The sequence below is a fragment of the Gossypium hirsutum genome, chromosome A08 (genome assembly GCF_007990345.1).
Source record: "Gossypium hirsutum isolate 1008001.06 chromosome A08, Gossypium_hirsutum_v2.1, whole genome shotgun sequence".
NCBI lineage: Eukaryota > Viridiplantae > Streptophyta > Magnoliopsida > Malvales > Malvaceae > Gossypium > Gossypium hirsutum.
In genome coordinates this window covers 100,536,454-100,608,542 of record NC_053431.1, presented here as the reverse complement: position 1 = coordinate 100,608,542, position 72,089 = coordinate 100,536,454, and the positions used below count along the sequence as shown (strand labels likewise).

The window sequence follows — 72,089 nt, the reverse complement described above, 5'->3', positions numbered from 1 at the left end:
AGAGGATCCTCAACCAATCTTAAGCCTAGCCTTCTAGAGCGAATTGACTTGGCCAAACTATTAGCAACTAGATTCTCTTCACGAGAAATATGTTGAATCCTCCACTGTTTTAAATTAGTGGTTTTTACACGCATACGAATGTGATAGGATTTCTAATATGTATTATGTAATATATATTATAAAAATTAAATCAATAAATAATATATAATACTATAATGCAAACATTAAAAAATGTGTTAAGTTTTTTATATTTAAATTTTCAAAAAAAGAAAAAAAATTTAAAATTATTAAATAGTAAATTAAAATAGCATAACTTTTTTTCAGTATGAGCTAGTCTAAAACGAGTTTGAGTTAGCCATTTAAAAACGTTGACAAGCTTAGACAAAATTTGAGGCCTATATTCGGATTGAGCGAAATTTGGGCAAGTATAAGTTGTATTAATATCGTAAAATGGCTCAGCATTAACTTATTTCAACTTGACTCATGAACATCTCTATTTATAATTGGCATTTATGTCAATTAGTTACATAATAAAACTATTATATGATTGTTATAATATGTCAAAATATATATTAACTAGTTTTTTTCCTCGATGCACAAGTTAATTGTATTTAATATCAAAAATATTTTTAATTATTAATTTAAATTTAAATTTTTAGGAAAAATATTTAATTTTTTAAAGTAATTTTAAAAATATTTTTCAAAAGTATTTTTGATTATTTAAACAATATTTAATTTTTTTTATAAAAGAGACTAGGCTTTTATTCATTGTACCCAAATTATAGAAAGAAGCCCAAAAAGACCATCAGGCCTACACAACAAACTTTAAAAAATAAAACCAAAACCAAACTATAAGACCTAAAGACCGGAACAAATTTAATGTTATTAATTTAACGATTGATTTAGAATTATGTTTTTGGCAAAAATTATAGAAAATAGTTTTAATATAATTTTGGAAAAAATTAAAGATTTTTTATTAAAAGAGATTGTGTAAAATAAAAATATTTTTAAGTTAATTTTATAAAAATATAGAAAATATTTAAAATGTTTGTTAAAATAATTAAAAATAATTAAATTTAAAAAATATATAATTCTTTAATTTGACATTATAAAATAATTAAAGAAGATTATTTGATACAATGTTGGTGCACAAGTCTTATGCACTATTAGTAACTAATAACATGATATATCATAAATAAAACAAAAAATAGTGGTGAACTTATAAATAAATACTAATAACTTTATTTAAACATAATTAAATAATAATTAATTATAAATAAATGTTAAAACCTCGAAACCTAAAATCGAGACTTTGGACCCTAAACTCTTAAACCAATATCTAAATCTAAAAGTTATTATTTATTTTTAATAATTATGATTAATGTTTAATTCTGTTTAAATAAAATTATTATTTATTTACAATTTACAAGTCTTCCATACTTTTTGTTTAGTTTAATGATAATATATCATACTATTATTCATTAATTGTGAATGGGACTTATGTACCGATGATAAATAAAATATTATTCTAATAATTAATTGTAAGTTCTACTTAATTTTTAATATTAAAATTTATAATGTGTCAGGATGTAAAAAATATTAAAAAATGTAAATAATCTTAGTTATAAAAAATATGAAGGGTTTAATTATTAAATTTAAAATTTGTAAATAACCTTGACGTAAAATATTAAAAAAAACCTCAAGAATTGAGACTGAATTTTGAAGGCAAAATTAAAAATAATTAACCGCTTATTTTTCTCAATCTTTTGTTTAACGTTCTTTTAGCTCGTTTGGAACTTATTTTTCTCAAAGGCTATCTTAAAGATGAAAGTAAATTGCTGCGAAAACTATCACTAAAGGAAAAAGAGCAAGTTATTTTTTTACTGAAAATGGTTGTTGGCCATCTGGTACATGGCATCTAAAAAAAATTATTTTTCTGTACTTGTATAACTTGTATTTTAAAAAATATGGATGAGAAAAAATACACATGGTTGTCAGTCATTACATTATCGACACCAATTTTTTTTTAATGCTTGTTCCAATCATTAGCCAATGATTGGGGAATTTTTATATGAGTGCAAGCCATAGGGCGTCCAAAACCCTTGAATGCTGTTCATTTCAAGTCATTTCAATGATTGTTTTTTAATCTGGGTCATTATTGTAAATATTTGATTGTTTTGGGTTAGTTTAATAAAATAGTTTGCATAATATAAAGGTATAATGATTTTTTTGGACCTTCAACTTTATAAAATAAGTTATTTTAGTCATTGATTTAATTTTTTTGTCTGTTTAACCATTGAACTTGCATTTTTTGTCAAATCATCCCAAATGGACGAAAAAGTTAATGTTTTTTCATGTGGATGGCATATAAACATTTAATTAATTTTTAAAATTTTTAAAATATTAATTTTTTATATTTTTATACATTTTAATAATTCTAATGATTTTTAATTTTTAAGAATAATTTTTATATTTTTTTGAATTTTTTAAATTTTTAAAAAATTAATTAATTGTTGAGGTGTCATCCACATGGCAATTCACATGTTTGTACATCAGCAAAGATAAAAACAATGTTAACTTTTCTATCTATTTTGGGGTGATTTGACAAAAATGCAAGTTCAAGGGTTAAAATAGGCAAAAATTTAAATGAAGGGCTAGAATCATTTTTTGTAAAGTTGGAGGGCCAAATAAGTTAATATACCTAATACAAAAGTAGAAAAAAAAGTAGGGTCATTAAAAATTATTTAAAAAAAGAGATAAATCTCAAAATTATACAAGAACAAAAACATTGAAAGTCATTTTGTTTGTTGCTCCTTTAGAGATAATGAAAGACATTTTGTTAGACGATTGTAATAAATCCTTGGTATTATAAAGAAATCAGTGGATGTAATCACATAGTCATTGTTTCTTTTCTAAAAAAATTTCTATCTAAAATTTCTTATAAATAACAAAAAAAACTACTTTAAAAACCTTAAATAGAAAATTAACCTTCAAACCATAACCATTTATTTTTCTCATTTAGATATTTCGATTTTTTTACAGGTTGCAATTTTTGGTCCTACCTTTGTGACATGAGAAAAAAACCCTCAAAAGAGTTAATTATTTTAACTTTATTTTAAATTTTTTACTTTCTTTCTTCTTTCTCTCATTTCAGTAACGTATCCATTTTCTAACCTTACCTTATTATGTTTGAAGCTTCAGTTTTTCATGAACTATTTGCAAGATGTAAGGCGTTTGGAGTTGTTTCCATTTGCAATTTGCTTGAACTGAGGAAAACAACCGTCCCTTGCTCTGAGACAATTATCTTGTTAGTTGCCACTGCTATTGATGGCTTCTTTAGTAGATGAGCAAGAACAAGGCTTATATTCAGATTCAAAGCAAAAATCAAAGACTTCCTAAACAAACATAAAGTGTGTTATGATACTTACCATTACTGACCCAGATCCAATTGAGTTTAGGTCAGATTCTACACAGTTTGCACATTGTGCTTGCATGACATTACGGTTCGCACATCGAGCTCGCACATCAAGCTTCCATGACACTATGGGTTCGCTTTTCTCATGAGATCACACATGGGATTGCATGCTGTAGGTTCGCATGCCACTACACAGGCAAACCTCGTCGGATAGACACGTATTAAATCTAGAGTAGGATACATGTCGGCATGTATGGAACCTACCTAGGATATCACATCAATGAACAGTAACCATATCATATAAATACACAACTTTATCATCTAAAGATGACAAATAAAAACACCAACAATTTGGTGCAGTGAGCATAGACAGACTTTTGACCTTCAAATCTTCAGATTGCTAAAAAACCAAAATGGCTCACCCCAATAAAAATTTCCCTATAAATTTTTTTACAGGACAAGCAAGAGGTTCTGGCACCGACAATCAACCCAGTAAGATGGACCTATTTTTTGGTTGGTTTGCTGATCAACCAGAAAATTTGGGTAACTCGGCTTATGCAGGGGCCACCAATTTTTTCCATCTAAACATTCCTTCTAGTCAAGGATTGTCATTTCTCTTTGATCAGGAGGCATCACTACAATAGTTATTCGCTTTTCAAGAGGAGCTGAGGTTGATGGGGGAGTAGATGGCTTTGCAAAGTACTAGGTTTGAGTAGTAACAAACATTTTAGTAATAATTGTTAAGGCATAATGAAAAGTTGAAGAGGAGGTTGCAGTTTGACAATTTTGATCTTCAAGATAACGCTATGCTAGCCTAGGAGGAGGATGTAAAGGCATATGCAAAATCGTGGCAGAATGAAATGGATGCTCTACGTAGAGATGTGCAGGTTTTGCATTCTGTTGCCCGGGATATGGATCGGTTGTTTTGTTCTGACAATCAACTGGCTCTCAAGGCAGCAATTATGGGCTTACCAGTCGAATTTAAAGTTCCAAAAGAAATTTTCAAAAGAAGAGAGGATCTTAGAGCACATCTCATGTAGTATAATAATTATATGAACGTACTAGGGGCCTTTTGACACTGTGAAGTGCAAGGCCTTCTCAACAACCCTTAAGGGAAGTGCAAAAGATTGATATCTGTCTCTCCCATAGGGTTTCAGCTAGAGTTTTTTGCAATTGGGTCAAATGTTCTTGAGAAGGTTTCAGGCTCATAGGACAATAATGAGCACTTTTATGGGTTTGATATTTGTAAAGCAAAAGGATGGAGAATCCCTATAGGATTATGTTAAGTGTTTTCATGGAGCGACGTTAAATACAAAGAACCTGGAGGATCAATGGACCATTGATACTTTTATCATGGGTGTTCAGAATGAGCATGTGCAAATTCGTTTACTAATAATAGGCTACAAAGTTTGGAGGATTTGTATGAGAAGGCCCACAAGTTTTCTAAAAGTAAAAGAAATTAAGAGAACAACTCGTAATACATTCCAAAGAGACTTGAAACCAAGTGAGAAGCTTCGGTCATTAGGGTTCGTCTTCTCGGGCTTTACATGTACAAGATGGGGGATAATAGAAGGGTCATTCATAAAATGAATTATCGAGAGCATTTCAAATATCTCAACCTGAGCATGCAATAAGGTTTGCCCCTATTGGTAGATTTAAAACTTACACTCTTTTAAATGCTACACGTGCCTATATCCTTAGCCAAGTTAAAAGTTTAGGCATTTTGCCAAGTCCTCCACCCATGCAACGTAATGTATCAAAATCTAACTCGAGGGATAGGTGTGATTTTCACAACGACAGTGGACATAAGAATGAGGATTGATATTCTCTAAAAGATATTATTTAAGAAACGATTAGGAATGGCGGGCTAAAATATTTTATGGCTCAGGATACTATTTAGCTAGGTCAGAGTTTGCAATGCGAAGCCAAGGGTAAGCAAAAGGTTAAAGGAACAGTACATGTGGTAGTTGGTATAGATGAAGACTAGACGACCTCTAACGCAAAGAGAAAGGCTCGCCTTAGAAGTGTAATGTTTGTTAGCTCGCCGAAAAGGTTGCGTCAGCAATAAAAATGGAAGGTGGAATTTAATGATAAGTTGAGGACTTGGTATGTGATGAAGAAGGAAATGACCTAATGGTTATGTCAGCAACTATTGCAGGATTTAAGGTGAGGAGAATATTAGTTGATAGTGGTAGTGCCGTGAAGGTGTTAACTTGGGATGCTTAGTAGAAACTGGGATTGAATGAGCAAGCTTTGAGGAGGGTGAGCCTATTGTATGGTTTTACAAACCATCCCGTAGAGGTAAAGGGATGCATTACTTTACTTGTGATCTTAGGGGATGGCAAGCACACCACGAAGAAATACGTTCAGTTCTTTGTGGTAAACCATCCAATGACCTATAATGCCATTTTTCGACGTCCCATCATGAGAATGACTAAAATGATGATTGTAACTTTCTGTATGAAGATTAAATTTCCAAAAAAAGACAGGGATAAGCTTTATGAAGTTTGATCAGTGAACAACCAAACAATGTTACATGTTGTTAGTCAAGAAAACGCGCAAATAGATTCCCCAAGTATAGTGTTCACAACAGACATGAACAGTCAATAAAGTCTTGGATTTGGAAAGTTTGGATGTTAGAAGTGAGGTGATAAGTGCTAAAAGTAACATGTTCTAAGCTTATTCTTAATGTATTTTTGGGTGATTATTCGATGTTAATTTTGAATTTTATGCTCTTAATTAGGGGTGAGTATTTGATTGAGTCATGTAACACCCCTAACCCGAATCTGTCGTCGAAATAGGGTTATGAAGAATTACCAGAATTTACAGATCAAATAACAAATATTCCATTTCATACAGTATTCATATCAGAAATCAATCATAAAGTCCCTTATATAAACCCTCGAGGTCCAAAACATGCATTAGAAATGAGTTGAGACTAAACCGGGTACTCAGAGAATTTTTCGTAAAACCTCAAATTTGTTCCTAGGTCCAAGGGTTACACACCTGTGTGGTCAGGCCATGTGGTTCACATGGCCAAGGGACATGCCCGTGTCTCAGGCCGTGTAACTATCTGCTTGGGTTACACAGCCAAGTCACACGCTTGTGAGCTAAGTAGTGTATAGGTGTAGGGGTCACACGGCCAAGTCACATGCCTGTGTGCCAGGCCGTGTGATTAATTCTAGGCATTCTGTTTTGACATTTTAAAGATACAGGGGACACACGGCCAGGCCACACGCCCATGTGCTAGGCCGTGTGTCACACACGGCTGAGACACACATTCATGTCTCTATCCGTGTGGACGAAAATAGACTATTTTCCAAGCCATATTTCTCACCCATCTTGTCTTTCCCCTACAACAACACTTAAACATATTCACAAACCATATCACAGCATTCAAAACAAGTCCAAATCATGTCTTAAACATGAAATAATATCACATACAACCAATGTACCCTTTGGTACCTCAGATGACAATTTATTATCATGTTAATTTATCAGTCATACTTATCTAGTTAGCAAATGTATATATGCATGATTACATTCATTCTTCAAAATGATAGATCCACTTATAAACATATCAAACACAAGCCATTCCAATAGCTAGTTTCATTCAAAACATTTGCATGCCATTATTGGTTAAATAACCTATACATGCCATTATAACCATAATTAATTTGCCATATATATACCGAAATGGGCTGATGGATAGTGTGAATGATCTCTGCCAAATGTCCAATCCAACGAGCCTCCGAATTACTATAGAACAGGGGAAAATAAAATAGAGTAAGCATGAAATGCTTAGTAAGTTCGTATAACATGGTAATTAACTTACCACTCATTCAAATTCAATATAAACATACAAGGCACATTCAATCAACTTGATCATGAGCCCTAACACATAACCTCATCATCCTTGTTAGTCATATATTTCATATAAATGTCAAGAAACATGTATGGGCTCGACAATAATTAGATTTCCATGTACATATACTTTCCACATCATGTACTCATATAACATATACAAATCATATACATGTATTTCAAGTACATTTTCATAAAAATTTGTCTCGAGTTCATATTATTTCATGTCGAAACTTTGCCCATTAAATCATTTGAAATGTCAGTGTCACACGGGTAATACACTCAAAGTGTACAAATCTATAATCATGGATGAACATATTCATCAAAAAAATTCCATGTTCATATATTATCATTTCGTATTTCCATATATCATGTATCATCATTTTCATGTATTTCAGGCAGATACGTGTATTAATTCATTTCATGTTCATATTTCTCATGTCAGGATTTGCCCATTGAATTTATTTGAAATATCGATGGATACACAGGTAGCATACTCGAAGTGTACAAATCAGAAATCCGTCAATTCATATTTAAGAGTGCTCTTAAAAGCACATAATTGGGAAATCCTCTCTCAAGCCATAAAACAGGAAGCTTACAAAGAGCCATTAATCAGGAAGCTCGGAAAGAGCCTATTAGGAAGCTTATCCAGGTTATATAACAGGAAGCTCATAAGAGCCTTAATTAGGAAGTTCAAAAAGAAATTTTAATCAAGAAGCTCACAAACAACCTTTAATCAGGAGCTTCGGATAGCCATATATCGAGAAGTTCAAGCGAGACATATCAGGACGCTCACAAAGAGCTATGTTTGTGTCCGTAATATATGCAGGATCACAACTGATCATATAACAGGACGCTCACAAAGAGTTGCGGTAGTCCGCAACACATGCAGGATCACTACCGATCAGGATGCTGACAAGAACCATATAACGGGAAGCTCGAGAGGGCTTATAACATGATGCTCTTTCGAGCTATAGTGTGTTCACAACATATGCAGAATCACAACCAATACGGGAAATATTGTATTCATCGAGTTTCATTTATTCAAACGAGACTTATTACTTATCGGGCATTATTAGACATGTGATTAATTTCATACATAAAATAAGACATTTATACAATTTACATACACAACATTTAATTCAAGTATATAAATATACACAATTTAGTTACATGAACTTACCTCGACAAATGTTCTTGTACTTAAAATCTACTAATCTGACACTTATCTTTTCCTTATTCTAACTCTAAATTTGTTCATCCGAATCCATATGAATGAATTTAACATTAATTCATGTTCATTTCAATTCAATTCACATCTTAGGCAAATTACCATTTTTCCCCTAAACTTTTAATTAATGACGATTTCGTCACTAGGCTCGAAAAATGAAATTCAAGCAATTTAATCCTTATTCCAAGCCTAGCCAATTTTTACATGTAAAATTTACAGCCCATGTATTTGATAAAATTTAGAATTTTCCATGAATTTTACATCTTTTCAATTTAGTGCCTAAATTATAATTTCATCAAAATTCTCTTTACAAAAGTTGTTTATTTATCAACAACCTTTCATTTTCTACAATAAAACTTCATAATTCATCTATGTTCATCCATGTAAAATCCCTATTTCTTTGATAACTTACAAATTAGTCCCCGAGATAGCTAGATTAAGCTATTACAATCTCGAAAACATAAAAATCATTAAAAACGAGATAAGAAAACATACCTAATTGATCAAAATAAGCTTGCTTGAGCTACTTTCTCTTAGCTAGGATTTCCATGAAAATAATTTGGGAAAGATGATGAAAAATATGATATTTTCATTATTTAATTAATTATCATCTTTTATTTTTTTCACTTTCCAATTTCATCCTTTTCTTTATTTTATTTTCCAAGGATGAATCATCATCCTTAACCACTAAGCATTTTTAAATGGTAAATTTACCATATAAGGACCTCCACTTTAAAGTTCTATAGCTATTTAATCCCTTTAGCTATTAGAACTCAACTTTTGCACTTTGTGCAATTTGGTCCTTTATCAAATTAAACATGTAATCGGTAAAATTTCTTTACAAAATTTTTTATACCATATTATTATCAAACTATAGACCATAAAATAATATAAAAATAATTTTTCTTTCGAAATTGAATTTGTGGTCCCGAAACTATTGTTTCGATTTTACCGAAAATGGGTTGTCACAAGTCAAGTCGAATTGAGTCAAAAAAATTTGAGTTACTCGAGTTAATGAATCTTATTTTAGAAACTGAACTCAATTTGAAATTTTTTCGAATCGATTCAAAAAATTTCAAGTCAAGCCGAGTTGAGTTGACTTATCCTATTATTTATACTCAATGTTGTGTTTACATGAACTGATTATTTATCTAGTAGATGAAGTACAAGATTATTTAACTACATAAACAATATAATGGTTTTGCCTTTTAACTTAATGGGCAAACATTTATCAAAACGAAATAGTTTTTCCTTTTACCTTAATGGTTTTAACTTTTAAGTTTAGAAAAGATAAACATTTATCAAAACAACGTAGTTTTGCCTTTTCTTATTCAGATTTTCAGATAACTCAAATTGTGTAATTCATATTCGAGTTAAACCGAAAATTTTGATCTTTTATTCAAGTTGATTCTTATAACTTGATTAACTCAAATAACTAGAAATATATAATGCAAAATTTAAAATTTTTATTGAGTTTTTTGAATCGAATCACATTTTGCTCACCCCTACTCCTAATCATTTACATTCATATTTTTATGCTTAATAGAGCATTTGGGAGCAAAATTAGCGAACAAGAAAAAACCGTAAAATCGAAGCAAGCTATAGAAGCCATACTGGATGACCCATTCCACATGGCCGTGTGACCCACACAGGCTACCACACGACCATGTGGTAGGTTGTCTCGATTGCACGGATTTGCACCCTAAACTGAGGGGAAATCGTGTTTTTTTAGGTTATTCGGGTATTCTAAGATGTATATATGATAGAAATAAGAAGATAGGATAGAGTCGTCATAGAATATTCATGAAAACAACTTGAAAAACACTATTAAAGCCGACTCTGAAGCAATTTTCTATCAAGATTGAAGATTCTTAGTTTATTTCTTAGGAGATTATCATGAGTTTCTTTGTTTCTTTCAGTTATATTATATTTTGGATGTTTTTATTTTTAAACATGAATTAATTTTCTAAATACCTATGAAGATGAACCTTATGATGAATTCTGTCTTTTGATTTTTTATTTTACACAATAAATACTTAGTTTCTTGTTCTTAATTATGTGTGCCTAATTCTTGGTTTGATATTTCTAAATTATTGATCCATGTTTGATGTGCTTAAATCAGTGGAGGGATAAACTATGTTTAAGAGTAGATCTTGTGTAACTGAATGGAGTTGCATGCAATCCTAGAAATAGGACGACATAAATCTATCGAATTAGAGTCAAATCTAATAGGGTTCGAGTTAACGCAATAATAAAGGTTTTAATTAGAAAAAAAATTTAATTAATCAACCTAGAGTCAGTTGTTCTTACTTTCGAAAGAGATATTAGCATAATTTAGGGATTTCTACGGATCAAGATACTAAGTAAAGGATTTACGCAATTTAGATTGATAACGACAGATGAAATCTAGGTGAATTTTTTCCTAGGTATTGTTTCGCTTCTTGGTTATTATGTAATTATTTTCCTGATTTGTTTTTTTTCGTGTTCGCTAGCAATTAATTTAGTTAAATTTATTTTTCAATCAATCACTCAGATTTATCAGTTAAATAATAGAAATACAGTAATTACTAATATTTTTAGTCTTCGTGGGAACAATATCTTTCCTCACCGTAGCTATACTATTAACTAGTAGGTGTACTTGCCTTAGTCAAATTTTTAGTCAATTTCATGGACGTCATGAGGAAAGAATTAGCAAACCAGAAGTGGCAGAGGTGACGAAAACTTTACAACTATTCTATGATAATATATAATTTATATTAAAACATGCTCATATGCAAAACCTCAATTCTGACCTCGACCTCCCTATCCGGTGGTAACCCCAACAATTCCTCAGGAAAAGCATCCGGAAAATCCTTAACAGTTTAAATCCCTTCCACAGTTGAACCCACAACACTCGTGTTATGCACATAAGCCAAATACGCATCACACCCTTTTCGGACCAATTTCTTGCTTACCATAGTAGAGATCACATTACAGAGGTAATCTCGATGCTCACTGACCATCACAAGCTCCTCACCATCCCCAACCTTTAGAGTCATCCTTTTAGAAACACAATCCAAGCCAACCTGGTGCTCCACCAACTAATCTATACCCAATATCAAATTGAACCCTCTAATGACAACTTTATCAAATCAGTTGGAAACACAAAATCCTGAATCTCAAGTGGACACCTCTTAAATACTTTACTAACTCGAAATGACTGCCCTAATGAGCTAATCATAGAAATCTCACTACTAGTATCCTCAACCAAAATCCCCAAATTACCAGACACACTACTAGCAATAAATGAATGTGTAGAACCACTATCAATTAAAGCAAAATAAGAATGGGAGTGCATAGTAAATGTACCGGCTATCACATCAGTCGCATCTTTGTCCTTGTGGCACCTCACCGCATATACCAAAGTTGGTTGTCTCGCCTTAGTCTATATTGCACCTATGCCTGGTGCCCTCTATCCACGACCACCTCCATTACCACCTCTGAACTGACATAGTAGGCTGCTAAACTACCCTCTGAGGCTGAATATGATCCTGAACCAGAACTCGCACCAACTTAACCAAATGAGGAAAATCACTGATCTGATGCTGAGTAGACACACATCTGAAGCAAACTCCAATCTTCCTCCAACACTCGCCCGAATGGTGTCTATTACAATACCTACAAATCGGAAGCCATTCAACCTTGGTAGTCATCTCAACCTGCTGAGGTCTATCAACCCTGTCTCATTTCATAGGCCGTTAAATAGAACTAGAAGGACCCGAATCCCTCTTATTCTTATTCTGACCCTTCTCTTTAACCCTCTTCTCGTGCTCCACGCGCTTAATTTTCTCAGTGATTTTTGCCTTCTCCACCAAAGTTTTGAAGACCCACTTCCGTTGCGGAGCTACCAATACCTTTATGTCATACTTCAGTCCCTCCTCAAACCAAACACTTTTATCATAATCTATATCAACCAAACTCCAAGCATACTTGCTTAGTCTAAAAAATTCAGCCTCATACCCGACCATAGATCTCTCACCCAGAGTCAGCCTAATAAACTAATATCTAAGGGTCTCAATATACCTCATCCGACATACTTATTCTAGAAGGCGCTCCGAAAGAAAGCCCAAGTTACACGCTCAGGCTGGGTGCCATGCTTAACGATTTGCTACCACTGATATGCTTCATCGCGAAGCAAATACACCGCACCCTTCAATTTTTGCTCGGGAGTGCAGTCCAAATCATTCATTATTCATTCTGTGGCCTCCAACCAGTACCCAGCCACAGTTGGGGCGATTCCAGCAGTAACTCTAAATAACCCTGCCCCATTAAACCAGACTCATTCAATTACCGACCCTCGACTCCCAAATCTAGTGTGGGTCTTAACGACCCTCTCTAACACCCTCAACATAGCTTGGGATAGTTCATTGTCCCCAATAGTTTGAGCCCGAGACATAGTCTTAACAATAGGTGTCCTAATAGTCTTACTTGTGTCCAAATTGGGCATTCTGCCCATAGAAGATGGCTCAACTCAAGCCCCCCAACGACAACCACCACGCCCACGGGTACCATGTCCTCAAGTTCCTCGTGCATTCATTATCTTATCTTCAATTTTAGAGTTTTATGAATTAGCTTAGGTTTTAAAAATCCTAGATCTAAAGTTTTATCAGAGTTACTTATCAAATTTTAGAAAATGTTTAATTTGCTACAATCTCTAAAAGCAAACAATTTTTCTAAAGTAGCAAATTGTAAAAGAATTTAAAGCATATCTAAAGTTTGAAATTTCTTACTTGAATGGAAACGAAGTCTCGATTTAACTTTATAGGAATCAAAATATTGAATTCAATCAAAACTCTGAATAATTCAGAAATTTCTTTTTTCAAAAAAATATTTTGAACCAAAAATTCACAATCGAGTTTTGAACTTGAATCTGATACCATCAAATGTAACACCCCAAACTTGGCCTAGGCGTTACAGCCAAATTATGAAGGTTACACCAATATTTAAAATCTTGACAGTTTATTTTCATACAAAACTTACATTTTGAATAAAAAAACATGTTAAACAGGAATTATATTCGTCTCTCCCTTGTAGTATTGTTGTTACCAAAAATTCTTGTGAGTGCGTCTTAAAATATATTGTTTTATTAATTATTTTAAAACAAACCCATACCGCTTTAACTACTCAATTCATAAAACATCATATTTAGATTCAAACCTTTGCAGTAGAAAAACCCTAGAGTTATTATGTTATTATTTTTTAAAAACATTAAGTTTCATAGATTATGTTGACTTGTCAAAAATACCAATTAGAAATATATATATATGCAAAAAAACCATAAACCAAAGAAAATGTCCCAAAAATAAAATAATTAATTTAAAAGTCTGTAAAGCCCATAATAAATTTCAAACATACTTAAAGTTCAAATAATTGAACCAAGCTCTAGAATCGTTGCCAAATCCTAAATTTGAGGATTACCTAAAAAGTAGTAAAACAAAGTGAGCTACAAGCCTAGTGGGTGCCTTGGTGCGCATATAATTTATATCAAAACATGCTCAAATGAATTTTTCAAAACAATTAGAACAAAATTTCACATGTACAGAAGCATACATCAAAATAGAATAATTCCTACTCCCATCCGCTATACACTAACTCGGTCCTACCAATCACACCAAATAGGACTAAAGAGTCCATCCATCCAATCACACCAATATGTTGTAGTATGCCACTCAAAAATTTTGTAGCTGAGCTGCCAAATAAATATTGTGGATATACCATCAGAAATGCAGTAGTACTGCCTAAACACACTTCCTCCATCACATATCAAATCCCACCCCCGATGTATATACATAATCGTGCTAACATATATTCATAACAAATAATAAATATGACATGCATACATAAATGTCATTATCACAGATCATACCATATAGCCTACATAGAGTTTATTAAACTAGGTAATGCTTTCTAACATACTAATACTTAAACTTATAGATTTTATGGTTTTACATGCTCACAAAACAATTACAAATCTGATTTTAGAGTCTTATATCCAGCCTAAATTAGGCCCAACAAACTAACCTAAATGGGCTCACGAGCGTGTAGTCAATATGGTCCAACAGGCCAAACCATGTGGCCCACATGCTATACTTATTCTGCATGTGTAATCGCACACACCCGTGTGCTCCGCACAGCCTGACACACGATCAACCACATGCCCATGTGGTGCACACGACCAGCCACACGATTGTCTGACGTAAACTGCAATTCGAAAACAACTTTTTTTTTCAGAATTTCTGAGTTTCAATTCGATGTTTTCGGGTTAGAAACACACACTTGATCTTTTCTGATTAACCACACAATAAAGTACTCCCAAATCCTACATAATACACTAAATTGTACCAATTGACAACCAAACATTAAACCGTCATCTAACTTTGGTAATTTCTCTTACTAAAATCAGTCCTCAAAATTGATATTCAACCACTTACCCCGTAAAAACAGTGGCCAAATGTCAACTAATTCATTGGAGGATCACGAATCTCACACCCTTCACCAAATCAAAGATCACAGAAATGATCAAAACGACAAAGAGTGAGAATTAAACACCATTTAAAACCCTTACCTTGCTCAAGGAACAAATTAAAACTTAATATTAGAAATTGATATGACGATACTTACGCTATGCTTAGGTTACGATCAAACTAACTAACACCACGTAACGATCATAAAAGAAAAAAAAGATGGCAGCAAAACAAGAAATAAAATGATAAGAAAAGAAGAAGAAAGAACGTAAAAAGAAATAAAGAAAAAGAGAAGAAAAGAATGTGTGTCAAAAGAGGGAAAATTGGACGATAAGTAGGGAGGAAAATTAGGGAGGTTTTGATAATTTTTGGAAAAAAAAGAATAAAATCAAGATAATCTAATAATATTTTAACCCAACAGATTATTTAGAGTTTAAATTTAACTCAACTACTACCAAATGGGTAGAGAAACAAAAAGAATTTCACCTTCGCGCACAACAAGACTCAAACTCAAGACCCTCGGATAGGCTGAAACCTTACCACCGAACTAGGAGACTCATTCTTGTCAGCAAACTCACAAAAACGAAAGATAAGCCTTATGACTCAAGTCTAACATAATTCAAAATTAATAGAAAATTTCCAAAAACAAGGGAATCGAACTCAAAACCTAAAGCAGACATTCAAATCACTTAACCACCAACCCAAATAAAATTATTTAATGTAATTTTAGCAATCCAAACTTGAGAAAGTTGGGGTGTTACAGATGAACTAGCTGAATATAAAACAAAATAGATAAAAACAAGCTCACATAAATATCAATAAGTAAACAATAAATTCAAAATAGCGGTTAATCCCATTTCAAGATACCAAACACAACATTAATATCAAGTCTTTGGACAATAATATTAATAGCAAGTGATACTCTTGTTATAACAATAAAACATTGACAATAATTTATGTCAAACAATGAATCAATCTTTGGACTAACTCATTACTCACATAAAAAACCTTATAATTGTCAATTTTTGCCAAATATTCACTTACCTTTGGGTCAATTAATAAACACATGAATCACAAAAATTTATAATTATCTTGATATTTTAAATAAAATTATCAACACAAAAGATGTCATTTTAGTGTCATTTTGTTTCAACTAATCTATTTAAAATATTAGATATCCTTAATTAAATCTCAAAACCAAAGTCAAAATATGAATTTATTTATTTCAAAATATTTCAAATTTAAACCAAAATAATTTGTATAAAGGTAAATCTCATCTCAAGATATCATACACTCCATTAATATTTCATCTTTGGACAAAAATATTAACTTGTAAGTGATATCATATTGTAGTAATCAAAGATTGACAATAAAGACATGTTGAACAATAAATGTTCATTTGGACTGATTTATTGTTCACATGTAAAACCGAATAATCATCACAAGTTTATTACCATAGTTGCACATCTAATTTTGTTAAATATTAACATTCCTTTGGGCCGATCAATATTAATGTAACTTAAGTTATATGCACCCAAACTTTTATATTTTAAAATAAAATAATTTCAATAACAAAGGCCACTTTGGCAACTTATTATTTCAATTAAGTTGTTTTAATATAAATATAAATATACCAATATTCAAATTTAAAATTCCCATAACAGAAAAGGTCAAAACTATTTTTTTATTGCTTTATAGATTCTGAAATAACCCAAAATAAGGTTGTCTTAACGCCACCATCAGAACATAAAACCTTAATTTTGATTGATTTAATTAAAAAATATGATGATGAATTAGTCATTGAATGAAAACAATTCTTTTTACCGATTAAACAATTTCATCATTATGATGCCATGACTGATGCTTAAAAAACATAATTCGTTTATATTTACACTAAAACATCCAACATCAAAATTCCCAGAAAAGAAAAACATAAATATGCAAATAAACAAACAACAATAGAACATGCTTTGAGGGAAAAACAAATCGAAATCTGGCAATCAAACGTCAATGGAACAAAGAAACCAAAGAAAAAAATCAGTAAAAACTTAAATTCCCAAAATATGAACAGCATGCTTGTTATGAAATTTTCACTTACCATATGCAAATCATAGAGAAAAGTACAAAAGTGTATGAAAATAAGTGACCAAATAAGGTAGACCACACAAAATCCCAACAATATTATATTTATCAAATAAACTATAATAACCTAGAAAAGTTCAGTAGGCCACACATACATATGTCATGGACTTAGATTTTTTTTCCACACAATCCATGCAGCTTTAGGCAATTTATTCGCTCCAAAAACGCCTAAGTCCTCCTAACTCACAATTAAGGATTCAACAGAATTCCTATAAGGCACTCACGAAGAACAATGGAAGAACAAAATAAGAACGAACTCGAAAGATGAACAAAAGCCACTGAAAAGCAAGAATACTAGAGAGAAAAGTTTGAGTGAATGCTTTCAAAATTCTATTAATAACTGAATGAATTATAATGAGGGGGAGAGACCTCTATTTATAGTTGAGCCTCCCAAAAATCAACGGTACAGATCAAAGTACATCAATGGCTAAGATTAAAAGCTATCTAGAAATCATCTCTAAGATTGCAAAATCATATCTTCTAAAGATTACATTTAATGTCTAGGATTACCTATCTTTAAAGATCACATTTCATATTTGCCAAGCTTCATAGATGGGCTTTCAATCTATCCAAGCAATGGGTCAGTCCAATTGGGCCAAATGACCTCTTTTAAACACGATGGATCGTACAAGTGGTCATGGTTGCAAGCTCCCATGCGCAACCCATGACATTTACCCCCACTTGTTCTAGCGACGCCCTCGTCGTGTCTTCCTCATGGAACTGGTCTATATTTCCTTGGAACTGCCACAAAGCCTTGACAGGTTCCTAACTTGCTTCAGTGTTAGGAAGTCCCTTCCATCGAACTAAGTATTTATGCCGGGGTCGATAGTACTTTTTCCTGATCACACGATTTGCCTCGATGCTTTCAACTTCATGATCGTAGGAGACCTTTACCCCTATTGGTGCTCATTCAAACTTGCCTTGGTTTGGATTCTCTTGATCCACATGGAATGATTTATGCATACTCATGTGAAACACTGGGCAGACTTTGAGCTTTGTTAGCAACTCAAGCTTGTAAGCCACATTACCTACTCTTTTCACAACTCGAAATGGCCCCTCATACCTTCGCACAAGCCCCTTGTGCAAACCCGTATGTCACAAAATCAAGTGTAGTTTAGCAAAGACTGAATCACCTACTTGAAATTGCACATCTTTTCGATTCTGATTGGCCCATTTTTTGTTGCACTTACTTCCCTTGTGTAAACAAGCTCTAGCCAAGTCATTCTTCTCTTGCCAATTCTTCGCAAATCGATAAGCTATTGGATTCAATCTTGTGCAATGAGTCACAATAGCGTTGGGTGTAAGTGGCTGTAGGCCCGTCACTATCTCCAACAGACTTTGATTCGTTGCCCCACTTCGCTGCAAGTTATATGAAAATTAGGCCACATCCAACAACTTTGGCCAATCCCTTTGTGTGACACTCACATAGTGCCAAAGATATGTCTCCAACAACACATTCACTCATTCAATTTGCCCATCAGTTTGTAGATGCATGCTAGAGATGGTGCCCATGAATGTATAGCAACTCCCTATCAAGTCAAAATCTCATTGTTTTCCCTTCTTTGGCAAGCTCAATCAAGTTTTTGACTGTGGGATCATGGGACAATCCTTCTCAAATACGCTCTAATAAAGAACCATCGGGTTGGCTGACGACTACAAATTTCATCTTTCAGCTAAGTGCATCAGCCACAGTGTTGGCACTCCCTAACTTATACTCCATCGTAAAATCAATCTCAGCTACGAAAACTTGCCAATGAGCCAGTTTGGGAGAAATTTTTTTGTGTTAGAAAATAACTATGGGCAGTATTATTGGTAAAGACTACGAACCTGGAACCCAGTAAGTAATGCTTTCATGTGTGCAAGCAATGCACCATAGTGGTCATGTCATTTTCTTGGACCGTGTATATTCGTTCCATCTCATTAGGCTTTCGAATCTTGAAAGCAATTGGATGCCCATCTTGCATCAATACTCCCCCAATGGCATAATCTGATGCATCCGTGCATACCTCATAAGGCTTCGAATAATCCAACAAAGCAACTATGGGTTCCCTCGTCATCACTTGCTTTAATTGATTAAACGCCCTATCACATTGTGGATCCCAATCCCAAACCTTACTCTTTTTCAACATGTCCGTCAAGGATGTGGTAATTTTAGAGTAGCCTTCGATGAAGCGTCAATAGTAATTCACCAACCCAAGGAAAGGTCGCAACTCCCTTACCTTGGTTAGAGGCTTCCACTGAACAATGGCCCAAATCTTGCTCTCATCCATCCGGATCTTGCCACCTCCCACAATGTGGCCTAGAAATGGTACCTTTCGTTGGGCAAACGAGCACTTGTCCTTTTTGGCAAACAGCTCATTTTTTTTCAAAGTTTGGAACACTTTTCTTAAATGTTCCACATGTTCTTTGAGCGACTTACTGTATGCCACAATATCATTAAGGTAAACAACCACGAAATGATCAAGGAAAGGTTGAAGTGCCTTATTTATTAGGTGCAGTATGTAGATGGGACATTAGTGAGTCCCAAGGGCATCACAAGGAACTCATACAAACCATACCTGATGAGTCACTAAACTAACTAAAATCACGACAAAGGCAAGCGCACCTATCGAATAGTAGTATAGCTATGGTGAGTCAGAAATTTCGTATGCACGAGGATTAAAAGTATTAGTAATTACTATTTTTTTATTATCTAGCCTATAAATTAAAGAGGATGTTTTTAATCTAAATTTAACTAAACTAATTGTTAAGAACGCGATAGAGGATAGAATGAGAAAATACTTGAATATGACCAAAGAGAAAGATAATACCTAGGAAAGAATCCACTTAGACTTCACTTATTATTCTGAATCTAAATTAGATGATTTATTCACTTGTGCCTTGATTTGTAGAAATCCCTAAATTATATTAATATCTCTTTCGAGAGTAAGAACAATTGACTTTAGGTTGATTAGTTGAAATCTCTTTCTAATTAAAACCCCTATTGTCACATTAACTCGATCTATAGATTCCCCTAATAGATTTGACTCTAATCGGGTAGATTTATGTCATCCTGTTTCTAGGGCTGTATGCAACTTCACTCAATTATGTCAGATCTACTCTTCAACAGGGACTTTTGCTCCATTGAAATAAGCACATCACACTTGAATTAATATCTTGGAAATATTAAAGCAAGAAATAAGCATACATAATTGAGAACAAGAATCAAGTATTTATCATATAATTCAGAAAATCAAATAATAAGATCTATCATAGGTTTCATCTTCCCTAGGTATATAGGGAATTTAGTTCATAATTTGAGAAGAAAACATCTCAAAATTAGAATAACAACAAGACAAAAAAAACCTAATAAAACTTCGAAGGAAATTTGACTAGAGATCTTCAATCTTGAAGGAAACCTGCTTCTGAGTTGATTCTGACGACGTTCTTCGAGTAATTTCTTTGTCCTACTCTGCGTCCTCCCTTTATTCCTCTTCTAATAGGTATTTATAAACTTTAGTATGCTCAGAAACCCTAAAAATTAGGTTTTTCCGTGTAAAAGAGAAGTAGGGTTTGAAACTGACATGGGCTGGCACACGAGCATGTGGCCAACCTATGTGGCTTACACGGGCATGTACCCAGGCCGTGTGGTTCCTAAAAATAGCTCTTTTTTTATTTTGGTCCGTTTTTCGCTCCTTTCACTTTCCTATGCTCACCTAAGTATAGAAACATAAATTTAAAGGATTAGGAGTATCAAATTCACTAATTTACAAAATAAATCATCCAAAAACATGCCAAGCATGCTGTCTTTGGCTCGTCCCCTTCGGCTATCCAAACTTGATGGTACCTCAATCTCAAATCCAAGTTGATCAAACAAATCCGCAATAAAGGGAATAGGATACATGTTCTTCATAGTAATCTTGTTTAGAGCGCAATAATCGATGCACATCCTCAATGACCCATCATGTTTCTTTTGAAACAACACTAACACACTATACAGAGATTTAGATGGCCTAATAAATCCCACATCTAAAGTTCCTTCAATTGTTTCCACAGCTCTTCTAATTTCAACAGAGACATACGATATGGGGCCCTTACTCGCGGCACCATGTTGGACAGTAACTCGATCTTGTGGTCCACCTCCATTTGGGTGGAAAACTCTTAGGCAACTGGGCCGGTATCACATCTTGAAAATATTGCAATACTTGGCCCACTTTCTTTGGGATCTCACTAATGGACTTAATGGTTTCTCCGATCTTCAAGTTGACTAAATAAGAGACTTCATCTTTATGTACTCCTTTAGCAAATTGGATTGCCGACAATGTTTCTCTCCATGCCTCCTTTCCTTATCATTCTCGCCATGCATTGATGGTTCAAATCTAAAATCACCATGTAATTACCAGAAGGAATAATAGACGCATTAATCCAGTCAAGGAAACTCAATCCAACCAAAAAATCATAGTCGTCAAGTGGTATTACCTTTATGGATGCCTTACCGGTCCAATAGCCAAGTTAGAGATTAACTCCCTTTGTAACCCCCTTGATTGCAACACTTTCTGAGTTCACTGTTTTGATCAAACTCGACTCATTTTTTATCTTGAGGCTAAGTTTACAAGTAGCCTCTTCGGACATGAATAAATCAGACGCACTTGTGTCGACAAGCGCATTCAATTTTTTGTCAGCCACCATGATGTCTACAAATATCAGCCCATGAGCCGTTTTATCTTCGACACCCCCTGGTATCGAACCAAGATTGTTATCCTCCTCATCTGACTCCTTATTTACTTCCATAGTAGACAATGTGGCCTTTTTCCGACAGTCTTTGATCATATGTGGACTATCATAATGGAAGCAACTTATAGGCCTATTTTTCTTTTTGTCTTAAGGCTTCTTACTGTTGCCATTCCTAGCAGGGCTTTTCTTTATCTCCCCCACCATTTCCCTTTGGATTGAATTTGGACTTGGAAGATTTAAGCTTTTATTTCTTCCCATCAAATTCAATAAACGATTTCGCTACACCCATACTTGAGATTTGAAGCATGAGTTCACTAAACTCCTGCACATATTCCCTCACGGTGCCTTGTTGTGCAAGACGGCATAACTTTGCTAGAGCCTCATCCTCGGCATGCTTTGGATAAAACTGTGCCTTGAACTCACTTTGGAACTTCTCTCAAATCCCAATTTTGACCTCACCATGTTTCACATCAGTGGACCTACAACACCACCACAACAAAGCAACATCAGTAAGATACATAGTAGCAGTAGTTACCTCAGTGGCATCGTCTGTGATGCCTTTGTCATAGAAGTAAAGATTACATTTAATGTCTAGGATTACATATCTTTAAAAATTACATTCCATATTTGCCAAGCCTTATGGATGGGCTTTCAATCTCTCTAAGTATCGGGCCAATTCGGTTAGGCCAAATGACCTCTTTTGAACACAATGGACCGTACAATTGCGTCATGGTTGCGGGCTTCCATACACAACCCATGACACATACACATGACATCACAATCATAAAAAATCAATAATCCAACAGTATAAACAATATGATTGTTTGAAGTTTTTTTTTAAAAAAAGATGGAAACAAAAATTGAAGGCACGACAATGGCTTTCAAGGAGCATGGCAACGACTTTATGAACGGTAAGTAGTTCATATTTAGATGGATTGGTACAAAAAATATGGATGAAATTGTTGTAACACCCCAAACCCGGCCTAGACGTTATGGCCGAATCTGGTGATGTCACAAGGAATGACTTTTGGAAACGGTGTTGACTTATTATTCATTAACATTTTATAATTTGCATACATTTATAATTTACTAAGAACACTAATTAGTTTGTTCATTTGCCAAAAACTTATTACAGCGAAAGCCTTAAAACCGTTATAATTTGAATAATGCAGTTGTGTCTTTAGGAAAACTTTTGTTTGTGTAAAATTGTCGTTTTTAAAGAAAAATATTTTGTCGAAGCATGCTCATTATAGAGAAAACGAAACCGAAACCAACAGTTAAAAGTCCATATAGACCAGAGAGTCACAAAAATTACAAACTCTCAATTGAAAACCAAAATGTTAAATAAAACTATAATTGAGCAAGTTTTAGTAGTTTACGGTCGAGTGGTCACCGCTTAGTCTCCGCGGCACCAATCCGCCTAAGTCTGTGGGTTACCTGAACAGAACAGATAAAAAGAGGTGAGTTTTCGTAAACTCAGTGTGTAACGTAACAAAATTTAAGCATGCAAACGTACAGATTATCACATAAATAGTCAGATACAGATTCGGGCCCATGCCCATTTCAGATACAGTCAACAGAATCAGATTTACAGATCAAATAATTAGAATCATACCCCTATCCTCTACACACCAACTCCGATCATCGCATCACACCATGTGGGGTTAAAAACACCCACCCAACCCTACGCACCATATCGTGCCATTACGACACATATCAGATAATGTACAACCAAGCTTTCAGAATATAAGCGATGATCACCATTCAAAACACTTCATCCTCATATACAAATCTCACCCAATAAATAGATGCAGAAATCAGATACATATATAATAGATTAAACATGCTCAACATTCTTATATACAAATGCAAATATACATAATTGCATTAAAATCAAGCATACACTTAGTATCTTACTCAGAATATCATAACACACAAAATAGGGTTTAATTAGCCTTTACCGACCTTACAATAGGCCCACAGTCGATCGGAGGTCCCATATGCACGTATGGGCCCATACACCCAGATTGGCCTTTCTTGTGTGGCCTAAATGACCTAGCCCAAAAACCCACACGTCCGTGTGGAATGCCCGTATGGGCCCACACGGCCTTGCCCTACACATGGTCATGCCTTCATCGACCACACGACCGTGTCTCGTACACGGTCAACCACACGGGTGACCACACCTGTGTGGTGTCGATAGAACAGTTTTTTGGCTTTTGCCGAAACTCGTTTTTCTACGTTTCGGGTACACATCTGGTATCATTTTGATGCAAAAACACTCTCGAGACCACCAGTACCTAAAACAAAAATGTTCCAACACCTTTTAGTAATCAACTATGAGCCTAACATGATTCACCCAGTTACGCAAAATGGACTTATCGCTTAATCAAAAACGACCACCACCTCGAATCAAACCGTTGAAGTGAAAATTTCTGCCTCACAATCTTCTCCTAATCACAGAATCCACCAATTAACACCACAAGCTAATATCGCTAAACCCAAACCAGAAGTTAAAGAGGATGAAACATTAACTTACCCCACCAGATTAAGAACAAGAAGCTGCAATAATGATGATTGACACAAGAATCACAAACCGAATCAAAGGAAGGAATGAAGGTTTACCGCAAAGAGAATAATGTCAAAGAAAAGAATGGAAAAAAATTTGACGTCAGAATTTTGGGGTTTTTGGAAGTAAGAGAAATAAAAATAAAATAAAAGATTACAAATTCCCCCTTAATCCCACTAAATCCACTACTAACCGATAACTATCCACTCATACAGACTTTCAACTCCATCCAAACTCTCACTGCCAAACGAAGCAAAAATTAATACCCTAGCTCGCGTAGGGGTTCGAACACAAGACCTCCAACACAATAACTCCTTTACCTCAGACCAAGGCTTATTCTGATATGAATTTAAAAGAAATTTAATATAAGCCCCCGAACAAAAATAAGGTTGAAATCCAAAACTAACAAAATTTAGCAAAGGTGAGACTTGAACCCAAGACCTTACACACATACCCAGAACACTTAACCATTAAAGCAGATACACATTTGTGTCAAATAACTACGAAAACAGTAATAAATTATTCAGGGCATTAAAACTCTAACCCTAAAAGAAATTTCGACCTCAAAATTTACCTGATCAGAACAGATAAGGATATTGTTGACACATTGAGTCCTCAGGTTCCCACGTGGCTTCCTCAGTGCCATGATTCTGTCACAGAACCTTCACTAATGGACTTCCTCCTCAAAACCTTAACATTCCGATCCAAAATCTGAACCGAATCCTCCTCAAAAGTTAAGTCCAGTCTAACCTCGATTTCCTAAGATTAGATGAGATGGATCAGACCGATACTGCCTTAACAAGGACTACATGAGATAGATCAGTCTGGTCTAGCAGTATGGTCTAACTCTGAAGGTAGCTCCAACTGATAACCAACCGGTCCCACATGCTTTAGAATCTGATACGGCCCAATAAACCTAAGGCTCAACTTGCCCTTACGACCAAATCTCAGAACTTTCTTCCACGGGGAAACCTTAAGAAGCACGAAGTCCCCCACAGAGTACTCAATATCTCTCCTCTTTAGATCTACATAAGATTTTTGTCTATTAGAAGTTGCCTTCAGAGGATCCTGAATCAGTCTAAATTTATATTCGGTCTCAGAAACCAACTCAGGACCTAAAACTTGACGTTCACCCAACTTAATCTAACATAGCAGAGTACGACACTTACGATTATACAAAACCTCAAAAGGTGTCATCTGAATGCTAGCCTGGAAACTATTATTGTAGGCTAACTCAGTTAGCGGCAAATAATCCTCCCAACTACCTTAGAAATCAATCACACAACTCTGAAGCATATCCTCCTATATTTGAATCACCATTTTAGATTGACCATCGGTCTGATGATGGAATGCAATACTGAAGTCCAATCTCAAACCAAAAGCCTCATGCAATTTCTTCTAAAATCGGGATGTGAAACGAGGATCCCTATCAAAAATAATCGAAACCGGAACCCCATACAGCCTTACTATCTTAGAAATATACAACTTTGCTACCTTCTGCAGAGAAAAGTCCATCTGAAATGGAATAAAATGAGCAGACTTGGTTAATCGATCTACAATGACCCAGACAGAATCCTTCTTAGTGGGTGTCAAGGGCAACCCGTTAATGAAGTCCATCGTCACTCGTTCCCATTTCCATAAGGGAATCTTAATGAGTTGAAGCAAACCCGAATGCAACTGGTGCTCAGCCTTAAGTTGCTGGCACGTCTCATACTTTAAACCCGGCCACCAATACAATTCACGGAGATCCCGATGCATCTTATTACCACTGGGATGCATAGCATAAGGACTACTATGTGCTTCCCTCAGAATTGACTGCCTCAAATCAGAATCATTCAGCACACAAATCTGACCTCGAAAACACAAGATGCCATCGCCATTCAGCTCAAAATCAGAAGTACTACCACTCTCAACCTGACGAAACTGCAAACCCTGAGACTCATCCCCTAAATACTTAACTCGAATCTGATCAATCCAAGTCGGCTTAACTTGCAACTCGGCTAATAAGCTCCAATCATCAAACAGACTAAGTCGAGTGAATCACTCTCAAATCCGTCATCGTCCTACAACTTAGAGCATTAGCCACCACATTGGCCTTACTAGAATGATACTCTATTGGGCGGTCATAATCTTTGAGCAGCTCAATCCATCAGCGCTACCTAAGATTCAACTCTTTTTGGGTAAGCAGATACTTGAGGCTCTTGTAATTAGTGTAAATAGTACACCTCTCACTATACAGATAGTGCCTCCAGAGTTTCAATGCAAAGACTATAGCAGCCAACTCAAGATCATGCGTTGGATAGTTCCCTTCGTGTGTCTTAAGCTGATGGGATACATAAGCCACAACCTTACCATCTTGCATCAATACACATCCCAAACCGACATCTGATGCATCACTGAATACCACAAATTCTTTCTCGGATTCAAGCTGTATCAGAACAAGAGCCTAAGTGAAAACAGACTTAAGCTTCTCAAAGCTCGATTGTTGCGCATTAGTCCAGACAAAAGGAACACCCTTACGTAAAAGCTTAGTCAAAGGAGTTGCAATTAGACAGAACCCTTCGACAAAACGCTGATAATATTCCACCAAAGCCAGAAAACTACGGATTTCAAATACGTTCTTAAGCTGTTTCCACTCAAGCATAGCCTCGATCTTTTTCGGATCAATACGGATCCCCTCAGCAGAAACCATATGCTCCAGAAAAGTCACCTCAAGCAACTAGAACTCACACTTGCTCAACTTAGAGTAGAACTGTTTCTCGTAAAGTATCTGAAGCACTACTCTAAGATGATCATCATGCTCATCCTTGGTCTTAGAGTACAACAGAATGTGGTCGATGAAAACCACAATGAACTGATCTAGATATGGCTGAAAGACTCAGTTCATTAGATCTATAAATGCAACTGGAACATTTGTCAAACCAAAAGGCATAACTAGGAACTTGTAATGTCTATAACGAGTCCTAAATGCAGTCTTATAAACATCCACCTCCTTAACTCTTAACTGATGACACCCAGAATGAAGATCAATCTTCGAAAACACAAAAGCCCCTTGGAAGTAATCAAACAATTTATCTATCCTTAGAAGTGGGTACTTATTCTTCAAAGTCAACTTATTCAGTTGTCGATAATCAATGCACATCCTCATCGTGCCATCTTTTTTCCTCACAAATAGAACCGGTGCCTCCCATAGAGACACACTAGGGCAGACGAAACCACGATCCAAAAGCTCTTGAAGTTGAGCCTTAAGCTTTATAAGCTCCTTCTATTCCATTCAATAGGGAGCAATGGGCACCGGAGCTATACCCGGTAGAAGCTCAATTCCAAACTCAACTTCTCGATTAATAGGTAAACCCGATAACTCCTCAGGAAAAACATCTAGAAAAACTCTTATTGTTCTAATATCCCTGACAGGAGAGTCCCTAGAAGAAGAAACACTGACATAAGCCAAATATGCCTCACACCCTTTCTGAACCAGTTTCTCAACCACAAGAGCGGAAATCATATTGGATAAATAATCTCGACGTTCACCAATCGCAACCACCTCTTTATCATCCCCAGACTTCAGAATAACCCTCATAGATGCGCAATCCAAGCTAACACGGTGCTCAACCAATCAGTCCATACCCAGAATCAAGTTAATTTCCCTAAACGGAAACTTTATCAGATTTTCCAGAAAAACAGCCCCTTGCACCACTAACGGAGCACTCCTATAAAGTTTACTAACCCGAATAGACTGCCCCAATGGACTCAATACAGTAACTTCACTAGAAGTGATCTCAACAAAAATCCCTAGGTTTTCAAAAATAGAACTAGCTACATAGGAGTGCGTAGAACCAATGTTTATCAAAGCAGTGTAAGGTACATCAAAAATTAAGAACATACCGGTGATAACATCTAGAGCATCTCTATCCTCTTAGAGTCAAGCAGCATAAACCAACGTAGGCTGTCTCGCCTCAGTTTGGCCAGCACTTTTACCCGGTGCTCTCTGCCCTCGACCGATACTATTTCCACCTCTAGCTAGTCTCCGGCCCCTAGGTGGCTGCTGAACTGCCGTTTGAGACTGTACAGTACTCGGTCTCGAAGATTGTATCTGATTTACCTACTGTGGACACTCTCGAATCCAATGTTTCAAATACCCACACCTCAGACAAGCCCCTATCCTCCTCTAACACTCGTTTGGATGATGCCTACCACAATCACCGTATGGCTGAACCCCAGTTGGAGCAACAGAACCTCCACTCTAACTGGCTCATCAGGCCTGGCCTTTTTCTTAGGCCTCAAAATAGAACTAAAGGGCTCCGAATCCTTCTTATTCTTACCCCTTTCTTGGTCCCTATTCTGGCGCTCCACGTGCTTAACGTCTTCAGCGATCTTCGTCTTCTCAACCAGAATCGCAAACTCCCGCTCCCTCTGTGGAGCAATCAGTACCCTCAAATTATCCCTCAAGCCATCCTCAAACCGAATATATCTCTCATACTCAGACGCCACCATGCCTCGAGCATAGCGGCTTAACTTAAGAAACTCGACCTCATAATCGGCCACAGATCTATCACCTTGCATAAGATTCATGAACTCACGCCTACGAGCATCCACATAGTTCGCCCTACGTACTTACTCTGGAATGTGGTCTTAAAGAAATCCCAATTCAGACAATCCGGCTGAGTTCCCTCTCAACTGTCAACCGCTACTAATATGCTTCGTCGCGAAGTAAAGAGACTGTACCCTTAGGTTTCTGCTCAGGTGTACAGTCAATATTATTCATGATCCTCTCGGTGACCTCCAACCAATACACGGACGTTATAGGGACGACTCTAGTGACACCCCTAAAACTCTTAGTACTATTAGACCAGAGTCATTCAATTATTGACCCACGGCCCCCAGATTCAAAATGGTGTCCAGTGACCCTCTCCAATATCTTCAACATAACTTGGGATAGTACGTCATTCCCAGCCGAATGGCTTTGAGGCCTAGTCTCAACAGCAGGCGAAACTGACGTCTCACTTGTATTTAAATTTGGCATACTACCCAGAGAGGAAGATTTAGCTCGAGCCCTCTTACAACCTCTACTACAGCAACAAGTACCCCGTCCGCTTGTTCTAGAGCGCTCTGTAACACCCCTCACCCATATCCGACACTGGGACAGGGTTCGAGGTGTTACCTGACTTAAACTCAATCAATCACATTAAATCCGGGCCGTAAAATTTCAATCAATTTAAAACTTCTCATTTCACATACATTTTGTCCATTAAACAGGCTCACGAGGCCCAAAACATGCGTTAGAGTGGTTCAAGACTAAACCGAAAACTTAAGAAAAACTTGAAAAAATTTCATGCTTTAAGGCTCCACACGCCCGTGTGGGTATAGACCGTGTAGTCACACACACCCGTGTGGCTTGGGACATGCCCGTGCCCTTAGCCAGTGTGCAACACTGACTTTAAAACACGGCCATGGCACACACCCATGGGGGCAGACCGTGTGTCACACACGGTCTAGACACACGCCCGTGTGTCTACCCGTGTAGACAATTACAAGGCTATTTTCCAAGCCATTTGTCACCCTCACAACATATGTGCTCATACTTATCTAATAATATACAACATGGCATAAATGAGCTCTTAAACATCTACAAAAATGTTATGCTCATGTTAATTTCTTATGCAATAAATATCATAGAATTTACTCACATCATTACCACATACTTGTCATAATTATCATTACGTCACAAACCTCATGTCTATCACTAGGCATACATAATCATATCCACAACCCATTCATGAGACATTATTAACTATTTACCAATCACTTAATCTTGCATCAGTTACTAACTCATCAATGAATCTCAATTCAATCTCTAGGCATACATGTTGTAAGCCACATCATAAGAGATAATAACATACATGCATAAGAATAATCATATAGGCCCATAACGTCATTAGTCGACATAGGCTAATTTACCCGACTACATACTACATTAATAACAAGCCAATGGCTTTATCTGAATCATAATATCACATACTTAACATTAAAACCTATACATGCCATAGACTCGAAACACTAGGATTTACTTACACCGATAGCGTTAACTCGACAATGTGATAATATCTCTGACGGCTTCCAACCCGAGCTAACCTGGAAACCCTAGGGAACATAGGAAAGAAAGGGGGGTAAGCTTTACACTTAGTAAGTTCATATGAAAACAATAAGCAACTCATTAACATGTTTTATCAATGTTTACAACATATTCTCAAGTTCATAACAAGTTGTTTTCCTGAGTAATAGTCACTAACTTATTTATATCTGGAGTTACGAAACTCCAAATTAAGTTATGTTAATTTTCATTGAAACTAGACTCATGTATATTTCTACCATAAAATTTCTAGAATTTTTGGTTCAGCCAATTAATACAATTTATTCCTCAAAGTTACCACTAATTCACTATCTAAAAGTTTAGACCCTTCTGCACTAAAGTTCAATTATCTCATAGCACAGAACTCGAATAACGTTTTCATCTATTTATCTTGAAACTATACTTATTAAGTATTCTAAGCATATAAATCATAACTTATAACCATTTTTGTACAATTTATAATGATTTTCTAAAATTAGAATAGGAGATTTCAAAGTCATTCTGACTCTGTCCCACACAACTTCAAATATCTCATTATAGGAAATTCTTTTTCTTACACAGTTTCTTTTATAAGAAACTAGACTCAATAAGATTTATTTCTATATTTTATTCAGCTTCTAAATCATTTTCCACTATTTTTAGTGTATTTTCAAAGTTACACTACTGCAGTAATTCAAATCTGTCAAGGTTAAGTTACTCATTCACAATCATTGTTCACAAAAATTAATACAATATCATTTCATCCATCATGGTAAGAACACATATTTATGCATCATAGATCATTCAATACCAAGGCATTCTCATAGGCTTAATGTACGTACATGCACAACTCGTAACATAACTCCAGTGTATACTTACCAATGACTTACCTTATTGGGACCATCATCAACTCTTTCCTCGGATTACCCGTTGAACACTTGGAATACTAATTGGATACTTGGAAAAACCTTTGCACATAAGTGCCTCAATTGTAGCTAAAGCTACCTCATACCTCATGACATTAAAATGCTCACTCTTGAGCTAGTCATCTAGACTCATAATTCCTAGTGACATGTCACTCGTATCTTATTCTATTCCTAAGGTTCAAATGGGATTTTTCCTCGTCTATTAAGGCTTTGTCTTATCATATTTCTATTAATCACATACACTTAATATCTGTACAATTCATGTAATGATAACATTTAAATACATGTATAGCATGGTATTGTTTACATACGAACTTACCTCAATACCACAAAGGTAAAAAAGACGTAATCGTCCATAAATTGATTCTCCCCTTTCTAGACCCAAATCGTATTTTTCAATATCTAAAACATCACATTTAGCTAATTAAAACAATGTACTGATCAAATTAATCCATTGACACACTTTGACAAAATTTACAATTTTGCCCCTCTATTTTGCTAAAATTACCAAATTGCCTCTAAGTTCGTAAAATGATTTTAATCACATTTCTTTACTCATTGAGCCTAGATGAACCATTTTCATAACTATAGCAACTCATAATTTCAACTATTTCACACATTTACAACTTGTTTTACAACTTTACATAATAACTTTTTAAAGGTATTTTCATACAAATTTCCTTCACAAAAGTTGTTTATTAGACAATTATAACTCATATTCTTCCATAAAAACTCAGCAAACAACATATATACATCCATGGCAAAACCCTAGACTCTTTATCATTTTGCAAAATAGACCCCTCATTTGAAAGCTTAGGCTTTAGAGATTCCAAAAATGTAAAAATCATCAAGAAACAACCAAAGATCAGTTGCTTGTTAGGGCTTAAAGTGGCTGAAAGTTTAAAGCTCAAAAACTCCCATTCTTTGCTGCCATTTTCTGTGGAGAGAAGATGAAGAATGAAAGAGAAAATGACAACTTTTTCTTTATTTATTTTATTACCCAAAAAGTCACTTTAAATCCCATAAAATATGGCTTTTTGACCAATCTTGTCTCCCTTGGCTTGGCTGGCCACCTCAATAAAAAGGGTCTAATTGTCATTTAAAAGCCCCCAATTTTAGTTATCTAGCTATTAAACACCTTTAGGCATCAAAACACAACTTTTACCTTTTACGCGATTTAGTCTTTTTTTGAAATTGGACTAGAAATCGCTAAAATTAACTTACCAAAATTTATATGCACTTATAAAATTATATTATAACACATAAAATAACATCAAAATAATTTTCTCCAGCCTCAAAATAGTGGTTCCGAACCACTGTTTCGACTAGGCCCAAAATCGGGCTGTTACACGTTCATTGTGTAATACAAATTTATCTACATTATAAAGTTTTATGCATCAATTCTAATATTTATTAACATATATTTTATGCATTAATTATCAGAAGTTCAGAGATGGTTTCAGAAGTTTTAGTCTCTAACTATTTCAATACAATTTCAGAGGGTGCTATCTATAGTATTTTCAGAATATACTATTTAAGTTTTAGAAATACTAACAGGATTGGCGCCGGAGACTCGATTTACCACATACTTCCTGAAATTATTCTCACTATTCAAAAACCAATTCTTTTGAAACAACATTTTGGAACCCAAAATTCATAACCTGAGTTTTGTAACCTGGCTCTGATACCACTAAATATAACACCCCAAACCCGGCCTAAACGTTATGGCCTAATCTGGTGATGTCACAAGGAATGGGTTTTGGAAACAGTTTTGACTTATTATCCATTAACATTTCATAATTCGCATACATTTGTAATTTACTAAAAACACCAATTAGTTTGTTCATTTGCCAAAAACTTATTACAATGGAAGCTTTAAAACTGTTATAATTAGAAAATGCAGTCTTGTTTTTACGAAAACTTTTGTTTGCGTAAAACCGTCATTTTTAAAGAAAAATGTTTTGTCAAAGCATGCTCATTATCGAGAAAATGAAACCGAAACCAACAGTTAAAAGTCCAAATAGACCAGAGAGTCCCAAAAATTACAAACTCTTAATTGAAAATCAAGATCTTAAATAAAACCATAATTGAGCAAGTTTTAGCAGTTTACGATTGAGTGGTCACTGCTTAGTCTCCGCCGCAGCAATCCACTTAAGTCTGAATAGAACAAACAAACAGAGGAGAGTTTTCGTAAACTCAATGTGTAACCCAACAGAATTTAAGCATGCAAACATACAAATTATCACATAAACAGTTAGATACAGATTCTGGCCCATGCCTATATCAGATATAGTCAACAGAATCAGATTTACAAATCAGGTAATTAGAATCATACCCCCATTCTCTATACACCAACTCCGACCATCCTATCACACCATGTGGGGTTAAAAACACTCACCCAACCCTACACACCATATCGTGCCATTACGATACATATTAGATGATGTGCAGTCAAACTGCAAGAATATAGGCGATGATCGCCATTCAAAACACTTCATCCTCATATACAAATCCCACCCTAATAAACAAATGCCGAAATCAGATACAGATATAATAGATTAAACATGCTCAACATGCTTATATACAGATACAGATATAGATAATTGTAGTACAATCAGGCATACACTTAGTATCCTACTCAGTTTAGTCTATCAGAATATCATAATACACAAAATAAGGTTTAATTAGCCCTTATCGACCCTACAGTATCCTAGGGAAAATTACAGAAATATGGGCACACATGCCCGTGTGGCCCATACGCCCAACTTAGCCTAGCCTGTGTGGCCCTGCGCACGGCCATGCCTTCGTTGATCACACTGCCGTGTCTCGCACACGGCCAGCCACACGGGTGACCACACGTCTGTGTAGCATCGATAGAATAGTTTTTTGGCTTTTGTCAAAACTCGTTTTTCTTCGTTTCAAGTACACACCTAGTATCGTTTTGATGCGAAAACACTCCTGAGACCACCAATACCTAAAACATAATGTTCCAACACCTTTTAGTAATCAACTATGAGCCTAACATGATTCACCCAATTACGCAAAATTAACTTACCGCTTAAACAAAAACGACCACCACATCGAATCAAGCAGTTGAAGTGCAATTTCCTGTCTCACAACCTTCTCCTAATCACAGAATCCACCAATTAACACCACAATCTAATATCGCTAAACCCAAACCAGAAGTTAAAGAGGACGAAACATTAACTTACCCCACCAGATTAAGAACCAGAAGCCGCAATAATAATGATTGACACAAGAATCACGAACCGAATCAAATGAACGAATGAAGGTTTACCGAAAAGAGAAGAATGTCAAAGAAAAGAATGGAAAAGAAATTTGACGTTAGAATTTTGGGGATTTTAGAAGTGAGAGAAATAAAAAATAAAGTAAAACAAAATAAAAGATTTCAAATTCCTCCTAAATCTACTACTAACCGATAACTACCCACTCATACATACTTTCAACTCCATCCAAACTCTCACTGCCAACCGAACCAAAAATTAATATCCTCGCTTGCGCAGGGGTTCAAACATAGGACGTCCAACACACTGACTCCTTTACCACTCAAACCAGCAGGCTCATTCTTATATGAATTTACAGGAAATTTAATATAAGCCCCCTGAACAAAGATAAGGTTTAGATCTAAAAATAATAAAATTTAGCAAAAGTGAGACTTGAACCGAAGACCTCACACACACACCCAGAACACTTAACCATTGAAGTAGATACACATTTGTGTCAGATAACTACGGATACAATAATAAATTATTCAGTGCATTACAATTGCAGCAAAAAAGAGCAAATTTGAGGGATGATCGCACTTAGCAGCAGTAAATTGGAATGGAATTAGTGGCAATTGGCAGAGCAATTGGACGACAGATTAAAAAGTTAATCAAGAGCTGCATAAATTATAAACTTTCATCCTTCGAATAGCATATGCAAATATTAAACCAATATATTTATAAAACCCTGAAACTTTAATTTAAAGAATCAAAACCCAAAATTTTGTCAAGAATCTTAAAGATTCAACATAGTATGTAATCGAAATATCAAATCCATAAGTTTGAAAAACGAATCAATCCAAAAATAATAAAGAATCAATTCATTCTCAATTATTCAACATGACGAGACTCTTACACCACTTGTTAGAACCGTAGAAACAAGATCTGATATAAACTTAAAATCCTAAATTAAGATCTATCATTTCAAATCATCAAGAACAAAACTAGATGTGGAAGCGTACCTGACTCCATGAATTTCTTGAAACAAACAATTTGAGAAGATGACTTTCTCTTTTTTAAAAATGGATATTAGAAACGTTATATATGTGTAATTTGGAGACCATAACTCTAATATATAATTTTTGCACATTAGCCTAATTTCTAATCAACACATCATTAATTAGAAATTAGTTACTAGAGTATCTATACATATTTGACCCATACTTTATTTAATAATTAAAAACCAACAAATCTTAATAAAATTAAATCATTTTTAACTTGAGCTAACTTTTTATGTTAATAAATAATAACATGTAATTATTTTTATCATATATGTGATATTCATATTTTTCAACACACGATAATTTTCACCTATAGCTAGAAGATTATTTACCAAGGTTGGGGATTGATATAAAAAAGCTTTAATGGTTTTTAAGATTTTAATTTTAAATATTTGGGGTTTTTGGTATTTAGTTTTTATTTGTTTAATCTTAAACAGAAATTCATGTCTTTTTTTTTGTTGGTCTAATAGAACAATGAATTACATACAGTAGGTCATTGACAAGTTATCAAAAGTGCAATCTTCCTTCAAGATCTCTTTAATCTTCAAGGGGGATTCCTCAAACATGTGCAAAGTTTCATCACTCATCAAAGTCATTTTTGCCAAAGCATCTGCTACCCGATTACTCTCTATTGGAACATAATTAAAGGACCACTTCTCTTCAAAGGCTAGAATTTATTGAATCCTAGTTATTAGAGAGCTTTTTGGACCATCAACCTTGCTTTCGTAGATAGAGATAACATTTTCAAGGTTATTTGACTGAATAATGACCTCAACATAACCTTGTTTCTGAAGGTCTTTTATTTTCTAATTCCACACCATTCCTTCATCAATTTTTAGTAGCAGTTAAAAGAAAAATATTAAAAAATATTTCATGTATCTTTTTTAATAATTGGATGATAAAAAAAAACTTAATTTGAATAACTTATAGGATAGTGTAATCTTAATTTAATATGTATTTTTAATGGTTAATATTTGGTATATTGACAGTAGAGGTGAGTAAAACTCTATTCGACTCGAAAAAATTGAAAAATATTTAAATTTTGAGTTTAACGAATTGAGTTATTCGAATTAATCGATTTATTGAAGTCAACTCGATTTTTTTTTGAATTTCGAATTCGAAGAATTTGGTTTCCGAATTTGAATAATTCAAATAATTCGAATAAACTGAATATTAAACTATAATATTTTACATTTTTACCCCAAATTCTCAGACCTCTTCACTTTCCTCTCAAAATTTTTACTTCTTCCAACTTTCCCTTTATAACTTTTAATCCCTTCTCCTCCCACGCTCTTTTACCCCAAACCCATTCCCCTCCTCTCCCCCAACCCCCCCCCCCAAAAAAATTTACTCTCTCAACCCCAAAACTTTTTATTTTTCCCTTAAACTTTTACTTTTCACCTTTTACCCCCAAATCAAAAATTAAAATCATCCAAAAAATTTTCCTAAATCTAAATAATAATAATAATTTTATTTATATCTACTATTTGTATTATTAAATTAAATTTCACATTTTTTACTATTTATTTGTTGAATTGTTTAATCATATTGAATCTTTATAATTTTTTTTTAAAATTGAATTGTTGATGATGCGATAAAATATTCGTGTTAAAATTTTATATTTGTATCAAATTCACATTTTATCTTTAAGATAATTTTTATTAAAAATCACATTCTTTATATTTAATATTTTTTTTCATTTCAAAATATATAGTGGCAAGAATCAAAAGATAATTGAAGCGACGAAGCTAACCCATAAATAAAAGATTAATAAATAAATTATTAGGGGATGAAAGTTAATAACAAATTTGATTACGGTGGGTGACTGTGATTACAAGGACCTAAAATATTTTTTTTTAATTTAACTCGAACAAATATATTTGATTCGAATTTCATCTCACTCGACTCGATTCGAGAAAATTTCAAATCGTGTTAGGATGATAAAATAGGATTCATCAACTCGATTAACTCAAAATTTTTCATTCGATTCGATCGAACACTCACTCCTCAATGATAGTATATTTTTTTCATAAATAATCTTAAAAAATATCATGTATCTTTTTTTCATATATTTATTTTTTTTCAAATATTTTGCTATACCTTACAAATATTTATCATCACATTAGTCTTGCTTTTAGAGCCTAAAAAATCCATTGGTAGTATAATAAATATTTTCTTTTTCTTAATGTGTTATACTCTAATGGCATAATGACTTATTTGGCCTTCTAATTTTACAAAAAAAATCATTTTAGCCATTAATTTAATTTTTTGCCTTTTTTAATTTTTGAACATGCATTATTTGTTAAATCACTCCAAAATTGATGAAAAAATTAACGTTTATTAATTTTATTTAGAGGTGTTCAATCGATTAACCGACCCAAACTATCATTAACCGAATTAACTAACCCTTTTAAACCTTAACTGTTAACCAAACAGAAATTTTTTTCAAAAAAAATTAGCCGAACCGAACTTTTTCGGTTATTTCGGTCGGTTAACCGAGTTAATCAAAATTTAGATATTTTTTTATTTTTTAGTTAAAAAAAATATAAAATATATAAAAAATTAACCGAATTAACCAATTTAATATATATAAAATGTATATAAAAAATATTAATTTTTGGTTAATTAATCGATTTTAAACTGAATTAACCGTTAACCAAACTTCTAAAAAATTATTAACTGAACCCGATCGAATTAATTTGATTTTACCTGAAATTTTCACACTCTTAATTTTGTTGATATGGTATTCACATGTATGTCATATCAACAATTAATTAATTATAAAAATATTTAAAATAAAAATATTTTTTTAAATTTTTATAAAAATAGACTCTTATGTGGATACAATATTAGTAAAGTAAATAAATATTAATTTTTCATTCATTTGGAGTGATTTGATAAATTATATAAATTTAAATGTTAAAAATAATAAAAAAATTAAATAAAGACTAAATTGAATTTTTTTTAAAGTGGGTCAAATAATTTATTAAGCACAGTATAATCTAAAATTCTCAATCTTATAGAGACCACCATTCATACGCACGGGCCACAGTCAAAGGCCCACGAACGTTTAAAATAGATCGCTTTGCAAACGGTGCGGTGCTATCACAAGTCAAACTCGAAGCCGTTGCAATGCCGGTGGGCAGTTACCCATTAAAGAAAAAAACCAAACAAAAAAAAAATAGAATAAGCGGCGCGGCGAAACGTCAACTTTGGTCACTGAATTTGATAATAAAAATTGAAGTAATAACGGCGTTAGACCATACAAAGAAAAAAAATAGTCTTTAAGCTTTCCGTAGAAATTTAAACCCGTACAAGTGTTTGGTCAAAGCTTCATTTTCGGATATTTTCAGAATCTCATAATTCATTCCAACAACAGCTGTCTTTAATGTCTCAACGGCTTTTCTTTTTCCCCTTTTAGCAACAATCAATCCCCATTTCTTTACTTTTTCTTTTCTTTTCCTTTCACATCTGTCTGAAAAAAAAAAGGAACAAATTGCTTTGTTTCGGCTTCTTTATTTTTATTGTTGGAAGAGAATTTTTCTTGACTTTTGAAAAAAAAAAAGGAAATGGAATTGGAATTGGAGAAGATGGGTTTGGTGTAAAGAAATGAGGGGATTGCTGCACAAGGTACTTGGGGTTATGAATTGTAAACGCGGTTCATTGCCTCGAAAGGACGTCGTTGTTGCCGTAATCGAATGCCGGTTCCGCCCTCGGTCGGCATTCGATTCTTTCTGCATTGCCTCTGAAACCTTCTCTGACCATCATCACCGCCGCCGCCACCACCACCATCAACAACAACAACAACGTTGTCGTTACCTTCCTTCTCACACTTTTTTAAGGGGAAAAAAGTGAATCTTTTTGAAAATTTTGGAAAACATAAATTGTCTTTATTTTTTTTTTCTGGTAGCTATTTGGTTCTTAGCAGTAATGGATTCTGGGTTAGGTTTGGAAATGCCAGCCAATAATGGAATGCATTATACTTCTGAAGTAGAACCAGGTTTCGTAGAAAGAGACCCAACGGGTCGTTACATTCGGGTATGGGTCTATTTTTTTTTACCATATTCTATTGTATTCACAAATGTAGTACTCTCTCTCTCTCTCTCTCTCTCTCTCTCTCTCTCTCTCTCTTTTAATATAAAATGTTTCATATTTGAGACAAGTTAGCAGATTATCTAATGTTTCATTTTTATTTTTGTATTTCAGTTTGATGAAGTGTTGGGCAAGGGTGCATTTAAGACAGTGTATGGTTCTTAATCTCCTCCGGTCTTGCCAACAATATGGATGGTGTTTGAATGATTGTTTAGTGTTTAACCTCAGGCTTTTTTGTTTACAATGCTGCTGCAGTTATAGGGGCTTTGATGAAGTTGAAGGAATAGAAGTCGCTTGGAACCAAGTAAGGATCGACGATGTATTGCGGACACCGGAAGATTTGGAAAAACTCTACTCCGAAGTTCATCTCTTGAGATCGTTGAAGAATGAAAACATCATCAAGTTGCACAATTCATGGGTGGATGACAAGAAGAAAACTGTTAACATGATTACTGAACTATTCACATCCGGGAGTCTCAGGATGTATGCATCCTTTTAGCTTCAATTCTTTCTGGTTAATTCCTGTTATGTATGAAGTAGATTATGTCTTTTTTTGCTGTCAGATATCGGAAGAAGCATAAACACGTTGATACAAAGGCGATAAAGAATTGGGCGAGGCAGATTCTTCGGGGCCTAGTGTATCTTCACAGTCATGTCCCCCCTATTATTCATCGGGATTTAAAGTGTGACAACATTTTTATTAATGGGAACAATGGAGAAATCAAAATTGGCGACCTCGGGTTGGCGATCGTCATGCAGCAGCCAACTGCTCGGAGTGTTATTGGTAAAGGAATGGTTTTTTGTCAAAATGTTGCATTAGATTTAACTAGGTTAATGATATCTTCTTTCCCCTTCTTTGTTCACCAGGTACCCCTGAATTTATGGCTCCAGAGCTCTATGAAGAGGAATATAATGAACTGATAGATGTATACTCTTTTGGAATGTGTATGTTAGAGATGGTTACTTTCGAGTATCCATATAATGAATGCAAAAATCCAGCACAGATCTATAAGAAAGTCATCTCTGTAAGTACCACATGCAACTGCTTATTTTATCAAAATTTATAAACAGGGAATTTACGTTTTTATTTTCATTTTGGTCTTGGTTTTAGTGAACTTGTATTATATATTTTGGTGAATTTCATTCAGGGTGTTAAACCAGCTTCCTTGAGTAAGGTGGCCGATCCACAAATAAAGGAATTCATTGAGAAATGTCTGGTTCGAGCATCTGAGAGATTGTCTGCTAAGGAGCTTTTGGAGGATCCGTTTCTTAAAGTAGAGAATCCAAAAGAACCAAACCGACTTCCCCTGCTACGACCGAACCCAATTTCTAAAGCAGTAAGCCTACCTGTGTCAGGGCCTTCGTCCATGGACATAGATACCGACTATAAGCAACTTTCCTTAAGTACATGTACTGGAAGCAATAGCGAGAGTCATTATCCAGTTTTGGAGTTGCAGAGGATGCACAATAACAGCATATTCAGGTTGAAAGGTAAAAAGGATGATGATAACTCGGTTTCATTGACCTTCCGCATTGCTGATTCTTGTGGTAAGTGCTGCTTGTACATTTAAACATTGAGTTTATTTCTGATTTATGCATAATAAAACAGAAGTTACCTGCTATTTTGCAGGTCGAGTCAGGAACATAGATTTTAACTTTTACCTTGATAGCGATACTGCACACTCGGTTGCAGCTGAGATGATTGAACAATTAGAGTTAACAGACCATGATGTTGACTTCATAGCTGAGTTTATTGATTGCTTGATAACGAAGCTTCTACCTGGTTGGAAGCCCTCTTTTTATCTCTCGAGTGGAACTGCAAGTCCTTGTGCTGAGTTTTCAGCTTCTGCAAACTGCGAAACCTTAACGCCCTGCCCATGGGATTCGTTTCTAACTAGTGATTCAGCTCTGGGAGTAGCTACAGAAAGTGTATCTGCTCTAAGTACAAGCCTCAGAGAATGTGTCATACAAGCCCCAGATTGCTCCGATAATGAGTATCTCTCATTTTTGGAAGACCAAGAGTCACAAGCATCTGTCGTTTCAGAGATACTGGTTGAGGAGACTTCCACTAAGAATGCTAAACCATCTGAGGATGCCGACTTGAATATAAATAGAACCTGTAAAGATTTAGGTGGATATATATCTGAAGACTTTCAGCTTCAGGATACTTATGATGATGAGTTCAACTCAAGTAGAAACGAAAGAAGTACTGAAGAGTGCATACCCATTAATGAATTCATGAAGGCTTCAGGACTCTCTTTCTCCAATTTAAGCAGAGAATCAACTTTTATGTGCTTGCCAAGTAGTTGCTCATCGCAATCTATAGCGAGCAAGGATCTAGATGTTGAACTAAAGCTGGAGCTTGATGCAGTCGAGGCACAATACCGACATTGGTTTCAAGAGCTTTCCAGGATGAGAGATGAAGAATTGGAGGCTACCAAAAAGAGATGGATGGCAAAGAAAAAGTTGGTTGTACAGTGATAAAGAATGAACAATTTTCTTCCTACTGTTCTGTAATTCATTGTTGTTTGACTTTGTCACTTCTTTCCCATTTTTTAAGACTTATGATATTATCAATTTAGACATCTTGCATTGAGTGCTGCTCTCTTTTTTGGCAGTCGTTATCCTGCTTGATGTATTTATTTGTTCTCAGAACTCTGAAGCTGTTTTTCTCTAACCTTTCTTTGGAACCGGAATGTATATGTAGTTTTTGCAGACCTGCAGTCCGTACAGCCTAACATACTATCAGCAAAAGACTGTAATTCATCGGAATCAGCATTTCTTGCAAAGCGCCCAAGCCAGAAAAGTCGGTAAGCAACCAATCAATGGCATGCACTTGCAACATTTCAGGCTTTTTGATGCTGTGATTATTGATTACTTGCATTGAACTTCTACAGATTCACATTTTTTTTTAGCAAATTCCTTTGACAGAATGCGAACTAACAAAGATTCAAGTGTACCATGAACAAAATTGGATCTGAAAGCAGTGTTAATCTATTGTTTATGGTATTCCCTTCTGTCTCTGAAGAACAAGAGTTTGTGTTTTCTTTTCCAAAAAGGATTACAACTTAGGAAACTGAAAATTTGAAACTCAAAAAGAGAGTTTTAAAGATGACAGGGCCTAATAAGAAAGAGGGAAATAACATGTACTCAATCCTCACGCCACATCTTTTCACATTTCAAGCACTGATAGAATGTCGTAGCCGGCTCATCAGCCGACCGGATCTGCACCTGTGAGAAAAGAGCCCTCCCATGGCTACAAGAAGGGCATCTTGCTGCAAGAAAATAGAGAGAAGGTTTAAAACGAGAATGACAAGAAAATAAGGCAACAATAACAAGAGAGATCGGTATGCTAAGTGTCAGATCTATACGACACTAAAAAATGACTTTCTCAAACAGTAAGAACGCATAAAGATGATTGTGGCTCAGCCTTTAAAATCTCAGCCCAACTCTCAACTGGCAATTTTTCCATAGATTTCTATCCCAACAAGAGTGGATAATTATATGACAGTAGAAAAAAAAGTTAGAGAACTACACGAGATCAATCCTGGACTGTAAGAATACAATTTCTATTAGAACTTTGGCCTGCAATCTAATTTATAACGATGCACTATCCTCATGAACTTTCACTCAGTGGTCTTTCTCTTGAAACAGAACTTTTTCATCATCTCTTGCCAAGCAACTACATATTTCAGTGGATTTTGACTCTTTTTTTCCACTCATCGTGTAGCATCTAACTACATTTAATTCTTGCTTACCAAGAAAAAAAAGGGAAAAACTAACATTTAATTCTCTCTTTAGCATTTTAAAGCATAAATTTGAAAAACAAACCACAGTTCATTGAGCACCACCGGTACCTCCATTAAACTATGTTGCTCAGGCTCTTCAGTGTTTTACTCAAGTACCCGTGTCCCACACACGGATATGGGGATATCCTGCAAACACAAAAAAGGGAGAAAATTCTAACTATCTCGAGTCCCAGCAACATGGCCATCAACTACTCGAGAATACCCCATGAGAAAGTGTAAGGACATATCATTGTAAGAATCATAACTACAACCACGTGTTCAGTAGATACTTATAATACATCAAGAACAGGCTTTTAACTTAAATTGAGCATAATCATGTATCCGATACTCACCCTTAGAATGAAACAAACACCAAAAATTACACAATTTATAACCACAAAAGACTCAAGCGACAATGCACAATGGCAACAAGCACAAACAATACCGGGAAAACAAAAGGCTAAAATAATGTAATAATAGTATAGTTTTTGACTAAAATCGAGAACCAAATGACAATTATCTTCATTAAAATTCAATGAAGAATAAGAACCCACTTTCAGGAATAAAAATATTAACTTACCATCAGTCTCAGACCCGCCCATTTTCATATCTTCTTTGTTGAAAACGGGTTCTATTTCTTTTTTAACAAGATGCTGCCTTCTCTTTATTTTAACCTATTAGGAAAAAAAAAACACCAGAAAACAAAATCAATCGACAATATAAAATTGACAAAATTCGGGAAAAAACTCACATTAATTCAAAATTTAAAAAGAAAAAGAAAAAAACCTTGTTTTCAAGGTGACAAACGTAAGGACAAGTCGGGCAAAAGAATCTCGAAGGCCGACCCATATGCGGCAACTCATACTGCAACATGTTCCCACAAGTTGGGCAAAACTCCATTCTTTTTTACGACGGTCTTTCGTCAAAAAACCCGACAGCTCTGCTTTTTTTTTCTTTTCTTTTTTTTCTTGCTAAGATCAATTGCTCAAGTTTATACATTGAGTTTTAAGAGTAGGTGAGGTAAAGATTTTATTATTAAATCAACCTTAAAAAAACAATTGATGTGATAACTAGTATATATTCCCTGTTACTATTAAGTAATTAACAAAGTTATTTAAGAAAAATAGAGTTGAGATACTTTAAATGGTTAGGTAATAAAATAAAGATAATATATTATTTTCCGACTTGAAAAAAATTCAAAACAACGAAAATTTTATTTGAAGGTAAATATATATATATATCATATTTGTAACAACATTCCTTAAAATAATATTAGTGAATAGGAAAGTCAAATTTAAGGCCACTGAAAGCAACTCAAAATAGCCATCCACGTAAACAGTTGATGTAGTAAAAAGCCCGCAAGGTTCTAAAATCTTGTAATTTTGGATGGTAGAAAATATCATGAGTAGAACAAAATGCAATTAACCAATTGGCTTTTAGCCCATTCCAATCTCTTGGTTTCTTAATATGCATTAAGAATTCCAATTGATTAGTTGATGACCACTCAAAAGAACATCTTTCTCAATGGCTCATTTAAACAGAAATTCGAAACTAAAATAAGAATAAAGGATAGAGATCTATGTAATTTATCTCTGTGACTAATTTCATAATATTTAATTCATAATACAATAAGTGAAATACATTTTATCACTTTTTTAAATATAGAGGTCTCACATTTGTATTTAAATACTAAAACACTCAGATTCAAATTTTCGTTCTGAAAATTTGGGCAATAAACACTTAATGTTTACAACTTAGTTTACACTTTCTCATAAAATAGTTCCTCAATGATCAGATTCAAATGTTCTCAATCTCATACATAACCTAAACAAGCCTCTTAGCATATATCAATTACGGTTTGCTAACATAAAATCTAAGTGAATACAAAATAACTCCTTGAAAATAATAATTACAACATAAACCTTTAAAGCACAATCTTTTGAAGATATGATCTCTAAAAATCAACAGCATAATCTTGATCAAATATTTACATAATAAGTGTTAAATTGATTTACTCAAATGAAATCCAATCTTCAATAGTCACAATTTGGTTTTCATAGATGAACCATTGCATTTGCAAAATATCAACAAATTCACTAGTCCACAAATTTTGCTTCATTAATTTGCCAATTCAAATATGACAAGCAACTTCACTGCCTTAGTGGCAGTTTACAATAGGCATTGCCGAGTGTCATTCAGCTTATTCAGCACTACTTGCTTCAACACAACTCGAGACTCAAAACTAGACTTGTCCATGGGTCGGGGCCACTCGGCCCAAATGCCCGCTTGAAAAGTGGGAGGGTTTGGGCAAAAATATAGGTCCGAAAAATGTGTTTGGACAAAAAAATAATAAGGTCCGTTGAAAAAACGAGTTGAGCCGCAGGTAAGCTTTTTTTAGCCTAGGCCCAACTCGAATTTGCAAAAAAAAACTATTAATTTTTTTACTGTTTTGCCACTGTTTTTTGTTGTTTTGCTATCAGTTTACTATTATGTTGCTACTATTTTATTGTTATTGTTTGAATATTATATAACTCTTATTTTATTATTATTTTTGCTACTATTGTAGAGGTATTTGCTTGCTAAGTTGCACTCAATGATATGGAAGTATATTTTTTTAATTTTTTCTATTTGTTGGGAAACATTTATTTTAATATTTTTCATGTATTTAATGTATTATATTTTTTAAATTTATTTTTATATAAAGAATTTTAATGCGGGAGGACAGCTCGGATTTTAGCTTTTTTATCTAGATCGAGTTTGGACAAAATTTTAAGCCCATTTTTCAGATCGAGCTGAAACTAGAAAATGTGCCTACATTTTTTTAACTAGAAAACAAGCCTATATTTATGTAAAAAAACACTAGATCTGAAAAAAAATAATTAAATAAACAATGTCTTGAAAAACCAGAAATCAAATAAGAGAATCGAGTTTTACTAGATGTTGAGGCCTGTTTTCTCAATTTTCTTAAGATAGATTCGGCCGCTCCTATGGTACTTAGAGAAACGTTGGTCGTTTGTTTCTCAGGATACAACAAAAAAATTATCACAACAGTAGTACCTTTAAAGTGATCAACAAACAAGCAAACCTAGCCTTTTTCTATCATCGAAACTTTTGAAAATTTGGAGAGGAAAAGAAAAGAATTTTTGAGAGTGAAATAAATTTGTTATTTGTCTTTAAAGAATTCTGAGGTATTTTTTAGGCTTTTATAGGCATTCAAAATGGAGGAATTTTTTGAAATTTCCATGAATAAAGATACAAATTTGCATTAAAGGAGCCTTTAAAGAAAAGAATTTTTGAGAGTGAAATAAATTCGTTGTTTGTCTTTTAAAGAATTCTGCAGTATTTTTTAGGCTTTTATAGGCATTCAAAATGGAGGAATTTTTTGAAATTTCCATGAATAAAGATACAAATTTGCATTAAATGAGCCTTTAAATAAATTTGAATAAAATTTTCAATTTGATTGAAATAAAATCAAATCGAGATATTTGTCCTTTTAAGATAGATTTTGTATGAAAAATAAATACATATTGGGCTAAAATATCTATAAGCCTAAAAGGGCCTGTTCTGCACCCCTAACTCTGATAGATTTGGATTCGCACCCCCCATATGCACGAAGGAGAACATTAATTTAATCGTTCAATAATTACTAAGTTAGTTTACATATATATATACAAGTTCCACACTTGATTCCCAATCAATGTGGAACTAATACTTTTTATTTTCCTCAACATAATTCATAAGTAGTTTACTTTGAGCATCAATTTCTCATTCATCACTCAACCATTTTGAGCATATGATATCCTATTGTAAAGGTCTTATGAGGTAGAACATAAAATCATAATTTTATGATTCAAAACTCCACATTTACCAATTGAAATCATGGCTCAAAGATTCCAAAAATCATATTTTTTTTAACATTTTTTACTTGGTCGAATCTGACCCATGAAAAACTCTAATCAAAACATATCAATCATATTCTTCTCTGCCTCAGTTTTTATCATTTTTCCTATTTCTATTTTATTTTTATAGTTGAGTAATTTAATTTTTAATCAATAAAGAAATTTATTAAACATATATTGCTAAAAGTTGAGTAAATCTTCCCTAAAAGTAATTATCAAAAAATATTATTTATGAAATGTGTGTAAAGTACAAAATAAAAAAAAAATCAAAACGAATAATCAAATTTCAAATAAAAGGAAGAATGAAACTTAAGACTAACCTTACATTTGGTAGTTATTAATGTAGCTTATTGCCTCCAGCAAACATCTAACAAAATTAATATCAATCTTAAAATCATAACACTACAAAAATGGGTGTGTTAAGAAATATGAATACTTAGAAAGCAATAGCAGTAGAAAAGATTATCTACCATTGTCTTTTATTTTGCTTATTACATGATGCACTTTAAGCAGTAAATTTCAATGCAATTCTTCTTCACCTTGTGTTAGACAAAATACGTTGACAAACAAAAATTTTAAATATAAATAAACACATATAAAGTAAAGATAAAATAATTTATATTTAATTTATCAAATATGAAAACAATTAAAATTAAGTTCAAATAAGAGTTTAAATTAGAAGGAATAATAAGGATTTTACGAAACGTTGAGGCCTATGAAACATAGTTTCCTTAAGATAGATTTGACTGCTCCTACGGTACTTGAAGAAACGTTAGTATAATATCTCCCATGATACAACAACAACAGTTGCAATGACCCAAAATTTACGGGCATTGAAAAAGTGTGTTGTCGGGTCTCTGTTTTCGTAAAATGGATTCGTAAATATTTATTGAAAATATTTACGAAGTTAGTTGTGTAATTGATTAAGTTTTGATTAGGAGAATTAGCTTAAATTAGAAGTAATTAGGAAAAAGGACTAAATTGCAATAAGAGTGAAAGTTTAATTATAGATTAAAGAAAAATTAAAGGAATTAAAGAGGCAATTAAATCATTTTCTATAGTCGAGTTGATTTAATGTGAAAAATATCAAAGATTTTTATAATTAATATAATATAATTACTTAATAAATAGGAATATTATATTATATTATATTATATTATGAGTAAACTAAATAAAACAAAACAAAAGAATGAAAAGAAACAGAATATAGCAAGGGACGAAACAGAGAAGGGAGAAAGAAAGAAAAGAAAAAGGAAAAAATAAGGTTTTAAAGGTTCCAACTTCCAAGCTAATTTGGTAAGTTAATTTAGTCCATTTTCTTATGATTTTAGAGTTTTTGGAATCTTAGAACAAACTACTACTTGATTTATGTTAAAATTTTAGAAGTTATTGTATTTTTAGACATAGTTCATGTTGATCAAATTGATAAATTAGGGGTTAAATTGATAAAATTTTAAGTTAGAATTGGTTAAATGATTAAATTGTAAAATAAGTTATAAGTTTTGTGTAATAGGGACTAAATTGAGAGAATTTTGAAATTAGAGTTTTATGAACAAAATTAGAGAGTTAAGTTTAGTTATAAGTAGAAATTGAGTGAAAATAAAGAGTGAATGGAGATAAAAAAGGAGAAAATTTTAGTTAGAGATTAAATTGGAATTTTTAGGCAAAAGTTAAATAGAAAATCAAAGTATTTGATGTGAATTGGTGTTGTTTTGATAATTTTAAATCATTTTAATTTTCGTAGCTAACATCGTGCCGGAAACATCAACTAAGAAGGGGAAAGAGAGTTGACAAGGAATAACACGAGGATATATGGTTTGTATTACTATAATTTAAATCTATTTATTATTAATTGTTATATTTTAATTAAAATGCATGATAAGTAAAATGAGGTGAGTATTGATATTAAATTGAATAAAATTGAATTGAATTATGAATATATGCGAGTATTTGAAATGTATATTGATTGGAAAGTGGAAAGTGATTTGAATTGAAAGTATGAGAAATTGTGATTGAAGTGAAATTGATATAAATATTGAGTGAATTTGAAATGTGTTTTGAATTTCCTATTAACTAGTCAGGCTGAGTCGGATATAGTTAGCATGCCATAGGATTAGAAGTGTTTAGGAATACTTCAACCTCGAGTCAATGAGACACTGGGTGTCATACTGTTACTTCGGATAGATTCGATGAGGTACTGGGTACTAACTTACTTTAGCTTGGCCGATGAGACACTGGGTGTCAACTATTGCTTCGAACTATTCGATGAGGCACTGGGTGTCATACTGGTGTGTTTTGGTTGGATCCGTGTATTCGCTAAAGTCTGAGTCGTGTTAATAGGAGTAAATAAATGAATTGGTAATAGAAAAGATATTGAGTGATTTTGAATAAGAATTGAAATAAGATATTAAAATGAAATATTAAAAAAATAATATGATTTTTGATATAGTGAGATGATGTTTAAATCTAAGTAAAGAAGTGCTATTTGGAAATAACTATTAATAAGAAATGATAGAATAACGTATGAACTGATTATTGAAAGACTAATGTTGTAATATTTTAGATATGAAATGGAATAAGATATTGAATTGGGATATGGAAATGACATGTATGAAATAATGGTTTATGAAATGGTTATTGATGAAATGCATGAAATGAATATTGATATAGTAAATAGATATGTAAATTAAAATGAAGAAAAGCTATTCAAGATAGATATTATTAAGAAAATTTAAAGTTTAAATGCATGAATGATTCATTGAAAATAAATGGTGGTAAGATTAAATGTGCATATTTATTGTTTTTACCTTAATTATTTGAATTATAGTAATACCATTGAATGTATACTCAGCGTACGGCTTGTTTTCGTGCGCAGATTAGGTACAACAATTTTGAAGAGTTGTATTTGAGATTGCGAGCATTTATCTCATCACATCTCCAAGTATCAAGAGGGTATGTTTTAAAATTTTGAATAGAATGACATGTACTTAGGAAAATCAAGTATGTTCCAAGTAGTAGTAAGGACTAAAATATAAATTATTTAAATTTATTATTTGTTTTTATGTTCAAATATATTTAATGATTAGCCAAAATCACTTTGGCACCAAATGCAATATTCCTATATCAGGTTCCTTGGGTCGAACATGGTATAGGGGTGTTACAATAGTGATCAAAATAGTAGCACCTCTACAACGATCAACGAACGAACTTTGCCTTTTTCTATCACCGAAATGTTTGTAAAAATGGAGAGGAAAACAAGAGTTTTTAAATGAACATAATTTTGGTATAAGAAATTATTCGAATGTAGGTTTAATCCTCCAGAATACACAACCTTTTGTAGGCATTTAGGATAGTGGAAAATTTTGAAAACAAACATAAAATCTACCATTAAGGAGCCAAAGATCAAATTGATTTAAAAATTAAATCAAATCAGTCCGTATATAAGTAGATTATGTCTGTTAAGGAAAAATAAATTCGTGTTGGCTTAAAATATCCGCAGGCCCATTTGGGCCCAACCAGATTGGATATTTCACGTTGCTCACGTCGTGCGGGTGCACCCTAACCCCATCGGGCTTGGACCTGCACCCCCCTTTGCGCGTGAGACAATGTTACAAACTTAGTCATTCAATTACTTTTCAAGAGAGTCCACATATATAGACACATCTCACACTTAGTATTTAACCAATGTGGGATCTAAGTTTTTACTTTTCCTTAACAATATTTCCAAATAGCTTACTCTGAGCATCAATTTCTTATTCATTACCCAACCAGTTTGAGCATATGATATACTGTTGTAAAGGTCTCATGGAGTAGAAAATGAAACCATAATTCACCACCTTTACCTATCGAGAATATGCCTCAAAGTTCTCATAAAAGCAATTTTTCCAACACCTTGCATTTTAAATCCTTCCATGTTATCGTTTTAAGTAACATACAAAACAAAATGCACAGGGTGAAGAATTTGGGCTTCAACAATTATAGATATGATAAACTCAACAACCAACCCACCCAACAATGACATTTGTTAGAATATAGGTATTTTTGTAAATAATGGATATTTATTGTTTTAAGTAGGCTTAATTAAATTAACAACCCTTAAACTATACCTTTTTTGAGTTAGGTATTTATTTATTTTTGTCAAACTATCTACCTAAACTATAATTTCGTAATCAATGTCCTTACATTTAGGGTTCAAGTTTTGTAATGTTTGGTTTAGTTTCGAGTTGATGTTATCACCTAAATCGTACAATTTAGGTTTGGGTTTGGTTTTTCCACATGGAACCCATTTTTTTCAAATCAACCTGAATGAAAGAAATCCATATTTAAAGGAATAATTCTAATAGAATAATAAATTGATTATTTCAATGTTTACATGGACTAATTCATTTAATTGTATTATTATTGTAATGACACGATTTCTAGTAGTGTCCAAAAATACGGTTTCGGGACTCTGTTTCTGTAAATATTAAATAGAGATATTTATGGAGTTAATATATTGATGATTTGTAATTTCATTAAATAATTTAGCCGAAATTGTAGTTAATTAATGCCCAGGGACTAAATTATAAAAATCAATCGTTATAAATTTTTAATTTGGAAATGAATTGGGGACTTAAATTAAAATTATCCAAAGGACCAAAATAACAATTAGACCATGCAAAAATAAGAGATAGTGGACGGTAATGGGTCATGTTGATTAATTAAGTAAAATAAGATTAATTAAGATAAAAATATTATTAATTAATTTTAATTAAGCTTTAATCTAAGTATATATAGGTAAAATAAGTGGAAGGAGAGATGAAATATCATCTTCTCCAACAGTCCAAGCAAAGAATAAAAGAAAAGAGGATGCCATTTTTAAGGGCTTCAACTTTTGTCCTTTAATTCAAGTAAGTCCCTAGTCTTTTTTTTTCATGGAAATTGAATCATGAGAGTTTGATTTAGCTAGTCCATGTACTAATTTGGAAAAATTTTAAAGTTTTATAAAGTTACCATTGTTGAGAATTAGATGAAATTGGTGTGAATTTGTTAGAAATTAAGCTTAGCTTAAGAAAATGACTAAATTGTAAAGCTTAACTATTGATTTCGTACATTAGGGATCAAATTAAATTTATTTTGTTAATTAAATGGCATGTACCTAGAGGAGTCCTTTTGTATTTTTGCTATGTTTGGAATGTTTGATTTGGGAATTGACTAGTGTATATAATGATGTGTGAATGCAAAATTGATATGGAAATATGATATGATATGTTGATAATTACTTAAAGATGGCATGTTTTGATAACGGTTGGAGTGCATTTAAGGCATATGAATTGGTATTGAAACATGAAATGGTATGGAACTACCTATTAGTTGATTACAGTATTATAGGTATCCTTGCTAAAGAATTACTTGGCCAAATGGATGATTGAATATTGAAATGGATAGGTAAGAGGCATATGGTCATTTGTATTTGTTGGATATGCTATGCTATGTAACATGTTGATATGTAATTGAATGAGTAAGACATGTTGTTAATGATTGAAAAGATAATGTTGATAAAGTTGGAAATGATACATGTTGAATAATATTTTGCACTAGTTAAAGCTATTAAATTTGTATATAAGTATTACTGAAAAGTGATTGAATAATATTGGTCAGTGTATTTGAAAATTTTCAAGTTTTGCGAACAAAAAAACGCAGAAATAGCATGTGATGTTACGACGTCACACGTATGTCGTCTTAAACTCCAAGCTACAGTACGACGAGGAGATCTATCGTCACGATGAGGTACCCTCTCACGTCGTAATGTCAACTCAAGATTTTTGAAACTTTCACAAATTAGTCCTTGTTTGATTTCGGGTTAGCTTTAGAGCTTTTGTAAGCTCGTGTAAGACCAGTTAATGATTGTATATTGGATCGGATGTATATTTGTTTGTTTTTAACCATTAAATTGTACAAATTCATTGTGACTTAATCGTAGTTGCTCTGGCAACAAATGTGACATTTTGTAAATCAGACCTAGTAATCAGGTTAGGTATTGGGGTGTTACATAATTACCATTTTAGACCTTTGGCTAATTAAAATTCTATAGTGATTGGACTTTACGATTTAGTCCCTAAGCCTTAATTAACTTTTAATTTGAACCAAACTTTAACATATTTTTATATTATCCTCGTAAATATTAATATTTAATAATTTCTAACCGGTTTACGGAAATGGGATTCTAAAACTGCCTTTTTCTAGTACCATTGAAAATCAGGCCGTTACATGAATGTTGTATGTAATTAAGTTTAAGGCATGGTTGAAATGTATAAAATGTTTATTTATTCATGGCTTAAATGATTAAACATATATGTTAAAGGTTTGACTGAATTGTACTAGGTAATGTGACATTGGTACACCATTGAATAAGGTGTTTTTGTTCATGTTTGAATTATAAAGATCTTATATTTTGGCTTAAATGATTAAATATATATGTTAAAGGTTTGTTCATGTTTTGGCCAAAAATGTGTATTTGGGATGATTTGGTGCTTGTAGGTTGGTGTCAAGTTGGTATCCTTAAAAATAGTATGTCATGTCGTGATGTCGAGCTTTGGTCGCCGCGACGAGATCACATCATAATGCCACGACACGATGTTGAGAATAGATTGTTGTAATGAAAAGAGAAATTAGTATGTTGCGTCGCAACAAGGAACCCTCAACGTTGTGACGTCAACTTGGAATTTTGTAAACATTACAGTTTAGTTCTAATTTTCCTTCAGTTAGATCTTTTGTAAGCTCGTATCAGACACGAAAATAATTACGTATTGTTTTATAAACTTGTTTTACTTATAATTAAATGTTTAATGTTGTGAATCAGATTGTGATTTGATCGTAGCTGCTCCGACAATAAATGTAACACCTTATAGCTCGAACCCGATGATTGAGTCGGGTATTGTAACGCCCCCACGCCCGAGACCGTCACCGGAGTCGAGTATGAGGTGTTACTAAGCTTAATTTAACATTTTTAGAACTTTGGATTATTTGTTTCTACATTCACAGCTTTTAAGCTACTTGCGTCACAGTCACAAGAAAAATCATATCTCAAGTTACGAAACTCAAAATCAAGATCCGTAAATTTTCCCTGAATCTAGACTCATATACCTATCTACTAATTTTTTTATAAAATTTTTGGTTGGGCCAATTAGTACAGTTTATTAGTTAAAGTTACCCCTGTTTCAGGACTTGACTGGTCTGACCTCTATTTACTACGAACCACATTTCTCTCTGTACAAAATTCATATGACTATGAGGTTTGTTTCTCCTAAAACTATACTCAATAAGGATTCTGAAGATATAAAATACACCACCTAATTATATCTTTACAATTTATGGTGAATTTCTAAAGTAGGAACAGGGGATTCAGAAACTGCTATGAACCTGTTTCACTAAAATTCAAATATCTTCTAACATATAATTCCTTTACCTGTTTCATTTGTTTCATGTGACACTAGACATAATAAGCTTCAATTTGATATGTAGTCCATCACCAAATTCAATTGCTATGATTTTTAGTAAATTTTAAAACTCGCGTCAGTGTTGCTGCAGTATTCTGTTTATGGCAAATTTCATCCCTCTTATGAGTTTTTATGCACTAAGTATCTTAATAATTTTCCTTAACATCAAACATAATCTAAACTTACCATTTTTATAATTTATCATTATCAAATATTTTCTCAACCATTCTGTCACCATATCATAAGATCATTTACACAAAATAAGTATATTGCTATACATGCCATACTTAAATTTACAAGCCATTTACCAAAAATCTTCCTGATAGTGTGACTGAGCCTTCAACCTATCCCGACTCCTGAACTGGCTTGTCCAAAACTACAATGAGTAAGAAGGAGGGAGTAAGCATAAATGCTTAGTAAGTTCATATGTAAATAATAAATAACATAACAAACAATCAAACTAATCAACAATAGCATATATCATCAACACACTTATCACATTTTTTAATCATTTTCCATCATCTTATTACCTTATCGTGGTTGTAATCAACACTCAACCCGAGGGTTAAATACATACATGTCCAAAATATCCATTTCTCATCACTTACCAATACGTCTTTTTCATCTCGAGTATTCCTCCATTTGAGTAAAACTTTACCCGTTGAACACATCGGAATATAATTCGGATACATGGATAATTTGCATATAAGAGCCTCATATGTAATCAAGCTACCATGTAACCCGCCCATAAGTGAACTCGAACTCAACTCAACGAGCTCGGGCGTTCGCATCCATAAGTGAACTCGGACTCAACTCAACGAGTTCGGATGCCTAGTTACATTTCACGAACTCGGACTCAACTCAACGAGTTCGGACATTCGCATCCATAAGTGAACTCGGACTCAACGAGTTCGGATGCTCAACCATCCTAGTGACATGTCACTTGTATCCTAATCTATTCCTAAGGTTCAAACGGGCGTTTTCCTCGATCACACATCTTTTCCGTCTTGCACAGAATATCGAAATCGGTACTTCGGTGACAGTTCATACTCATCAAGTAATTCACATAATTTCATATTATTCAACAATAACCACAAAGCATAATATTTCATGATAATAATCAGCATCATATCATATAAACAACATTAAATTGGTTAAAATGACAATTATGTTACTACATTTACACATGAACTTACCTTGGTACCAAAATATAAAGATTTTGCAATTTAGTCCACAATCTTTTCTTTTCCTCGATTGAGGTCGATTCCACGTCTTTCTTGATCTAAAATAACACATTTAGCTCATTTAATACTCAAATTATCAAATTAATCCTTAACTCAAATTTTTGCAAAATTACAATTTTGCCCCTAAACTTTTGCATATTTACATTTTTGCCCCTAGGCTCGGGATTAAACTTTATTCCTTATTCTTATGTTTTACAACATGCTGATCACTTTTCTCTTCTATGGCAACATCAAATTCTCACTCTAACATGTACTTGTGACTATTAGGTATTTTTACCGATTAAGCCCTTTTACTCGTTTTTGCTTAAAATCGAGTAGTACAAGTTATCTAACATAATTTAAAACCCCATATTCTATCATAAAACATCAAAATACACAAATTTCACCTATGGGTATTTTTCCAAATATAAACCCTAGGTTGAATTATTGCTAACATAAGCTTAATCGAGCTACCGGGATTCCAAAAACGTAAAGAACATTAAAAACGGGGCTTGGAATCACTTACTATGGAGCTTGGAAGCTTGAAACAAACCCTAGCTATGGAGAACCCTTGAAATTTCGGCCTAATGAAGAAGATGGACAAAAATTGGCTTTTAATTTTGTTTTTAATTCATTTTAATAACTAAATGACCAAAATACCCTTACTACTAAACTTTCCAAAAATTCCTTCCATGTCCTAATTTTGTCCATGAACTTAAAATTGGTCAAATTGCTATTTAAGACCTCCTCATTAATATTCCAAAACAATTTCATACAAAAAACTTCTAGAATGCAAGTTTTGCAACTTATTCGATTTAGTCCCTACTTTCAATTTAAGCACTTTAGGCATAGAATTTCATCACGAAATTTTCACACAATCATGCAATCATATCATAATCATCAAAATAATTATAAAATAATTATTTCTATCTCGGATTTATGGTCACGAAACCACTATTCCGATTAGGCCCTAATTCGGGATATTACAACTCTCCCCCCTTTAAGGACGAAAATCTTGCCTGTAAATAGATGTGGGTATTGATTTATCATAGTTCCTTCGGATTCCCATGTAGCTTCTTCTACTCCATGCCTTTCCCACAACACCTTCACAAGTGCAACATTTTTATTCCTTAGTTGTTTGACCTCTCGAGCTAAAATCTTAATCGGTTCTTCTTCGTAGGTCATATCTGGTTGTAGTTCAATTTCTGTCGGTGAAACTACATTTGAAGGATCCGAACGATACCGACGTAACATAGATACGTGGAACACATCATGAATCTTCTCTAATTCAGGTGGTAATGCTAGCCAATATGCTACCAGTCCAACTTTTTCAATTACTTCATACGGCCCAATAAAACGCGGACTTAATTTTCCCTTCCGTCCAAATCTAAGGACTTTCTTCTACGGAGACACCTTTAAAAATACTTTATCACCAACTTGAAATTCAATGTCCTTTCGTTTTAGATCTGCATAAGATTTCTGTCTATCTGAAGCAGCTTTCAAACAATTTCGAATTACTTTCACTTTTTCTTTAGTTTCTTTTATTAGATCAACTCCATAAATCTGATTTTCCTTGAGTTCAGTCCAATACAATGGTGTTCGGCACTTACGACCATATAATGCTTCATAAGGTGCCATTTTCAAGCTCGTCTGATAACTATTGTTGTAAGTAAATTCTACCAGCGGCAAATATCTTTCCCAACTTCCTTGAAATTCCAATACACAACATCTAAGCATATCTTCAAGAATCTGAATTACTCTCTCTGATTGTCCATCAGTTTGTGGATGAAAAGCAGTACTGAAATTTAACTTTGTACCTAACGCGTCTTGCAACTTTTGCCAAAACCGCGAGGTAAACCTTGGATCTCTATCTGAAATAATCGACAATGGTATTCCGTGTAATCTAACAATTTCTCTAATATACAGTTCAGCCAACTTGTTAAGAGAATAATCCGTACGTACCGGGATAAAATGAGCCGACTTAGTTAATTTGTCAACTATTACCCAGATGGCATCTTTCTTTCCTGGAGTCAATGGCAATCCTGAAACAAAATCCATAGTAATCCGATCCCATTTCCATTCAGGAACCATAATAGGCTGAAGTAATCCCGAAGGCACTTGGTGTTCAGCTTTCACTTGTTGACAAACTAAGCACTTTGATACAAACTCGGAAATATCTCTTTTCATTCCACTCCACTAGTACATTTTCTTCAAGTCATTATACATCTTCGTACTGCCCGGATGAACCGCTAAACAACTATTATGTGCTTCATGCAAAATCTTTTGAATCAACTCATCATTTTTCGGTACACAAATTCGATTTTTAAACATCAAACAACCATCAGAACCGATTCTGAAATCTGATCCCGTATCAACTTCACACTGTTTTCTCTTGGCTAGCAAATCTTGATCATTTTTCTGAGCTTCAAAAATCTCTTGTAAAAACATCGGTATTGCTCTTAACTCTGCTAGAATCGAACCATCATCTGACACTTTCAACTGAGTGTTCATAACTCTCAAAGCAAACAACAACTTTCTGCTCAAAGCATCAGCAACCACATTCGCTTTTCCCGGATGATAATCAATAACAAGCTCGTAATCTTTCAATAATTCCAACCATCTTCGCTGTCTTAAATTCAAGTCTTTTTGTGACATCAAGTACTTAAGACTTTTATGGCCGGTATATACCCGGCACTTTTCACCATACAAATAATGTCGTCAAATTTTCAAAGCAAACACCACCGCAGCCAATTCCAAATCGTGAGTAGGATAATTCCTCTCATGAGGTGTTAACTGCCTCAAAGCATATGCCACCACTTTTCCTTCTTGCATGAGCACACACCCCAAACCATTTAGAAAAGCATCACTATACACCACAAATGCTTTACCTGATTCGGGCTGTACTAACACTGGTGCCTCTGTTAATAACTTTTTAAATTCTTCAAAACTCTATTGACATTCTTCCGTCCATTCAAATTAACATCCTTTCGGAGTAATCTAGTTATAGGAGCAGCAATTATAGAAAATCCATTTACAAATCACCGATAATACCCAGCTAGCCCAAGAAACTTCTAACTTCGGTTACGTTTTTCGGTGGTTTCCAATCAACAATGGCTGAAATTTTACTAGGATCAACCCGTATACCATCACCTGAAACAATATGACCCAAAAATCCAACTTCTCGAAGCCAAAATTCACTTTTACTAAACTTAGCATACAGCTGCTTATTTCTCAAAGTTTGCAAAACTATCCTCAAATGTTCAGCATGCTCTGTATCATCTTTTGAATAAATTAAAATATCATCTATAAACACCACAACAAATTTGTCCAAGTCTGGCCGAAATATGCGATTCATTAAATCCATAAACACAACAGGAGCATTTGTCAATCCGAATGGCATAACTAAAAATTCATAATGACCATACCTTGTTCTAAAAGCAGTTTTAGGCACATCCGACTCTTTTACCCGCAGTTGGTAATACCCAGATCTCAAGTCAATCTTTGAAAACCATGTCGCTCCTTTTAGCTGATCAAACAAATCATCAATTCTTGGCAACGGATACTTGTTTTTGATTGTCACCTTGTTTAACTGCCGATAATCAACACACAACCTCATAGAACCATCCTTCTTTTTCACAAATAACACGGGAGCACCCCAAGGTGAAAAACTCGGTCTCACAAAACCTTTATCAGTCAACTCTTGCAACTGCGACTTTAATTCCTTCAACTCTGCTAGTGCCATTCTATACGGAGCAATAGAATCGGAGCTGTTCCCGGTATCAAATCAATACCAAATTTTACTTCCCTGACTGGAGGCAAACCCGGCAATTCTTCTGGAAATACGTCCGCAAATTCACACACAACCGGCACTGATTCAACTTTCTTTTCAACTTCTTTTGTATTAATTACATACGCCAAATAAGCTTCATAACCCTTTCTCAGATATCTTTGAGCCGACATTGAAGAAATCACACTAGGCAATGCCTCTGATTTATCTGATTCAACCCGCAGAGTTTCACCATTTCCACACTTTAATTCTATAATCTTTTCTTTGCAATTTATTTTAGCATCATGCAATGTCAACCAATCCATACCCAAAATAACATCAAACTCATCAAACGGCAACAACATCAAGTCGGCCGGAAAGTAATGATCCCGAATCATTAAAGGACATTTCTTACATACTTTATCGACAGTCACACATTTGCCTAACGGATTCGACACTCTAATCATAAATTCTGTGTTCTCAACAGGTATATTCATACTAGACACCAATTTCATGCACACATATGAATGAGTAGAACCAGGATCAATCAAAGCAATAACATTAACATTATAGAGGGAAAATGTACCGGTAATCACATCAGGTGAGGAAGCATCTTCACGCGCTTTAATAGCATAAGTTCTAGCCGGAGCCCTTCCTTCAGGTCTAACTGGTGCATCCCTGGCTTCATTCTTACTGCTTGCTTCGCTCCCAGCTTTTCTTGGATATCTTCCTCTCGAATCCGCCCCACTTGTTTTTGTATTCTGAAATTTTTCTTTTTCAGCTCTCTCTGGGCAGTCTCTAATAAAATGATCCGAAGAACCACATCGAAAACATTCATTTGCTCTACACGGACCAAAATGATTTCTACCACACCGCTGGCACTCAAGTTTAACAAATCTCGAGTTCCCTACACTGGCTGCCGAAGTAGTCTGGGATTTAGGACCCACATTTTGCTTCTTATAATTCCCATATGATTGCCCAGCTGAAGCTTGGGAACGAGGATTCATATTCCTTGACTTTCTAGGTTGCTGTGAAAATGAACCACTCATCGGTCTTTTCTTCCAATTTCTAGTCTCAGCCTCTACCTTTTTCTTTTCTTTAAGTAATTCTTCAGCCTTACAAGCTCGATCAACCAATACTACCATTTCTTTTAATTCAAGAATTCCAACAAATACCTTGATATCTTCATTGAGCCCGTCTTCAAATCGTCGGCACATCTTGGCCTCTGTAGGAACATACTCTCTGGCATACTTACTTAATTGAACAAACTCTCTTTCATATTCTGTAACCGTCATATTACCTTGCTTCAGCTCAAGAAATTCTTTACGCTTCTGATCAATAAATCTTTCACTAATATATTTCTTCCGAAACTCTTCTTGAAAGAATTCCCAAGTTATTTTCTCTTTCGGTACCACCGAAATCAAAGTCTTCCACCAATTATAAGCTGAATCCCTCAACAAAGATATAGCGCATTTCAAACATTCTTCAGGTGTACAAGATAATTCGTCAAATACCCGGATTGAATTTTCAAGCCAGAACTCTGCTCTCTCAGCATCATCATCAATATTTTCTTTAAATTCTTCGCCCCCTTGCTTGCGAATTCTATCAACTGGAGTTCTGTGAAATTTCATCAGATCCATACCTTGAGGCATCGGGGGTACAGGTTGAGGATTTGGGAGAGGTGGGGGAGGTTGTACATTTGGGTTCGTACGAACGAACTCAGTATACCATGCACTCATCATTTGGAGAAAGGCTTCCTGACCCCTTTCTCCTCCTCCCTGACCAACAGTAGGAGGTGGGTTTTCAGTCGGCGCTACCCCTTCAGCCGGGGCTGGCGCATTATTCTCTACTTCATCTGCCACAGCTGGATCGGGATCTATTTACTATAAAAAAATCATTTAAAAAGGTCAGAAGTCGTCACACTATCACAATTTATACATATGACATGTATAGCAAAATCCGTACATACAACACGTAGTCCGAGAACTGACTAAACCTACTCTGATACCACTAAATGTAACGCCCCCACGCCCGAGACCGTCGCCGGAGTCGAGTATGAGGTGTTACTAAGCTTAATTTAACATTTTTAGAACTTTGGATTATTTGTTTCTACATTCACAGCTTTTAAGCTACTTGCGTCACAGTCACAAGAAAAATCATATCTCGAGTTACGAAACTTGAAATCAAGATCCCTAAATTTTCCCTGAATCTATACTCATATACCTATCTATTAATTTTTTTATAAAATTTTTGGTTGGGCCAATTAGTACAGTTTATTAGTTAAAGTTACCCCTATTTCAGGACTTGACTGGTCTTCCCTCTGTTTACTACGAACCACATTTCTCTCTGTAAAAAATTCATATGACTATGAGGTTTGTTTCTCCTAAAACTAGACTCAATAAGGATTTTGAGGATATAAAATGAACCACCTAATTATATCTTTACAATTTATGGTGAATTTCTAAAGTAGGAACAGGGGATTCAGAAACTGCTATGAAACTGTTTCACTAAAATTCAAATATCTTCTAACATATAATTCCTTTACCTGTTTCATTTGTTTCATGTGACACTAGACATAATAAGCTTCAATTTGATATGTAGTCCATCACCAAATTCAATTTCTATGATTTTTAGTAAATTTTCAAACTCGCATCAGTGTTGCTGCAGTATTCTGTTTATGGCAAATTTCATCCCTCTTATGAGTTTTTATGCACTAAGTATCTTAATAATTTTCCTTAACATCAAACATAATCTAAACTTACCATTTTCATAATTTATCATTATCAAATATTTTCTCAACCATTCTGTCACCATATCATAAGATCATTTACACAAAATAAGTATATTGCTATACATGCCATACTTAAATTTACAAGCCATTTACCAAAAATCTTCCTGATAGTGTGACTGAGCCTTCAACCTATCCCGACTCCTGAACTGGCTTGTCCAAAACTACAATGAGTAAGAAGGAGGGAGTAAGCATAAATGCTTAGTAAGTTCATATGTAAATAATAAATAACATAACAAACAATCAAACTAATCAACATTAGCATATATCATCAACACACTTATCACATTTTTTAATCATTTTCCATCATCTTATTACCTTATCGTGGTTGTAATCAACACTCAACCCGAGGGTTAAATACATACTTGTCCAAAATATCCATTTCTCATCACTTACCAATACGTCTTTTTCATCTCGAGTATTCCTCCATTTGAGTAAAACTTTACCCGTTGAACACATCGGAATATAATTCGGATACATAGATAATTTGCATATAAGAGCCTCATATGTAATCAAGCTACCATGTAACCCGCCCATAAGTGAACTCGAACTCAACTCAACGAGCTCGGGCGTTCACATCCGTAAGTGAACTCGGACTCAACTCAACGAGTTCGGATGCCTAGTTACATTTCACGAACTCGGACTCAACTCAACGAGTTCGGACATTCGCATCCATAAGTGAACTCGGACTCAACTCAACGAGTTCGGATGCTCAACCATCCTAGTGACATGTCACTTGTATCCTAATCTATTCCTAAGGTTCAAACGGGCGTTTTCCTCGATCACACATCTTTTCCGTCTTCCACGGAATATCAAAATCGATACTTCGGTGATAGTTCATACTCATCAAGTAATTCACATAATTACATATTATTCAACAATAACCACAAAGCATAATATTTCATGATAATAATTAGCATCATATCATATAAACAACATTAAATTGGTTAAAATGACAATTATGTTACTACATTTACACATGAACTTACCTTGGTACCAAAATATAAAGATTTTGCAATTTAGTCCACAATCTTTTCTTTTCCTCGATTGAGGTCGATTCCACGTCTTTCTTGATCTAAAATAACACATTTAGCTCATTTAATACTCACATTATCAAATTAATCCTTAACTCAAATTTTGGCAAAATTACAATTTTGCCCCTAAACTTTTGCATATTTACATTCTTGCCCCTAGGCTCGGGATTAAACTTTATTCCTTATTCTTATGTTTTACAACATGCTGATCACTTTTCTCTTCTATGGCAACATCAAATTCTCACTCTAACATGTACTTGTGACTATTAGGTATTTTTACCGATTAAGCCCTTTTACTCGTTTTTGCTTAAAATCGAGTAGTACAAGTTGTCTAACATAATTTAAAACCCCATATTCTATCATAAAACATCAAAATACACAAATTTCACCTATTGGTATTTTTCCAAATATAAACTTGGGTTGAATTATTGCTAACATAAGCTTAATCGAGCTACCGGGATTCCAAAAACGTAAAGAACATTAAAAACGGGGCTTGGAATCACTTACTATGGAGCTTGGAAGCTTGAAACAAACCCTAGCTATGGAGAACCCTTGAAATTTCGGCCTAATGAAGAAGATGGACAAAAATTGGCTTTTAATTTTGTTTTTAATTCATTTTAATAACTAAATGACCAAAATACCCTTACTACTAAACTTTCCAAAAATTCCTTCCATGTCCTAATTTTGTCCATGAACTTAAAATTGGTCAAATTGCTATTTAAGACTCCTCATTAATATTCCAAAATAATTTCATACAAAAAACTTCTAGAATGCAAGTTTTGCAACTTATTCGATTTAGTCCCTACTTTCAATTTAAGCACTTTAGGCATAGAATTTCATCACGAAATTTTCACACAATCATGCAATCATATCATAATCATCAAAATAATTATAAAATAATTATTTCTATCTCGGATTTATGGTCACGAAACCACTATTCCGATTAGGCCCTAATTCGGGATATTACAGGTATGGGATGTTACCATTATTACTATTATTATTAAAAACTAGATATGATTATGCAAAAATTTAAATTATAAAATATTTCGTAAAAAAGTTATGAAAGTGTTGTTTTGTATTAGAATAGTGATCATTTCTTAAATATAATAATTATAAGTATAAGTATAAATCTAATTTTAAGAAAATAATTTATTAAACTTAAATAATATTTTATTTATAATAAACAATTATACACGCCTTGTCTATTTTATATATTTGATAGTTATGAATCAAATCAATTATATTGACATATTGTAATGACTCACTGTATTTTAGGTATGTAATGACTCAATTATAACTTATTAAAGTTAGCAACTAATTAAAAGAAATGGCACAATAAAACATTACGTATATTACTGATTTATGTAGAAGCTTTCCTTTTAAAACTTTAAATGATTTATAAACTTGATAACTTAATTTAAAATGATTTTTAAATGATATTGTCGAAACCACCCTTTTTTATTAAAATTTTAATGAAATGAAAAATGGGGGATCGACTTTTGAAAAACAGAAATGTGGAGTCGCCACCGATCCTTTTATTTTGGTGTGATCGGGTTACCTAGGAATTTGGTTATTTTAATAAAACATTTTTGGTTTACTAAAACAACAATTCTGGTCTACAAAAATATGAGAAAACGGGCTCGGGAGTCGGTTACGTATGAGGAAGGATTAGCACCCTCATTACCCCCAAAATTGGTACCAAATCGATTAAATATTGTCCTTATGTCTAAAATTAAAAATGTTTTTGAAATGTGGTTCTTGTTAATAACGTTTGAATAACCTGAGTGGGTTGCGAAAAATCTTCTTGTTTCGACGTCCGAAAGTCTATAATTTGAAATTAACAAAAGGATGCCCAACTATTTGGTCCAAAGAAAAACCGAAACCCAGCACAGTAGGGCATAATTCCTCGAATTTCCGAACATTGAACATTGAACATTGCCTCACCTTAGAAAATACGAGTGAAATTCCGAAGGGATCTTCGATTGCTTTGAGCAAATGAAAAAGCGCAACCCAGCACGATAGGGCTCGATTCTCAAATCGCCAAACATCGAACATCGCCTTCATTTTGAAAGGTTTTTAATAAACATGAATGAAAACCTAAAGGAATATTCAATTGTTTTGAACAAACGAGAAATCACAACCCAGCACGATAGGGCATGATTCTCGAATTGTCAAACACCAAGTATTACCTTTGTTTTAAAGGATTTTTAGAAGACCTGAGTGAAATTTTGAAGGGATATTTGATTATTTTAAACAAGTGGGAAATTGCAACCCAACACGTTAGGGCACGATTCCACGAATTGCCAAATATCGCATATTGCCTTCGTTTAAGGGATTTTTAAAAGACATGAGTGAAATTTTGAAGTGATATTTGATTATTTTGAGCAAACGCGAAATTGCAACCCAACACGTTAGGGCACAATTCCGCGAATTGCCAAATATCGCATATCGCCTTCGTTTAAGGGATTTTTAAAAGACATGAATGAAATTTTGAAGTGATATTTGATTATTTTGAGCAAACGCGAAATTGCAACCCAACACGTTAGGGCACGATTCCGCTAATTGCCAAACATTAAATCTCGTCTTCGTTTTGAAGAATTTTTGAATGAATGATTATAAAGCTAGCTTAAGACGTATTAATTCTATTTGAAATAAGACGAAATTAATCATAAAATTTGGGTTTTATAGAACCACATTTCAAAAATCAAGTGAAACAATGATATGGGGTAGAAGGCACATATGATGGTACAATGCTTGATGAATAAGAATATTAATCGACTAGCAGAATAAGCAATTAAATATAATTAATCTAAAAATTATGATCCAATTTCAATCACGTATGAATAATAATTGACATATCAATAAGATGAATACTATGCGATGATAATGTATATGCCACAATATAGAACAACCAACAAAATACATGTAAAACAAAATATAATTTAAAAGTCAAAGTAGTATAAAATGATGTCTGAACAAAGGCAATCTAATGAACCAATAATTTATACGACATGCAAATTAATGAATTGATGCATTTTAAATCTATTTGTAAAAAGAACTAGGGATATATACTTAATACCTATTATAAAATGAATGTTTTAATCGGATATCATACAAAAACATTAAATAATATTGGTTTAAAAAAATGAGGATTTGTGGTATGGAAAATTTAAAATATATTACAAATAATAATAATAAAAATGTGTAGTATGATATAATTTTTAAAAAACATAATGGTTCTACAAATTATATGCATATATAAAAAAAATTTAAAAAATAATTATTTGTAAAAACATAGAAATACATGCATGCTTAAACTAATTTTATGACAAATTATATAATAGTGATTTGAGAGATATATTATGTAAGATTATACAATAAAGAGTGGGAGTAAATTTAAGAAATTATATACGCAAAATAATATAGGATTAGTAAAATGAGCCTTGTTATAATATATATACATATAGAAGAACACTTTAAACAGAAAAATTTAAAAGAAAATAAATAAATAGACATATATAGTTACATATGGGTATATATACATATATACAATAATAATTTAAAAGATGTATTTTATAGGATTATATAATAAAGTACAAAAAATAAATTTAAGGAATCATATGACAAGAATAATATGAGGTTGATAATAGTATATAAAAAAGACTTTAATATAAAGTATACGTGTATACATAATAGCACATATAAAACAGTTACATGAAACATACAAAATGTGAAGATGATATTACAAAAAAGATTTACAATAAGAACGAAACAATTTCCTAAGTATTTTAAAATATGTAAGTGAATAATTAAGGATAAAAGGCTACAACAAAAAATGAATAAATAAATAAAGAAAACTTAACTGGAATTAAACTAAAACTACAGGGACAATTTGAAAATAAAACAAGAATAATAAAGGGATCGATAATTAAAGCGCGCAAATGTAGAGGGACCTAAACTGGAAATATACCGGCTCCCAAGGCGTAGTGTTTAAATATGGGCCAAATTGTAAACGCACAAAAATTGTAGACGTAATTTAAAAAAACAATAAAATGCATATATGGGCTCATTAAAGTGCGGCACAAAAGGGAGGGATTTAATGTGCAAATAATCCCTCACTGTAAAAAAACACGCGGGTCTTCGGGTTTGGAATCGAATCGGGTCGGGCTTGGATGTCAATGCGACACCGTTTGAGGTCTTATAAAACGGCTCAATCAGCAGATTAAGCTAGCCCCCAAACCCTAGCCTCCATTTTTACTCCCCACAAACAAACTTTGACCCTCCACTGCCATGCCAATCCACCGCAATGAACGGAGATCAGCCTGTTTGAGCCTCAAGGTGGTTTTCTTTCCGCCTTACACTCCCTTCGGGCCCCGATTTCAACGAAGCAGAGGAGATCTCACGGCGTATTCACGAGGTAAGGTTTCATTTCCTCTCTCTTTTGTACAACCCAAAATGCGAAAGAACAAAAAGAAATTCCAGGAAGAATGAAACTAAGCCAAGAAGAAAAGGAAAAATCTCATAAATTTTGAATCGGAATCACCTTCGAATGCTCGTTGCTTTTTTTTGTATTTCAAAATGTATCGATTGTGTCTGTATAGCCTATTGTGCATTTATGTTGCGTTCATATTGCTTGTGTAAAAAATTCAAAGAACTTTACAATCGAAAAATACCCGGCTTTATAGCCGAGAGAAGAAGAAAATAAAAATATACAATTTTTTGCTATTTCTCTTGCGTCTGTTGCCTCTTTGTCTTTGGTGTGCAGGTACGAGATGCATTGGCATGTACGAAGGTGCAGGTGTGGCGTACGAGGGCTATGTGCTGGTCGTACGGTGCTGAAGGCTTGGCGTGGACAGAGGCACTGAGGGACTCGGACTGCTGTGGCTCTAGTAAACAGCTAGGGTCCTGCCTTGATTTAGCTTTTTGGGCTAAGGTATTGGGCCATTGTATTTGGTTTTGGGTTTAAGCAACGGATTTGGGCTGTTGTTTCTGTAGTTGGGCTATAAGGGCTGTTATAATATTTTTGATTTTCTTGTTTTGTTTGTTTTTTGGTTTTTGGTTTTGTTTGCTCGGGTCGGGAAAATTTGGCCCACTACAGCTGCCCCTCTTTGCTCATTGTCGTGTAACAAGAATGGAGTAAAGACTATCAGTGGGCCAATTTTTCCAGGATCCGTTGAGTCTCGATTTCTTTTGGTGCTCCTTTTCTTCAAGTAGCTTCAATATGCTCCGCTGCAACTTTAGGGAGACATGGTTTGTGTGTTTTTTTATCCTACTCTATTGTAACTTCAGAGAGATAAGGGTCGTGACTTCAATCTACTTCACCGCAACTTCGGGGAGACAATATCTTACAATCTTCGGCCTGTTGCCCTAATACTTAGGGGGTTAAGGCTCATTTTCTTTGATCTATTCCATTAGAGATGAGATCTGCAATCTTCGGCCTACTCCATTATAACTTTAGGAAGCTAGGTTAGTGGCTTAAATCTGCTTCACTGTAACTTCAAGAAGCCAAGATTCGCTGTCTTCGATCTGCTTCACTACAACTCCAGGGAAACAAGACCTAAAATTTCATCCTACTCCACTACAACTTTAGGGAGCTAGGTTGGTAGCTTAAATCTACTTCACTGCAACTTTAGGAAGCCAAGATTCACCGTCTTCGATTTGCTTCACTACAACTGCAGGGAAACAAGACCTAAAATTTCAGCCTACTCCACTACAACTTTAGGAAGCTAGGTTGGTGGCTTAAATCTTCTTCACTGCAACTTCAGGAAGCCAAGATTCGCCGTCTTCGATCTGCTTCACTGCAACTTCAGGGAAACAAGATCTAAAATTTTAGCCTACTCCACTACAACTTTAGGAAGCTAGGTTGGTGGCTTAAATCTGCTTCACTGCAACTTCAGGAAGCTAAGATTCGCCGTCTTCGATCTGCTTCACTGCAACTCCAGGGAAACAAGACCTAAAATTTTAGTCTACTCTACTAAAACTTTAGGGAGCTAGGTTGATGGCTTAAATCTGCTTCACTACAACTTCAGGAAGCCAAGATTCACCGTCTTCGATCTGCTTCACTACAACTTCAGGGAAACAAGACCTAAAATTTCTGCCTACTCCACTACAACTTTAGGGAGCTAGGTTGGTGGCTTAAATCTGCTTCACTACAACTTCAGGAAGCCAAGATTCGCCGTCTTCGATCTGCTTCATTGCAACTCTAGGGAAACAAGACCTAAAATTTCAGCCTACTCCACTACAACTTTAGGGAGCTAGGTTGGTGGCTTAAATCTGCTTCACTGCAACTTCAGGAAGCCAAGATTCACCGTCTTCGATCTGTTTCACTGCAACTCCAGGGAAACAAGACTTAAAATTTCAGCCTACTCCACTACAACTTTAGGGAGCTAGGTTTGTGGCTTAAATCTGCTTCACTACAACTTCAGGAAGCCAAGATTCGCCGTCTTTGATCTGCTTCACTGTAACTTTAGGGAAACAAGATCTGTAGGATTTGCCAATATTGCTACACTGTCTTCTAAAGACATGATTTGTAGAATTGGTTTCCTGTATCTGTGTATGCCAAATAATTAGGGTGCCATGATCAAAATGAATCCAATACCCTAACTATATGTGGTGTTTATGTCAAGTAATTAGAACACTATGATCGAAATGAATCAAGTGCTCCTAACTAAATGAATGATTATGAATGTAGAAATGTTATGAGAGTGATTCCTTTTTAAACGCTTAAGGTATCATTGCTCATAATTCGTCTGGGTTCCATCATTGATGTGCTATCGCGTCTTCTTGCTTAGTCGTTATCTCTGACAGAAAATTTGAAGAAATAGTCATAATTTGGACTACTCTTATCTCAATGTTTTCCAACTTTGAACCTGGTTAGTCTGACTAGCGGCCCTGTTTCAGGTCTTTGTACTATTTAGAGACTTTCCAGAGTAATATGTATAACATCTTTTGTGTGAATATTACATGTTTAAAAATCACGATTTCAACAAAAATGCTCGAAGGAGATTATCATAATGGACAAAACGAAATTTTATTGAGTAAAACTCGAAGTGAATACATCAAACAGGATAGCAAATCTGCTAAAGCACAAAATAAAAATGAGAAAAGAGGTGCCCCAAATATCACAGCACGAGTTTCACTATTCCAATTTCTCAAAGGCCCATTCGAACCAAATGTGTATTCAAGAGATCTTGTGTATTTTGTTGATGCTCCAAAGTGTAATATTCTTCTATCTTGCTGATTTTGGGAGGACAAGACTACCATATGCCCCATATTTCAAATTTGAGCTGCCCGTTTTCGGGTTTTCAACTCAAAAGCCATTTTGGTCTCAAAGTGCCCTTTGCGGGTTTTCACTCTAGCCTCTCTTTCTTCAGGTAAAATACTTCTTGACCGAATCTGAGTTTACAGGATTAGGCAAGTTTCTACCGTCCATCTCGGCTAGAATCAATGCTCTTCCGGAGAAAGCTTTCTTCACCACGTAAGGCCCTTCCCAATTAGGCATCCATTTCCCTCGAAAATCCTTCTATATGGGAAGGATCTTTTTCAAAACCAGGTCTCCTTCATGGAATTCTTTAGGGTGAACCTTTTTTTCATAAGCCCGCATCATTCGCTTTTGGTACATCTGACCATGACGGGTAGCTCTTAGCCTCTTTTCTTCAATTAGGTTCAATTGATCATATCGAGATTGGATCCACTCGGCTTCTTCTAACTTTAACTCTGACAACACTCAAAGGGACGGGATCTCGACTTCGATCGGTAACACCGCTTCCATTTCGTAGACCAAAGAGAAAGGGGTTGCCCCGGTTGAGGTTCTGACTGACGTTCGATAAGAAAAGAAGGCAAACGGTAACTTCTCATGCCAATATCTGTAAGTCTCGGTCATCTTCCCCACGATTTTCTTAATATTTTTATTGGCTGCTTCCACTGCCCCATTCATCTTCGGGTGATATGGTGACGAGTTGTGATGTCTGATCTTAAATTGACTGCAGACTTCCACTATTGTACTGTTGTTCAAGTTTAATGCGTTGTCAGATATGATCCTCTCCGGCATTCTATATTGACATATGATCTCTTTTTTCAGGAACCTCCTCACTGCTGATTTTGTAACACTAGCATACGAGGCGGCTTCTACCCATTTGGTGAAGTAGTCAATAACCACAAAGATGAACCGATGCCCATTGGAAGCTCTCGGCGATATTGGTCCAATCACATCCATGCCCCACATAGAGAATGGCCATGGGGAAACCATGACATGCAGCGATGAA

The 72,089-nt window shown here is 34.1% G+C and overlaps 3 protein-coding genes across 3 annotated transcripts; 1 reads left to right on the top strand and 2 right to left on the bottom strand.

The window, feature by feature from the left end:
• Positions 1-27,156: 27,156 nt before the first annotated feature.
• Positions 27,157-28,017, bottom strand: LOC107899864 (uncharacterized). The gene is made up of 2 exons (XM_016825607.1): positions 27,826-28,017; positions 27,157-27,306 (listed from the first exon to the last, which is right to left on the bottom strand). Exons 1-2 carry the CDS (start codon positions 28,015-28,017, stop codon positions 27,157-27,159), a joined length of 342 nt encoding a protein of 113 aa, XP_016681096.1.
• Positions 28,018-39,092: 11,075 nt separating this feature from the next.
• On the top strand, positions 39,093-42,434 carry LOC107900613 (probable serine/threonine-protein kinase WNK10). The gene is made up of 7 exons (XM_016826277.2): positions 39,093-39,795; positions 39,964-40,001; positions 40,105-40,332; positions 40,413-40,633; positions 40,717-40,874; positions 40,998-41,397; positions 41,480-42,434. The coding sequence occupies exons 1-7, from the start codon at positions 39,688-39,690 to the stop codon at positions 42,328-42,330; spliced, it is 2,004 nt and encodes a 667-aa protein (XP_016681766.1). The 5' UTR covers positions 39,093-39,687; the 3' UTR covers positions 42,331-42,434.
• Positions 42,435-42,832: 398 nt separating this feature from the next.
• LOC107900614 (DNA-directed RNA polymerase III subunit RPC10) lies at positions 42,833-44,661 on the bottom strand. The gene is made up of 3 exons (XM_016826278.2): positions 44,424-44,661; positions 44,218-44,311; positions 42,833-43,124 (listed from the first exon to the last, which is right to left on the bottom strand). Exons 1-3 carry the CDS (start codon positions 44,535-44,537, stop codon positions 43,000-43,002), a joined length of 333 nt encoding a protein of 110 aa, XP_016681767.1. The 5' UTR covers positions 44,538-44,661; the 3' UTR covers positions 42,833-42,999.
• Positions 44,662-72,089: the final 27,428 nt, after the last annotated feature.

Bases quoted from the DNA above. Each gene is read 5' to 3' on its own strand.
- LOC107899864 (XM_016825607.1), bottom strand. From the start codon at position 28,017: ATGAGGGTTATTCTGAAGTCTGGGGATGATAAAGAGGTGGTTGCGATT. The intron at 27,307-27,825 runs GTTTTTCTAGAT...TGAGTCTTTCAG, and splicing joins GGGATATTAGAACAATAAGA to CCATATCTAGATCAGTTCAT.
- LOC107900613 (XM_016826277.2), top strand. From the start codon at position 39,688: ATGGATTCTGGGTTAGGTTTGGAAATGCCAGCCAATAATGGAATGCAT. The intron at 40,333-40,412 runs GTATGCATCCTT...TTTTGCTGTCAG, and splicing joins ACATCCGGGAGTCTCAGGAT to ATATCGGAAGAAGCATAAAC. The intron at 40,875-40,997 runs GTAAGTACCACA...AATTTCATTCAG, and splicing joins TCTATAAGAAAGTCATCTCT to GGTGTTAAACCAGCTTCCTT.
- LOC107900614 (XM_016826278.2), bottom strand. From the start codon at position 44,537: ATGGAGTTTTGCCCAACTTGTGGGAACATGTTGCAGTATGAGTTGCCG. The intron at 44,312-44,423 runs GTTTTTTTCTTT...TTTTCCTAATAG, and splicing joins TTTGTCACCTTGAAAACAAG to GTTAAAATAAAGAGAAGGCA. The intron at 43,125-44,217 runs GTAAGTTAATAT...ATTTTCTTGCAG, and splicing joins GGGCGGGTCTGAGACTGATG to CAAGATGCCCTTCTTGTAGC.